The sequence below is a fragment of the Zootoca vivipara genome, chromosome 8, assembly GCF_963506605.1.
Source record: "Zootoca vivipara chromosome 8, rZooViv1.1, whole genome shotgun sequence".
In the NCBI taxonomy this organism is placed as follows: domain Eukaryota; kingdom Metazoa; phylum Chordata; class Lepidosauria; order Squamata; family Lacertidae; genus Zootoca; species Zootoca vivipara.
In genome coordinates, this window is record NC_083283.1 from 60,330,875 (window position 1) to 60,382,521 (window position 51,647).

A 51,647-nucleotide genomic window follows, 5' to 3' on the forward strand; every position below is an offset into this window, starting at 1 on the left:
GTTAGTGTGCACAGATGATAGCAATAGGAACTCCCCTGGGCTTAAAAGCAGCTTGGAGAAAGGTTTTGGGATTGTAGCATCTTCCCCTATCCTGGCACACTGCAGTTCCAATCCTGTTTGTTCCCAGTCCTCCACAGTTATTTACATTAAAAACAACAACAACCCTGCACTTTAATCATTTACTTGCAATTAATGACACATCTAGTTTGGCCCTCATGCTTGTACTGCAGCCAATACAGACCATTCATGGGACTGGACTGCTCATTGGCTTTGCTCCAATAGTTTGAGCGATTTAATTATGAAAAATTCATACTGGTACTGAGAAAGGTATAAATAGCCCTTCAAATGCTGTTTTGTAATCTTGACAATCCATTCGAGTTTCCATTAATAAGAATGACTTAGACATGGTTTTGATGAAGTGTCATAAGTGTTTTACCTCGACTGAATGCATTGTGTTTTTCTCTCTCACCAGTTTCTTACAAGGCTGATTATTCCACCTGAGGCTTTTCGAGAACAGCCACCAGGATATGTTTTTGAACTTATTAAAGGGCTTTCTATATGATGACATGTACAATCGCTGATCAATGAGTGCCTGACAGCAGCACACTCAGCTGTTTTGTGTGGAGCATGATATTAATGCTGACTGCATGTATGCTTACAACAGAGGAGGTCCTGGTTCATATACAAAACAACTAAGAATAACACTCTGGGGAGCATTTAACGGAGGAAGGGCTACACAAAAACAGCATGAAACTCTGTGATCACTAAAAGTCAGCATGGGTTTCTGAAAAATAAGTCATGGGTTTCTGAAAAATAATCTGATCTCATTTTTTGACAGAATTACAAGTCTGGTAGATGAAGGGAACGCTGTGGATGTAGCCTATCTTGATTTCAGCAAGGCCTTTGACAAGGTGCCCCATGATATTCTTGTAAAGAAGCTGGTAAAATGCGGGCTAGACAATGCTACCATTCAGTGGATTTGTAACTGGCTGACTGACCGAACCCAAAGGGTGCTCATCAATGGATCCTTCTCATCCTGGAGAGTAGTGACTAGTGGGGTGCCACAGGGTTCTGTCTTGGGCCCAATCTTATTCAACATCTTTATCAATGACTTGGATGATGGGCTTGAGGGCATCCTGAGCAAGTTTGCAGATGACACCAAATTGGGAGGGGTGGCTAATACCCCAGAGGACAGGATAACACTTCAAAATGACCTTAACAGATTAGGCAACTGGGCCAAAGCAAACAAGATGAATTTTAACAAGGAGAAATGTAAAGTACTACACTTGGGCAAAAAAAATGAAAGGCACAAATACAGGATGGGTGACACCTGGCTTGAGAGCAGTACATGTGAAAAGGATCTAGGAGTCTTGGTAGACCACAAACTTGACATGAGTCAACAGTGTGATGCAGCAGCTAAAAAAACCAATGCAATTCTGGGCTGCATCAATAGGAGTATAGCATCTAGATCAAGAGAAGTAATAGTACCACTGTATTCTGCTCTGGTCAGACCTCACCTGAAGTACTGTGTCCAGTTCTGGGCACCACAGTTCAAGAAGGATACTGACAAGCTGGAACGTGTCCAGAAGAGGGCAACCAAAATGGTCAAAGGCCTGGAAACGATGCCTTATGAGGAACGGCTTAGGGAGCTGGGTATGTTTAGCCTGGAGAAGAGAAGGTTAAGGGGTGATATGATAGCCATGTTCAAATATATAAAAGGATGTCATATAGAGGAGGGAGAAAGGTGGTTTTCTGCTGCTCCAGAGAAGCGGACATGGAGCAATGGATTCAAACTATAAGAAGATTCCACCCAAACATTAGGAAGAACTTCCTGACAGTAAGAGCTGTTCGGCAGTGGAATTTGCTACTGAGGAGCAAATTACTGTGGTGTAGTCTCCTTCTTTGGAGGTCTTTAAGCAGAGGCTTGACGGGCATATGTGAAGAATGCTTTGATGGTGTTTCCTGCTCGGCAGGGGATTGGACTGGATGGCCCTTGTGGTATCTTCCAACTCTATAATTCTATGATTCATAACATTGATTCCTAAACATGTGACAGATCCAACGTCAGTAAATAATTATAGACCCATCTCACTTTTGAATAACGATTACAAAACATTTGCAGATATATTAGCAACTAAATTGAGAAGGTTTTTAAAACACACAAACCACGAAGGTCAATCTGGATTTCTCCCAGGAACAGGAATAAAAAGCTTCACTTCCTTTGTCATCAGAGAAGAGGGGAACGTGACCTAGCTGAGTCTAGGAATCTAGCTCTATTGCCTTAAGCCCTTCATGAACCAACTATGCACTCATGCATAGTTACCGTATGTTTGGCTGCAAAGTGATGGTTTTGGGAAAAGTTTAGAATCAGCTTTTTCAAAGGTGTCCCATTTAAAGAAGATTGGCAAGTGAAATTAATGGAATATGCTGAAATGGCCAAATAGACTTTGAAATTAAGAGGAAGAGATGACAATGCATTTAAAGACGTTTGGAAGGACTTTATTGAATATATACAGAAGCAATGTATACAGGTTAATACATTAGCAGGATTTTAAAAATACTTGTAAAGATATTATGACTGGTCAATAAGTAATTTTAATGATTTTATAATTTAAAATGGACATGTGGTATAATGATAAACAATGGAACCAGGGAAGGGAATGGGGGAAGTCAACTCTATTTTTATTCTGTGTTTGAATATGTATTGTTGTTTTCATTTTTTGTTGTTTTGGAAAATTAATCAAATAATTTTCACACACACACACACACACACACACACACACACACACACACAGAATCAGCTACTTCCTGGCTCTGATAGCATTATTATTTCGTCTGTTACCGTGTTTCTCCAAAAATAAGACACCGTCTTATATTTATTTCCCCTCAAAAAAAACACGGTGGCTTATTTTCAGGGGATGTCTTATTTTATTATTATTAAGTATGGTACAGTTTAACCTACAAGGTTAAACTGCCTATCACTATAGCTTATGTTCGGGGAATGGCTTATTTTCGGGGTATGGCTTATTTTCGGGGAAACACGGTATTTAGGACATCCACTAAAAATGGACCTCTCTTATTGTTCTAGCTAACTTTAGTGCTTCATGTATCATCACCAACATTTTCTGCAAACATCTTCCATGTCACATGCCCATTTCCTAGCTTTCTTTAAAGACATTTTGCTGTCAGGAAAGTGATGGAGAAATGTTCCAAAAAATGTGAAATGAATGGTTTATTAACAGCAAGACATATACGTAACTTCCATGCAAGCAAAGTAGGATGAATGCTCAATGAAAAGCAAACACCATATAACCTCTGCATAAGCTTTGTGCCACTCACATGACTGACTGATGCTCCATACCAAAAATTCTATGCAGATTGGAAACTAAAAATGCTTCCAGATGGGGGTTTATTGTGGGATTGGTGCTTTCGACACAGGCAGGATTGTTTGCTGTTTGTTTGTTTGTTTGTTGCTGTTTGCAGAACCCACATGGCATAGCTGTCATCAGGCTTGTTCGTGCATGCAAGTTTTTCCTAGCATCCATACACCGTGCCAACCCATATTTCCAGGGTCTACCTATTCATCTAATTTAAGCAAACCACCAACCACCCCATTGCTTCTAAAAAAACTCCTAAGAGGAAAGACATTATCAAAATAGAGGACACCAATTTGCATATGCTATTTTTTATGCATTGATGCCTATTTAGAGGGGGGGAAATGCTATAAATTAGAAATACATCTGTCAGTGGCGGAGAGCAGGCGGGGTGGGGCTGGTACACATCAAGGGCATGACACGCATTCTGGGGGCGTGGCATGCTGCCTGCGGGGGCATGGCGCCCAGCACGGGCAGGGGGGGCAGCTCCAATGGCACCCCACTGGGATCGCGCTGCCAGGGGCAGTGTGCTCCCCCTGCACTCCTCTTCCTCTGCCAGTGCCCACAGTGGATAAGAATACTATTATCAGGTGACCTGTGTGTCTGGTTCAGTCTGCTGTCTAGAGGACAGAGTTGTATTTGAATAAGTCCTCTGTTTGAAGGCTTTCTGGTCTAAGTGCAATACAAAGAAGCATAATAAGGAAGATAATCTTCAATGTACAGTCAAATGCATGTTTACACAGCCTTCACTGAATCCTGTGCACGCTTGTGCACGCTTACCACTGAAAACAGTGGGACTTACAGCTAAATAAAGATGCATAAGAGTACACTGTTAGTCAAGTACAAATGATTAATGACTGAAATACCTATTCCCATGGAAGTAATTTAAATTGCATCGGGCTTCTCAGGTTTAGATGATCCTAATTATATACTAACAGGCAGCCACCGAGATCCATCTTGTGCCAAAACCAATGAATGTCAATAGAATAAGGTAACACTCTGAAGAGTAAGTTGTCCCAGCCAAGAAAGGCCTTCATTTTCCATTAAATTATCTGCCATCTAGCTAGATGTGCATATATTCATCTCACATCACTTTTATTTTCTCCTTCCTCCTTTATTTCTGCCTTCAGAGAGATTGTAACAATGGCCAAGAGATTATTTTGTGCTGATAAACAGTTTCTCAAACACACTTCTGATCTCTAAAGGACATGGCTCAATGTTTAAAATGTGTAAATGTAAATTTTAGATCTAGGCTTGGAATCAGGAAATTGATTCTGAGCACACAGGGTAGGGAAGAATAAATACTACCAGAACATAAACTGAGGTTGCCGGAAATGTTTTCGGTTGTTAAATCGGGGGGGGGGGGGGCGTAACCACTTTATAACATTAAAACAAGTGCTAAATGCCTAGTCCCTTTGCATTCATTTCATTTCAGGATTAGGTAAAAGGTAAGGTAAAGGACCCCTGGACAGTTAGGTCCAGCCAAAAGCGACTAAGAGGTTGCTGCACTCATCTCGCTTTTCAGGCCGAGGTAGCCACCGTTTGTCCACAGACAGCTTTCCGTTTTGACTTCTTATGACCTGTCTATTGGTGGCTAGCAGTTGGCTGTTATTCAGTTGCATAAGGTTGGTGTCAGTGAACCTGGGTTCTTTTAAATATTGACAGAGGGGATTGTAAAATTAGACTTCTGATTGGCTTACTGGGTGGAAATTCTTGGTCACTCATTGGATGGGAGAAGTGGTCTGAGGAGGGGAGGAATTCTACAGCACTCAGATATAATTGGTTGAAAGGCTGGCTGGAGCATAAATCTATTCTTCTAGTGCTGAGAGAGATGAAGAAGAGGAAGACAAGAGCACAGAAAACAGAGTAAGACTGGATGAAGAGCTTGAACGCTGGAGCCTGAAGCAAAAGCAAGACAGCAGTATAGTCCGTCCCAAAAGAGCACGATAACTGGCTTAAACTGCAGATGGGCAATGGGGTCATGTAAGGGCATTGAGCAGTATTGAGAATTCAATAAGGATCTTCTGAAGCTGACTATACCAGCCTGCCTTGCACTAGGATCTAAAGTTGGAGCCCCTTCTTGTTATCCTGGCATTAGGGGATTCTCTCTCTCTCTCACTCTCTCTCTCTCTCTCTCTCTCTCTCTCTCTCTCACACACACACATCTTTATTGGGTTTTAAGTTGATTAACAACAGGGGTGGTCAACTCCCAAGAGACTGTGATCTACGGACCTCCGGTCTGCCGCGCTGGCAGAGAGGTGCAGAAACCTTGAGCTGCGAGGTCTCTGGCTTAGTGGAGGGGGGGGGTTCTGTGGGGGAGATGCAGACCCCCATAGAACCCCAGGTAGAGCATCCTGGGGGCAAAATAGCTCAGCAGAGCTCCAAGAGCGACTCCTCCACTGCCCGGTAAGCTTTGTGGAATTTTCCATGTGCTCTATTTCTGCTGTACCAAGTCTGCTCCATTCTGAGTCACTTCCCTGGACAGACATAGGAGAGAAAGGTGTTGACCTCATTCTGCACAACGACCTTGCCAGGATGGATGTTATCAGGCAGATAGTGGCAGGAGGTCATGGCCCAGGCATCAACAATGGCCACTCTCATGCCTGCAAACATGGCACGAAGGATGTTGTCCAGCTGCAGGGAGAGCCAGTCACTGAGATAGACAGACTTGTCTCCTGTGTTGGCTGACTTGATGACAACAGTGGTCTGGGGCTGCGGGCCAGGAGCTGAGCCACAGCCTGCCGAATGCCATGCACCTGCCGCACATATACATCCACAGGGAAGGTGGTGAAATGGGCCCCCAGTGTGAAAACTACCACCATGTCGGGGCCTCCACCAACTGCCTTCAGTTCATTGGCCAAGTAGTGTATGTCAGCCATCTTGGACTTTGCGGTGCGCAGCGGAATGCCGTGGGCACGATACCTCAGCACAAGGCCTTGTGCTGGCTCCACAGCCAGCAGTGGGCCAGCATGATAGGTCACATGAAGGTCTATGCGCTTGACTGCTATACAGAGAAAGAGAAAGACAGAGTGTGCATGAGATTCAAGAGTTAGAGTACCAAATGGACAGCTCCACACTCCAGTCATCCATCAAAGGATTCCATGTGCTCTGATCCATGATTTGCATACCCTTACACATGTGTAACAGGGAGGGAGGAGCTTCCCTCACTGTTCTCCTAGCCCAATCATTCCTTCTTAGTTCTCTGCCAAAGGCAACCACCCCAAACGAACACAATTCTTACCACTTCCCACACCATCCTCTGTTTCCTTCATTCTGGTTCTGAAGCACAACCGTACATTTCTTAAACATCTATCCCCACATCAGGACACTGGTCCCCCAAAACAATGCCCTTTCCACATCCAGACAGTGACTTACATGGAATGAAGGCCAGCAGGAATTCCCACCACTGACGTAGTGTGGAGTCTCCAATCATATGGACTATCTTGCCTCGCAAGCAGCTGAGTGCCAAGTCAGGAGTAGGGAAGGTCCGGCTAGAACATCCCAAGGAAACCCACACATCCTTGTAGTAGAAACCTGAAGGGTTGGTGAGGGCAAGGCCTGGATGGCATGGGAGCGGTGGGGAGGTGGCTACAGGAATACAAGCAAGGGATGGTCATTCTCTAGAATATAAACACAGAGCCAACTGACTTCCCACCCTCTATTTCCACTCACCAACAGCCAGCTGGTGGCTAGGCAGCACTTGGATGATGGGCACACTCCCTGGAATAATCTGGTCTATCGCAGCTCTGTGTGAACAGAGAGGGATGAAGATCAGGGCAATTTGAGCTGCATCACTGCTGAAGTGTGAGCTTCTTCTTTGAAGTTCATCACTTTGAAGGAGACCAGGAGGTGTTGTAGCACATCTGACCATTCCTACAGTGGGTTCTATTGCTTACTGGTCACACTGGCACACCTTCTACAGGTAATCTGTGTTTAATTTGATTTAATTCAGTTCTGGTAGTGATGCTATGTCTTAGTGATGCTATGTCTTCCTGGGACTGCTAGGAATTGTAGTTTAGCAACAGCTGGAATTCCAATGGTTCCCTTCACCTATACATCGTGTATAAGATACTTCTAGAGTATGTACTTTCAGGAAGGCCCTAGAAGAAATCCCATGGTTCCCATAAGCAATCCTGGAGATGCATGGCTATCCCCACTCCATAAGCTTACCTTCCTCATCCCCAGCCATCTCCAAAGCACTCACCCACTAAAGAAGACTTTCTCTGCTGAGGTGAGCACATTTTTGTAGATCCCAGAAGAGTGGTACACAAGGTCATTGCAGGAGTGATGCTGGGGCTTGGCACAAAACCAGTGCTCCCCAGTGCCAGGATCCACGTACTGGCAGGTTGGGCCTGAGACTGGATGCACGTTGCATTCGGTCACTTCTTCTTTGCTTCCCTGGCCTGGGTCCACAAAGTACCCCCTGAAGGTGATTGTGGAGGGATGGGAGTCACGGATGTGCCGAAGGAGGGCCACAGTCTCACTGGAGTGGATGAGACGTACAGACACCTGCACCGCACCTGCCCACAGAAGCGGGAAAGTCAGTGTGTAGGTGCCATTCTTGTGGTCCTTCACCGTCCCTGCCACACTCGCCTTCAGCTCGGGGGAATGCAATTTGGCCCTCAAGAAGTCTCCGCCGTAGTGCTTGGGCTGCCCATGTCTGTCCCTGGCCTCCAGCAACACCAGGAGCATGTTACCCACTGTGTAGTTGCTCTGGGACTGCAAGAGCCGGTAGTGGCTCTTCTCAGCACTGGTGGAGGAAGCAAAGTCTGTAGCATTTTCAGGTGGAGCTGGCCAATGGAGCACCTGGAGCAGCGCCTGCAGATCTGGAGTCTCTGTTAAAGGAGTTCGGCCTGGCTTGGCACCCACAGGGGAAGGAGGCACGAGTTGGTCTCTGAAGTGGTCAAGGGATAGGAACCAGTAGATCATCTGGGGAGTTAGAATAACACAAAAAAAGAAATAGAGTGAGGCTTTGAGGGGTGACGGTGGCCACATCTGCGCCTGTGGGAGCCCACTCCGCCCCCCAAAAAAATATTTGAGAGGGCCAGGACCCCACAATGGACACTACCATTCAAATAGTGTATGTGACACATCTTGTGATCAATTATTTTGGGTGGGGCCTACTTGGCCCCCATCCCAATATTTTATTCTGCCCAGCATCCCGTCTATGCCATATATTTAAAGCATACCCCAAAAAGAATATTGGGGGCTTTAACAACAAGTCTACAAGTCTTCAGCTAGTAATGCTGCTGGGAAAGCTCAATTTCTATAGGGGAAGGGGCCATGCAGAAGACCACCCAGTCAAGCCACTTGCCCAAAGAAAGGACCCCACACACCTCAGGCCATAGGACTGGGCGCCCACAAAGTCAATGAAAAAAACCGGCAGGTGACAGTGCCACAGCCCCTGAGAGAGAAGCAGTTCAGCTCCGGCCTCTGCAGCCAGTGAGTAAGGCACCCTTTTCCAGGGGGTGGGGCTCAGACACAGAGGCATGAGCCCCTCCCCAAGGAAAAGGGCACCTCAATGGCTGCAGATAGGAGGAGGAGGAAGAGTTTCCGCTGGCTAGCGCAACGCAGATGTGCAATGTCAAATGCACACAGGGCCGTCTTAAGCACATCCAGCGCCGTGGTGCAGATTCCTCTGGCGCCCCCTCCCTTTCCCAAAATTTAGAGCTTGGGGCCCAACTTGGAGACCACCAGAACCCTGTGCTCACCTTGCAAGGCTCCGGGGCTGACCAGACCGCCTGAACCCCGCGCTCACTTGCGAGGCTCCAGGGCTGGCCAGACCTCCGGAACCCCACACTCACTTGCGAGGCTCCGGGGTGCCTCCTCCTCCTCTGCCTGACAACAGCCCACTGCCGGTGCTCTCACTGCTGCCCAGCAGCCCAAGGACCAGGAGGCGGTTGCCATGCTACCACCTGTGCCCCGGGAAGTGGTGATGGTGGGGCAGTGGGCACCGGTGACGCAGAGAAGGCCCCTCGGGAGCTGCTCCCGTTTGAACCACTCCCTCAGACGGCAGCGGCTCGGTGGGCAGCGGCTGAGAGGATTCCTGCGGCGGAGGCGGCGGAGCCATAGGGCTTAGTGGCTCGTTGAGCCCCGCCAACCACTCGCTGGGGTGCCCCTGAGAGGCCAGTGCCCTGGCGCAACGAGCCACTAGGCCCTATGGGGAAGACGCCTCTGCATATGCACGCCCACAATGCTGAGGTTGAGATGGCACCCCTGTCTCAGGCAGGATCTGAAGCCAGGACCAGTGGTGCAGGAATTTTCTCTAGAAATTTTTGAACTGGGAAGTCCCCCTACTGTATACCAATGTGGGTAATTTGCATCAGAAAGTGTTTCACTTTCACAGGCAGGGGTCGTGGAAATCTAATGCCTTGGAGAGTCATATAATTTAGCATGTTTCTGTTCTAAGTAGTAAAGAAAACCAAAAAGTCTGAATCTGCCAAGCGTGCCTAATACTGTATTAATTAATAACAATATCATAGTAATATCATAGGCCTCCACTCATAGTTACTAATGAAAGTATGAAATGGGGAGGGGGGAGACACAAAATATCAAAGCCATTGAATAGTTTTAGTATTGGAAAAATATCCACTTCATATTTCTAGACAGGACACCCTTCTGTGCAGTGACAATTTGACAGCAAAACACTTGCCACAGCAATCAGCATAAATGTGTAATAGACAGTCCCTGGAGAGCTTGTGGGGCTGGATGGGATTCCTGCTTTCTTTATGAATTTGTTTGTGGTTTTTATATTGTAATTTTGTTTTGTGAACTGCCCTGAGATCTATGGATGAGGAGCAGTATACAAATTTTAATGATGATGATGATGATAAGTTATCTACAAGTCATACAGGGTGTTTTTCTAATTACCAAAGCAGTGAACAGGAATTATGAGTCCCTCATGCGATAGCTCAGTTGATAAAGCATGAGTCTCTTAAGGTCAGGGTTGTGTGTTTGAGCCCCAGATTGGATGCAAGATTCCTGCACTGCAGGGGGTTGGGCTGGATTATCCTTGCTGTCCCTTCCAACTCTACAATTCTATGGTTCTATGTTGTTGACACTTTCAAGAAGGGACCCCAATTGCACATATGACCCACATCAGAAGGCAAGACATAGCTACAGGGAGTCTATGGCAAATGGACAGTGAGGGGCAGGCCCACAACCGTAGTGGTCAACTATTAGTTCACCCTCTTGGAGCACTGCAAACATCTCAGCCCTACCCCATTGCTCTTCACCTACATGCCCTTCACTCACTCACATTCGACAAACACACAAAACAGAACCGGCTGTGCATTCACATAACAATACTCTTCTATAAACAGTATTCTTATCACAATATCAAATGTTTATCTTCACTCACTTACATGCAGACTTACACGCACTTTACTCATCGAGGTAGATTTATAACTGACCCCCTGAACTCACCCCTGCTGTGAATATTAGTCCAAGACAGAGAAGTGGAGCTGGTCTGAGACCACAAGGAGCCATTACCATCTGTCCCACCTGCCTTTCCTTTCTCCTTCCTCTATGATTTTCCTTGTTGACCAAGATAACCAAATATACATTTTATTGGCAAAATTAGACTTTCACCTAGAAAGTTAACACACCTATGAGTCAAAGTACACAAGAACAGGGCAGCAGAGGAAGTCAGTGAATTATGTCTCTTAGAGGCACAGCTATTCAGGCTCTGCTGCCCCATGAAGTTAATCTGTTGCAGCAAGGTTCCTCACAGGGCTCGTAAGGACTCAGAATCTCTCCTTCCTGCCAAAAATTTCATGAAGAAGGGGAGATGGGGTCACTCAAGGGACTTCGCTACCTGAAGTTAACGAGAAAATGCGCTGCTGCCCCCGTCCCCCGGGGGCAGGAATTGTGCTTTATTAAGAGGGCTGGGTTAGAGGATGGTTAGGGAGTAGCTTCAGGAACCAAATGCAGCCCTCCCAGCCTCTATAAGGGCTCAGGCTGTGGGAAATTGCAGCCAAACATACAGTAACTATGCATGAGTGCATAGTTGGTGCATGAAGGGCTTAAGACAATAGAGCTAGATTCCTAGCATAGCTGCCAAGTTATCCCTTTTTTTAAGGGATTTCCCCTTATGCTGAATAGGCTTCCTCGCGAGAAAAGGGAAAACTTGGCAGCTATGATTCCTAGACTCAGCTAGGTCACGTTCCCCTCTTCTCTGATGACAAAGGAAGTGAAGCTTTTTCTTCCTGTTCCTGGGAGAAATCCAGATTGACCTTCGTGGTTAGTGTGTTTTAAAAACCTTCTCAATTTAGTTGCTAATATATCTGCAAATATTTTGTAATCATTATTCAAAAGTGAGATGGGTCTATAATTATTTACTGACGTTGGATCTGTCACATGTTTAGGAATCAGTGTTATGAATTATAGAGTTGGAAGAGACCACAGGGCCATCCAGTCCAACCCCCTGCCAAGCAGGAAACACCATCAAAGCATTCTTGACATATGCCCGTCAAGCCTCTGCTTAAAGACCTCCAAAGAAGGAGACTCCACCACAGTAATTTGCTCCTCAGTAGCAAATTCCACTGCCGAACAGCTCTTACTGTCAGGAAGTTCTTCCTAATGTTTGGGTGGAATCTTCTTGTAGTTTGAATCCATTGCTCCGTGTCCGCTTCTCTGGAGCAGCAGAAAACAACCTTTCTCCCTCCTCTATATGACATCATTTTATATATTTGAACATAGCTATCATATCACCCCTTAACCTTCTCTTCTCCAGGCTGAACATACCCAGCTCCCTAAGCCGTTGCCCCCATCCCTGCTGCCCACCCTGCCCCCATCCCTGGGTGGTAGAGTGCCTCCCCCAAAAAAGCTTTGCCTCCCGTAGAAAAAGGTCAACAACTTTGCCTGGCAGTGACAATTGGTAGATCACAGTCAGTATTTTAATACTGTGAGTCGATCACTGTCTCTTGGGAGTTGGACGTGCCTGTTGTAGTATACTGATTTTCAAAAACTGTTTACCACCTTGTGTGGGAATGTTCAGGAATGTGGATGAGGAAATATTATTAGATATATCCTCTCCCAGCTTGTGTTAACAAGCCCCAAACTTAGCAGAGTAACATTCCCTTTCAATGCACAGCAGAAACCGGTCGTACAGGTTTGCTTAAACTTCTAGAATAAAATATATTTCCTGGATTTTCCCCTTTATCCCTCTTAAAAGAAAAGATACGACACAGTGCTCTTTTAAAAGTATAAAAAGAGTTTACTTACAAGCTTCTTGAGATACAGCACAACTCAAGAGGTAGACTAGCTTAGATAAAAGTAGTATATACATGTGAAGTTTACTTATATGAAGTGAGACTCCATTTCCTCTCTCTCTTGGCTGGAAGCCTAGAGAGAGTCTCCTCACTAAGATGTTGCTTGCTCGAAGTGTGTGGTCCAAGAGAGGGAAAATGACTACTGGCCAGTGAATTTATCTGCCACCTTTCCCATCTCATTTGCATGTGTGGAGGAACAGGAAACTGACCTGGTCAGGTATTCCTCCATGTGGTCCTCCATGTGGACACTCTAGGAACTGTTGTGAGTTGACTGCACCAGTTTACATCCCACACCTTGGGTATCCAGGGGTTAAATAAATTAAGTGCTGCAGGACCACAGCCATCCCCCCCCACTATATCATATGAAAAAAATGGTGGAGAGTGGATGTCATGTCAGTATTATGAATCAACTAGATGCTCCCCAGAGGTCTGGAAAAGTCTGTTTCCTCTAGAGACTGCATCAATGATACCATCAGTATTCCCCAAGAACTACATAGAGGTGTGCTATAAAATGAGCTCATTTTAGAAGCTGCATGCTGGGTCATCGGGCTGCTTCTCTCATTCCCTCCAGTATTTAATTTGGCTGCCCTAAGACCTCTAGCTTCAAAATGCATTTATGTGTGAGGAATGGGACTTTGTACATACCCAAATAATTGTTTCATTTTTTAAAATTAATTCACAGAATTTAATGGCAAGCCCTAGCTAGATTAAAGCCTTGATTAAATCTCTGGCTGGTTGGTGCTGATTCAAAGTCCCTTGGAGAGGACCAGGTTGACAAAGGCTGCTTTAAACAGCTGTGACAGTATTAATGCAAAAGGATTTTTAAAATAAAAGGGAGGAGATTCACAACTCAGTGGTAGAACACATGCTTTGTACACAGAAAGCCCCAGGTTCAGTCAATGACACAGAATCATAGATGGCACGACTACAGAATCATAGAGTTGGAAGGGAACCTGAAGACATCTAGTCCAACCCTCTGCAATGCAGGAATGCAGAGCCCACTCAGATAACTCTTCTAAAAATGTGGATTGAATTGAAGTTGTGCCCTGCAAAGTTACACTTACATCTTGCATTGCTAGGCTTTCCAGCCTGAGTTTGTAATAGCACCCCTTATTTTGTTTTTTCTTATATCTGCCTCTCATCTCATAACAGCTTGCCATGCAACTGATGAAATTGTTCATGAAAGCCACAGTCACAACTCATATTGGGTCCCCAATATCTTTTTTTAAAAAAAAATATATTTTATTAATTTTCCAATTAAAACCAATTATATCACATTCATTATTTCAAATTATACACATATATATATCAATCAAACCGAATGTTATGCCAAATCGTCTAAAGAATTTTTTATTTGGGTTCCCATGCTTCAAGAAATTGGGGATTCCTCGCAACCGTCCACTGCCGTCTTTTTTCTAAAGTTCAAATCGTCCTCCAAGTTCATAATAATCCAGATCTTCCCCTTACAGTCACATAGATGTTTTCCACTTTCAACCGATTGTTTCCCAGCTGCTGAGATAAATATCAAACGAGGTTTCACAAATGTTCTTTCTCCTGTGTGGGTTAATCAGTCCAGCCTCCCCATAAATCTTCTAGTCTGGAGCTCCCTGTTGCGTCGAAGCAGCGCCATCTTAAAAAGCTCAAATTACTTTCGTTTTCTTTCATAGCCATGAAGATTAACGATCTTTATAAAATTTACAGCTTTTCCAGGCAGAAGACCCAAACATCAAACCATAAACTCTTGGTAAATTAATGGATCTCCTTGCCCTATAGCTGAACTTAGCTTCAGGTCGCTGCTCCAATTCAAAGTGCGTCACAGCTCATAAATCCAAGACTCCTTCCGTCCGACTAGGGGGGGGGGGGCTTTTCTCATCGGCAACTCCACATCTTTAAAAAATATGCTCAGTAACAACAGTTTATAAAGTTCAACTCACACAGTCTTTTGCTTCTCTTTCACTCCAAACAATCCAGGACATCGCGTCTGGGAAGGTACGAAGTAACTCATATGAAGAAAAATAAAACTCCATTCCCTTATCGCTCCGTCCCCATCAATCCTTCTTCCAGATGATATACAGCCTTTAACTCCTCTCCCTCAGCAGCATAGATTTCTCAGCAGTAAACAGCGCTTCTTCCCCTCCTTCTGAAGTATGTCCATAGATTTAAGCCTAATTATCTTCTTTAACCATGGAAATCCCCGCCATGCAGATTAGCGTCCGGGAGTCCTGGCCCTCGTAAGTGCTTTTCAGCCCAAGCTCCCCCCACTCCATAAACAGTCGGAGTGGGTCTGGGGGCATCGCGGGCCAGCGGCCCCTCTCCGTAACCCCCGGAGAGGGTAGGGGGTTGTTGGGTCCCCAATATCTAAGGTGGGGTGGGAAACTTTGGACCTCAAGATGTTGCTGAACAACTCCCATCAGCCTCAGCAAGCATAGGCGATGGTCAGGGATGATGCAAGGGCCAAAGATTTCCCCATCCCTGATCTAAGAACATGCTTTCACACCTATCAACTTGCATGTACCTTAAGGTCAGTGAATGAGGCCTGAATGGTGGTCCCTGTGCAGGTTGAGATGCAAACCACTGGGACCCATGAAAGGGTCTTTTCAGTGGTGGCTCCACATCTGCGGAAAGCTTTCTCTCCCAGAGATGCGCCTAGCCACACCATTGCTTTCCTTCGGAGAAACAGGTGGAAAAGCGCCTCTTCCAGCCAGCTTTCAAATTAGGATATCAGTGACTTAAAACAATTAATAACAATTTGATGGTACTTGTACCAATTCAGCTCTTTTTATCTTTTCCATTTTATGCATATTATGTTCCGAATGTATGTCATTTTTGATGTTTGCTATCCTGCATGCAGAGAAAAAACCTTGTGGCAATTGGTATAGAAGTGTGGTATAGAAATTTATTTTAAAAAATCAAATACTAACTTTTATGGTGCTAACAGGACATTTTGTTGTTTTTGCATAGAATTTGACAACACAGCTGTAATCCTGTGTATTTTGAAGTAAGCCCCCCTTAAAAAGGTTGACAATTATGGGAAACGGGGAGGCAGGGGGGTGCTGAGAGATATTTGCACCACGGCGCCGGATATGCTTAAGACGGCCCTGTCAGCATACTGCTGACAATGTACTCCAAACCTCCGGATAACCCCACCCAGTGGTTTCATGTAGATGTTAAACAACATGGGGGATAGAATTGAGCCCTGCAGAACACATTGGAGGTTCCACGGGACTGAAAATCACTCCCCAAGTAACACCCCCTGGGAGCAACCATCCAAGTAGGACTGAAACCCCCACAAAGCGGTGTGTCACCCACTCCTAGTTCGGAGAGTCCTTCCAGAAGGATAGCATGGTCAATGTTATCGAAAGCTGCTGAGAGGTCGAGAAGAATTAACAGGAACACATTTCCCTTGTCTTTCTCTCAACAGAGGTCATTGTACAGGGTGACCAGGGCAGTTTCTGTACCCAAACCAGGCCTAAACCCCGATTGAAATGGCTCCAGAAAATCAGCTTCTTCGAAGAACACCTTGATCTGGCCTGCGACCACTCGCTCCAGAACCTTGCCCAAGAAAAGGAGATTGGCAACTGGGCGGTAGTTTGTTAGGTTTTCTGTACCACTGCCTCCTTTAAACAGGCAGGGACCACCCCCTCTCATAAGAGGCATTGATCACCTTCCTGGCCAACCTCCCTTCCCCATTCAAGGCTAGCAAAGTCAGCTGAGAAGCCACCAGGGCTTTCCTTTTACGTTCAAACACAGTGTTTATTAGAGGGTGAAAGAACAAATCTGGAGCTGTTTCAGGATGCAATCCTATAGCCCGCTAACCTGGGGGAAAGTCCAATGGAACTTGATGAGACTTGCTTCTGAGTACACATAGAAGGGATTGTGCTGTGTGTGATTTCCTTGTTCTTCCGGAGTTCTTCAGCAGCACAACACCTTGCATGTCCCCATCTAACACCCACTGCGACCTGGTTGCTGAGAAGTTCAATCAATCAATTCTTTATTGCATTAGCATTTAGCCATAGCTGTAATTGTGCTGGTTACTTCCTCACGAGTAAGCAGCTCCAAACCCCGTGCCTGGTTTTTACAGGGTTTTATTATATATATATGTACAAGACAGAGCATCAAAAAGCATGACTGTACTATTCCGATTCAGAATCCGGAAGCACCTCCCGTCGTGATGTCCGCCAACATAGCCCCCTGGGCACCCTAAATCTCCTCCATTGCTCCCTCCACCTTCCCCCACTTCTCTGTTGGGTTGAGGGTGCTGCTGCTCCGCTGAGGGACCGGTGCTGTATCTTCTAGAGCCTCCCCCTCGAGAGTGTCTTGGTCCGCCCCCTGCAGCCTTCTGTCTGGAAATCTAGCCCTCTCAGCATCCCCAAGGGTCTGCACCTCCTCCTGAGCCCCAGTCCCACCTACTGGAGGAAGGTGCCAGACGCTAGGCTCTGGGTCTCCAGCATCATCTGAGAGCCCTTGTCCCGATCATCTGTACTCTCTGCTGACCCCTGGTGGTCCTCTGATAATATCATACAACCCAACAAAACAAACAGAATAAAACGATGCCGAATACATACAGCAGAAAACAAAAAATCGATTGATGCTACAATCAAAACATAACATGATAAAACTTTGATTACAATAAAATAGGTAAAGCTAAAATCTAATCATTAAAACCAAATATCTGAAATTACTAATAAATATATAACAAATAAGAACCTGGGATAGCCTCTACAAGTTGCTCTAGTCAGCAACCTTCCCCTTGCACATGTCAAGGTGCTCTCTGGAGATCCCTCATCATTGTGGAATTTTCCATGTGTCCTGTTTCTGCTGTACCAAGTCTGCTCCATTCTGAGTCACTTCCCTGGACAGACATAGGAGAGGAAGGTGTTGACCTCATTCTGCACAATGACCTTGCCAGGATGGAGGTTATCAGGCAGGTAGTGGCAGGAGGTCATGGCCCAGGCATCAACAATGGCCACTCTCATGCCTGCAAACATGGCACGAAGGATGTTGTCCAGCTGCAGGGAGAGCCAGTCACTGCGATAGACAGACTTGTCTCCTGTGTTGGCTGACTTGATGACAACAGTGATTTGGGGGCTGCGGGCCAGGAGCTGAGCCACAGCCTGCCGAATGCCATGCACCCGCCGCACGTATACATCCACGGGGAAAGTGGTGAAATGGGCCCCCAGTGTGAAAACTACCACCATGTCGGGGCCCCCACCAAGTGCATTCAGTTCATTGGCCAAGTAGTGTATGTCAGCCATCTTGGACTTTGCCATGCGCAGCGGAATGCCGTGGGCACGCCACCTCAGCACAAGGCCTTGTGCTGGCTCCACAGCCAGCAGTGGGCCAGTATGGTGGGTCACATGAAGGTCTATGTGCTTGACTGCTATACAGAGAAAGAGAAAGACAGCATGTGCATGAGATTCAAGAGTTAGAGTCCCAAATGGACAGCTCCACACTCCAGTCATCCATCAAAGATTCCCATGTGCTCTGATCCATGATTTGCATACCCTTACACATGTGTAACAGGGAGGGAGTAGCTTCCCTCACTGTTCTCCTAGCCCAATCATTCCTTCTTAGTTCTCTGCCAAAGGCAACCACCCCAAACCAACACAATTCTTACCACTTACCACACCATCCTCTGTTTCCTTCATTCTGGTTCTGAAGCACAACCGTGCATTTCTTATACATCTATCCCCACATCAGGACACCTATCCCCCAAAACAATGCCCTTTCCACATCCAGACAGTGACTTACATGGAATGAAGGCCAGCAGGAATTCCCACCACTGGCGTAGTGTGGAGTCTCCAATCATGTGAACTATCTTGCCTCGCAAGCAGCTGAGTGCCAAGTCAGGAGTAGGGAAGGTCCGGCTAGAACATCCCAAGGAAACCCACACATCCTTGTAGTAGAAACCTGAAGGCAAGGTGAGGGCAAGGCCTGGATGGCATGGGAGCGGTGGGGAGGTGGCTACAGGAATACAAGCAAGGGATGGTCATTCTCAAGAATATAAACACAGAGCCAACTGACTTCCCACCCTCTATTTCCACTCACCAACAGCCAGCTGGTGGCTAGGCAGCACTTGGATGATGGGCACACTCCCTGGAATAATCTGGTCTGTTGCAGCTCTGTGTGAACAGAGAGGGATGAAGATCAGGGCAACTTGAGCTGCATCACTGCTGAAGTGTGAGTTTCTTCTTTGAAGTTCATCACTTTGAGGGAGACCAGGAGGTGTTGTAGCACATCTGAGCATTCCTACAGTGGGTTCTATTGCTTACTGGTCACACTGGCACACCTTCTACAGGTAATCTGTGTTTAATTTGATTTAATTCAGTTCTGGTCCTATTGCTTTTCTCAATGTGCTGGATTTAGGCCCAAAGTCCCCAAACAATATTTCCCACAGATGTGATGTGGAGTATGGTGGTGTTTAAGGGCTTCTGTTGGAGCCAAGATTTTATTTTGGTGCTGCGTTATTTTTGCTGTTTTTGTAATTACTTTGTATTCTGCTGTTAGACCCTATTATGAATTAGAAGATGGTTGTTTAATGTTATGGAGTATTATTTAATGAAATGCTTTCATGAACATTACTTATATTTGGATATGTTTTGCACTAAGGAGTGCCAGCATATGAATGATAGTGATGCTATGTCTTCCTGGGACTGGTAGGAATTGTAGTTTAGCAACAGCTGGAATTCCAATGGTTCCCTTCACCTATACATCGTGTATAAGATACTTCTAGAGTATGTACTTTCAGGAAGGCCCTAGAAGAAATCCCATGGTTCCCATAAGCAATCCTGGAGATGCATGGCTATCCCCACTCCATAAGCTTACCTTCCCCATCCCCAGCCATCTCCAAAGCACTCACCCACTAAAGAAGACTTTCTCTGCTGAGGTGAGCACATTTTTGTAGATCCCAGAAGAGTGGTACACAAGGTCATTGCAGGAGTGATGCTGGGGCTTGGCACAAAACCAGTGCTCCCCAGTGCCAGGATCCACGTACTGGCAGGTTGGGCCTGAGACTGGATGCACGTTGCATTCGGTCACTTCTTCTTTGCTTCCCTGGCCTGGGTCCACAAAGTACCCCCTGAAGGTGATTGTGGAGGGATGGGAGTCACGGATGTGCCGAAGGAGGGCCACAGTCTCACTGGAGTGGATGAGACGTACAGACACCTGCACCGCACCTGCCCACAGAAGCGGGAAAGTCAGTGTGTAGGTGCCATTCTTGTGGTCCTTCACCGTCCCTGCCACACTCGCCTTCAGCTCGGGGGAATGCAATTTGGCCCTCAAGAAGTCTCCGCCATAGTGCTTGGGCTGCCCATGTCTGTCCCTGGCCTCCAGCGACACCAGGAGCATGTTACCCACTGTGTAGTTGCTCTGGGACTGCAAGAGCCGGTAGTGGCTCTTCTCGGCACTGGTGGAGGAAGCAAAGGCTGTAGCATTCTCAGGTGGAGCTGGCCAATGGAGCACCTGGAGCAGCGCCTGCAGATCTGGAGTTTCTGTTAAAGGAGTTGGGCCTGGCTTGGCACCCACAGGGGAAGGAGGCACGAGTTGGCCTCTGAAGTGGTCAAGGGATAGGAATCGGTAGATCATCTGGGGAGTTAGAATAACACAAAAAAGAAATGGAGTGAGGCTTTGAGGGGTGACGGTGGCCACATCTGCGCCTGTGGGAGCCCACTCCCCCCACCCCAAAAAATATTTGAGAGGGCCAGGACCCCACAATGGACACTACCATTCAAATAGTGTATGTGACACATCTTGTGATCAATTATTTTGGGTGGGGCCCCCATCCCAATATTTTATTCTGCCCAGCACCCCGTCTACGCTATATATTTAAAGCATATCTATATATATATATAAATGTAGGCATTGCGCGCGCAGAGGTCATAGCCTTTTTCTGTAACTGCTGAACTATAATGTAACAAATTTGGCCACAACATACCTTGCCCATCAGGGAGGGATCTGGCATATAAAAAAACAAAAAAAAAAAAACACCACACGTTTCACACCTAAAATAATGATTAAACACAAAAAGTGGTGCCCAAATTAGACATCACCAGCAGCAGATCGGAAAACTCCAGAAGCATCCAATAGAAAGGCAGGTCGCACCCTGCCACCTCCAAAGCTGCGCTGCCAGATGACATCACAAAATTCTACGGCAATCAACTGAAAACAGTCCTTTTGCAGCAACAAGGCCCAGCTTTTTCAATAGGCCGCAGCATTGCCAAGCAGGAAAAACTGAGTAGGCCGCACTATTCAGTAGACCACAGGCAAAAACAAACAGAATCATGTGGGGGAAGGAAGAACCCTGAGTCAGCCAAAGCAGTGGGGGGTGGGTTGGGACAGGGAAAACTGAGTAGTCCGCAACATTGCCCAGTAGCCTACAGGCAAAAACAAACAGAATATGGGCTTTTCACAGGGTGGGGGAATCACAGGGATGAGGCACAACAACGGGAGAGGGGGCTCACAGGGATGAGGACAACAAAGGGAGGGGGGAAACACATAGCCATGGGGGGGGGGTTAGGACCCTGAGTCAGCCAAAGCAGTGGGGGGTGGGGACATTTTCAGGAACACGTGTGGGTGGGGGAGTCTTTTTTTTGAAACTTACAGTAGGGGAGTCAGGGTTGGGACAGGGCAGGTGAGGGGACTCTGAAGGGAGACTCTGAACGTCAATTTAACAGAAAAGGGTCCATTTAACACAAAAACCCACAGCAACCAACTGAAAACAGGCCTTTTGCAGCAACAAGGCCCAACATTGCCAAGTGGAGGTAGAGGCCTGCCTGGGGGGGTGGGGGGCGAATAGGGGGCAGGGATATGTAATGGGTCAAAACAGGGTGGGGGGAGACACAGGGATGAAACCTGCCCTCTCCACAGTATCTCGCCTCGGCTTTGCAGACTAGGCTGTGTGGATTTAGGGGCCTGCCTGGGTGGGGCCGAATAGGCCGCAGCATAGAATCAACTGAATATGGGTTTTTTACAGGACTGTGCCTTTGGGTAGGATAAATGTTGTTTCACATAACACATGTGGGTAGGGGAGTCAGGGTTGGGACAGGGCAAAATTTTACAGAACACGCGCATTGGGGAAATCATTGTGTGCAAAATGAACGGGTCACAGGGATAACCCACATCAGAAGGCAAGACATGGCTAAGGAGTGTCTATGGCAAATGGACAATGAGGGGCAGACCCCACAACTGTAGTGGCCAACTATTGGCTCATCCTGCTGGAGCACTGGAAACATCTCAGCCCTACCATTGCTCTTCACCTACATGCCCTTCACTCACTCACTCACTCACATTCGACAAACACACAAGACAGAACCGGCTGTGCATTCAGATAAACAATACTCTTCTGTATATTCTTATCACAATATCATAAGTTTATCTTCACTCACTTACACGCACATGTCTAATAATAAATCCCATTTCTCCTAAACACACACACACTTCATAGGAGAGAATGGGCACAGGAAAAATACTGTGATTTGTTACAAGCATGGAACTGCACAAAAATAACCCTCCTGAAAGAACATTTCCTCTCAAAATTTATTATCTAAAATTCTAAACTCTTATGTTCGGTTTCTTTCTTTCTTTTTATAAAAAGAGAATCTTTGGAGAACACTTTACTCACCGAAGTAGATTTATAACTTGACCCCCTGAACTCACCCCTGCTGTGAATATTAGTCCAAGACAGAGAAGTGGAGCTGGTCTGAGACCACAAGGAGCCATTACCATCTGTCCCACCTGCCTTTCCTTTCTTCTTCCTCTATGATTTTCCATGTTGACCATGATAACAAAATATACATTTTGGGGCAAAATCGGACTTTCACCTGGAAAGTAAACACACCAATGAGGCAAAGTACACAAGAGCAGGTCAGCAGAGGAAGTCAGTGGATTATGTCTCCTAGAGGCACAGCTATTGAGGTTCTGCTGGCCCATGAAGTGAATCTGTTGCAGCAAGGTTACTCACAGGGCTCAGAATCTATCCTTCCTGCCAAAAATTTTATGAAGAAGGGGAGATGGGGTTAGCCCAAGACATGTTGCTGCCTGAGGTGTACCACAAAATGCCCCACCAGGAATTGCCATTTGTTAAGGTGGCTGGATTAGAGCCGTGTTTCTCGACCTTTTTCCGTGGCCCCCTTCTGACCTTGTTTCCTTCCTGTGGCCCCCCGTCCTACCAGTAGAAAAGTAGCTATTTTCATGTTTTGTTTGTAAATAGAACATGTTTTATTTATAATTGTTTTAATTTCTACAAAATATAATTACATAACAATTTATACCTTAAGTATTTATTGATCAATGTGACCCTTGTGCTTGATGACCAGAAACAAGCTTTTTTAAAATATCCGGTTCTATTGCTGTGAGAGATAACCTCCTTTCGTAGTAATGCTTGCACAAAGAAACAGCACCCCTCACACTAACGCTGCTGCAGCCAAGCACCTTGCCCATGACATACGAGATACGGACATCTTGGTGCGTGCAGCAGTGGGGTGCGGAAGTTGGAGGGAGAAGGAAGCGGAAGCAACATTGCCACAGAGTGCGCATGGCAATCCATCCACTGGGAAGCACAGTCATTTCTCCGTTTTCTATTTTCTTCACTTTTCTGTTTCCTTTTCTCAGCCACTTCTCTGTTTTCTTCACTTCTCACTTCATTCTGTGGCCCCTAGTCTTGTGCCGTGACCCCCCATTTATGCAATTTTCACCTGTGGCCCCCTTGGAATATCCCCGGGGGGGGGGGCAGGGGACCATATGGTCCCTGACTGGGAAACAATGGGTTAAAGCACCGATAGGGAATATTAGGGAATCTCAGGGACCACATGCAGCCCTCCCAGCCTGTCGGGACTCAGGCCACCCCTCTCCAGTTCTGCTTTGATGGACAGAAATGTTTCTTTGGATGAAGAGAATGTACTGTGGTGGTGAGAGAGTGCCCACCTCACCCACTTCCTTTCCCCCACAAAACACACCACCTCTTTCAATTCAGCAGTATGTCCCCTCTCTTGCCCTTGCACCATGGCTTACTTGTTGGAGACAGAAGCTGCTCTTTTGCAAAGCTGGGAGCCTGCCTGTCAGGAGGCATCTATTACTAGTCTCCAGTAGTACTGTATTCTCGTAATGCACATTCTAAATGGTTTTTGTTCCAAGTTTATTGTTACAATCCACCATGGCAACATGAACGAATTAAGTATGAGCTCAAAAGCAAAATAATGAACAAATAATATTTATTATTTCAATTCCATTTTCTATGTAAAACACTCAATACACAAATACAACAACATTAGAATCATGGCCACATTTTTTTAAGAAGCTACATTAAAATGCTTTTTGTGTTCAACAGAAGGCACTTTCAAATTGTAGGGAAATTATTTACATTTCACACTCTGAGAAACTTTGCTTTGGTGTATGTGTGCTTGAATGCTGAGCCCACCTCCCTTCCCCAGTCAAGGCTAGCAAAGCCAGCTGAGTAGCCACCAGGGCTTTCCTTTTACGTTCAAACACAGTGCTTATTAGAGGGTGAAAGAACAAATCTGGAGCTGTTTTAGGCTGCAATCCTATAGCCCTCTAACCTGGAGGAAAGTCCAACTGAACTTGAACTTGCTTCTGACACATAGAAACAATTGAGGCATACCTAGGTTCTCTTGCACTCTTGCCAAGGAGCTGCATCAGTGCATCCAAAGCCAGGAGAGACCATGGACCGGAAACTCAAAAAGCTTATTTTCATCTCCTTTAGCACTCTGCCAGGAGTGGCCTGTGAAGTGTGCAGATAGAAGGGTGAGCTCCTAGGTATTCTGCACCGTTGGCAGGGGTCAGCCTAAGCATCCCCTAAGTATGCCCTTCGGTGTGTGCGATTTCTCTGTTTTGCCAGAGTTAACTTCCTGTCACTGCCCCCATTCAGTACTCACTGCAGCTGCCCCCCCCCACCCCACTGAAGAAGCTGCTCTAGCCACCCCCTTGCACATGCTAAGGTGGTTTGCCTAAGGGACCAGGCAAACAAGTGGCCCCTGAGCTCCCTGGACAATTACAACACCACAGTCAGCTAAGCATGTTTGCAAGTGTGAGGGGGAGGCTGGCAGTTTCTCCACACCCATGTGCTCATGCATTGGCAGGCTAACCTGGTGGTGATTCATTACAGAGCTGGTGCTGCTTCCACTAGGGAAACCAGCTTGCAAGGGGGAGGCTGTCCAAACCCTTTATGTATCTGAGCTTCCCTGGCAGAGGCAGCTGTTAGGCTCTCCAGTCCATTACAGTGCTGCTGCCACCAGCGGCGAAGCATATGCCCATGCTGCCCAGGGTGGGTGCACTCCTGAGGAGGGAGGGGCATGCTCCCGAGGGGGGCGGGGCACAGAGGGTGCCCTCCCAGGCGTGGGATAGCTGCTCAGGTGCACAGAGCAGTACGTGAGCCCTGCAGCCAGGGGTGGAGCAAGCTGCCAATGGCATTTGTTGCACCGTGCGCCCGCGACTCCCAGCTGTCAAAATGAGAGCTGGGAAGAGGTTGGTTGAATTATGAACTTGGGTGGAAGATATAGGAAGGTATAGGCTGGTATAGGAACTAAGTTAATTTTGACTGAACACCATCTTTGAAACCATACGCTTGTTATACTTGTAAGAAATAAACTGAAGTTTGTGTTCATTTAAACAACCCTGACTGGACTCAGTGATTACCAGGAAGTAAGGGGTTGGTGGAAGCGAGTTACTGAGGTGGCACAGGGATCAATCGACTGTGAAACGTCCGGGGGTCCCTGTGTGATCGGCAAAGCTACCAAGGTCACCCAACCAGTTTTCCATGGGAATCAGCCGAGAGGAGGGGGAGGAGCAACAGCTCAACAGCGGCGCAGGAACAGAGGCCGTGCAAGAGGAGCTGATAAGACGTCCTCACAACATCTCTCCGCTGCCATGGCAACAGTCAAGACTGGGAAAAACAGCAACCTACGCTGGGTCATAGACAGTGGAGCGTCCCACCAACTTGTGTGGCGAGTTGCGAGATTGCAAGCCCATTGCTGAGGAACAACACGTCACGATGGCAGATCAATCGACTAAGACTATAGCAAATACTGGTGTTTTCTATATGCAGTGTTTGAATGCTCAGCTTGATGTGCATGTTCTTTCTGGAATGCAAAGCTTTTTGTTGAGTGTGTCTGCATTAATGCGTGATGGGTATAGAGTCTGTTTTGATAATGATATGTGCACAATTTCCAAGAATGGGGTGGAATTGGTGAGTGTTGCTCAGGGCACAGATGGGCTGTTTGTTCTGGAAGGGAGGGAGCAAACAGGCGGGAGTAGCACTGGTGAAGTGCAAGCGAAGTGCACTACTGCACACATCAACGCCCCGGTTCACGATTCTTGCAAGCATTTGTGGCACTGTAGATTTGCCCACGTTAACTGGAAATACCTGGGTAAGGCACCTTAATGTGTAGATGGGTCTTGATTGCAGGGCGTGTAAAGGGTCAAAAGTGAAGACATGTTCTTATCCAAGGTCTCAGAGGGTGAGCACACATCCTTTTGAGCTGCTGCACATGGATCTTTGCAGGCCTAAGGCTACTCCAAGCTTGGGTGGGGCTTGCTACGCTCTCACTTTGACAGATGATTTTTCCTGGATGGGTTGGCTGATCACCTTGAAGGAGTCTGCTCCATTCTGAGTCACTTCCCTGGACAGACATAGGAGAGGAAGGTGTGGACCTCATTCTGCACAACGACCTTGCCAGGATGGATGTTATCAGGCAGGTAGTGGCAGGAGGTCATGGCCCAGGCATCAACAATGGCCACTCTCATGTCTGCAAACATGGCACGAAGGATGTTGTCCAGCTGCAGGGAGAGCCAGTCACTGAGATAGACAGACTTGTATCCTGTGTTGGCTGACTTGATGACAACGGTGGTCTGGGGGCTGCGGGCCAGGAGCTGAGCCACAGCCTGCCGAATGCCATGCACCCGCCGCACGTATACATCCACGGGGAAGGTGGTGAAATGGGCCCCCAGTGTGAAAACTACCACCATGTCAGGGCCCCCAGCAAATGCATTCAGTTCATTGGCCAAGTAGTGTATGTCAGCCATCTTGGACTTTGCAGTGCGCAGCGGAATGCCGTGGGCACGCCACCTCAGCACAAGGCCTTGTACTGGCTCCACAGCCAGCAGTGGGCCAGCATGATAGGTCACATGAAGGTCTATGCGCTTGACTGCTATACAGAGAAAGAGAAAGACAGAGTGTGCGTGAGATTCAAGAGTTAGAGTCCCAAATGGACAGCTCCACACTCCAGTCATCCATCAAAGGATCCCATGTGCTCTGATCCATGATTTGCATACCCTTACACATGTGTAACAGTGAGGGAGTAGCTTCCCTCACTTCTCCTAGCCCGACCATTCCTTCTTAGTTCTCTGCCAAAGCCAACCACCCCAGCCAACACAAATCTTACCACTTCCCACACCAACCTCTGTTTCCTTCATTCTGGTTCTGAAGAACAACCATACCTTTCTTAAACATCTATCCCCACATCAGGACACTGGTCCCCCAAAACAATGCCCTTTCCACATCCAGAGAGTGACTTACATGGAATGAAGGCCAGCAGGAATTCCCACCACTGACGTAGTGTGGAGTCTCCAATCATATGGACTATCTTGCCTCGCAAGCAGCTGAGTGCCAAGTCAGGAGTAGGGAAGGTCCGGCTAGAACATCCCAAGGAAACCCACACATCCTTGTAGTAGAAACCTGAAGGGTTGGTGAGGGCAAGGCCTGGATGGCATGGGAGCAGTGGGGAGGTGGCTACAGGAACACAGGCAAGGGATGGTCACAAGTGCCATTCTCAAGAATATAAACACAGAGCCAACTGACTTCCCACCCTCTATTTCCACTCACCAACAGCCAGCTGGTGGCTAGGCAGCACTTGGATGATGGGCACACTCCCTGGAATAATCTGGTCTGTCGCAGCTCTGTGTGAACAGAGAGGAATGAAGATCAGGGCAACTTGAGCTGCATCACTGCTGAAGTGTGAGTTTCTTCTTTGAAGCTCATCACGTTGTTAAAGACTAAGAGTTGTTGTAGCTGTAGTATGTCTGAGGAATCCTATGATGGGTTCTGTTGCTTAATGGTCACACTGGCTCACCTTCTACAGGCAGTCTCTCAATCTGTGTTTAATTTAATTTGATTTGATTTTCGTATTATTGCTTTTCTTAGTGTGCTGGATACAGTGCATGTCCAAAGTCCAGAGGACAATGTTACCACAGATGTGGAGGGGGTAGTGTTTATGGGCTTCTGTTGGGGCCAAGATTTGATTTTGGTGCTGCATTATTTTTGCTGTTTTTGTAATTCGCAATTGTGATTTTTGCAATTATTATTTTTTTGAAATGTGCTCGTGAACATTTCTAACATTTTGTTATCTGATCACATGCTCTTATTGCTGACATTTTTGCTTTCATTAAACTCTCCAGACCAGGCATAGGCAAACTCCAGCCCTCCATATGTTTGGGACTATAATTCCCATCATCCCTGACTACTGGTCTTGTTAGCTAGGGGTGATGGTTCCCATAAGCAATCCTGGAGATGCATGGCTATCCCCACTCCATGAGCTTACCTGCCCCATCCCCAGCCATCTCCAAAGCACTCACCCACTAAAGAAGACTTTCTCTGCTGAGGTGAGCACATTTTTGTAGATCCCAGAAGAGTGGTACACAAGTTCATTACAGGAGTGATGCTGGGGCTTGGCACAAAACCAGTGCTCCCCAGTGCCAGGATCCACGTACTGGCAGGTTGGGCCTGAGACTGGATGCACGTTGCATTCAGTCACTTCTTCTTTGCTTCCCTGGCTTGGGTCCACAAAGTATCCCCTGAAGGTGATTGTGGAGGGATGGGAGTCACGGATGCGCCGAAGGAGGGCCACAGTCTCACTGGAGTGGATGAGACGTACAGACACCTGCACCGCACCTGCCCATAGAAGCGGGAAAGTCAGTGTGTAGGTGCCATTCTTGTGGTCCTCCACCGTCCCTGCCACGCTCGCCTTCAGCTCGGGGGAATGCAATTTGGCCCTCAAGAAGTCTCCGCCGTAGTGCTTGGGCTGCCCATGTCTGTCCCTGGCCTCCAGCGACACCAGGAGCATGTTACCCACTGTGTAGTTGCTCTGGGACTGCAAGAGCCGGTAGTGGCTCTTCTCAGCACTGGTGGAGGAAGCAAAGGCTGTAGCATTCTCAGGTGGAGCTGGCCAATGGGGCACCTGGAGCAACGCCTGCAGATCTGGAGACTCTGTTAAAGGAGTTGGGCCTGGCTTGGCACCCACAGGGGAAGGAGGCACGAGTTGGTCTCTGAAGTGGTCAAGGGATAGGAATCGGTAGATCATCTGGGGAGTCAGAATAACACAAAAAATAAATGGGGTCAGGCTCTTAGTAATGCTGATAATATCTCATGTTTACGACCCAATATAAATGTGATATAAGTATGAACTAATAATATTGCATGTTTATTTCAAATGGCTGCCTCTCCCTCTCTGCTTTTTCCACTCCCCTCTCACTACCTTTCTCTTTAGTTGTCCTTTTTCTAAACTGAAACGTCACAAAGGCTTTAGCTCTTCCTTGCAGGTAAGGTGTTTCAGTTCCTTATCATTTGATTTATTTGCCTTCCATCCTACACTAGGGGTGTGTGTGTGTGTGTGTGTGTGTGTGTGTGTGTGTGTGTGTGTGTGTAAGCGTGAACTGGAGCTGTTTGCAGAGCTTAATGAGACTGTGGGTGGATCTACAAACGGGTGGGGTGGGGTGGAGAACGCTATAAGTAAATCAGGAATTAAATCGTTATAACAAAAGAGAAAAGCCCTGCGCTATGGAAAATCACATATCAAAATTTATAACACATTCAAATTGTTGTTTCTTTACTAATGTAGCTGAGTCCTGTACAACAGATTCATATAAAGGCATTATACTGTACTGGTTGAGTTTCGAGTCTCGCAGCAAAAATAACTGAATCTCCCAGCTACAGCTTCTCCAAAGACTCTGAGTGTCAGAACAGTGGGGGTGAAGCTGCTGTATGGGGAGTTGTGCTTATGTGCCTGCAAGAGTATCAGATGGAGTAAACTATTCTGAGACAGCTACAAAATGAATTCTGCTTTACTTTCAGCTCTCATGAGTTCCAGGAGTTCCAGGCTTTGAAAAGCGAGAAAGGATGGGCCACATGCAGTTATAATTCATGAGGAATGACATCCTCTGAGAAGGAGCTAGCAAGAGCTAGCGGGATGAGGCAGAGGGGCCCAGCTCCAAGAAGGGTGAGGAGGCAGAAGGGAAGCAAGACCTGCAACTATCTGGGTCTGGAGGGAGATTAGCATAAACAAGCACACACTAGCAAGTGTCATTAAGTAGCATGGGTTTGCTTGTGTATCTGTGTGAGGTCATTTTCCTTTGACAATCTTGTCTCATGTGAGTAATAGTTTTAAGGATGGGTTATCCCCCCCCATTTTTATTTTAACTCCTGATTTGGACTTTAGCAGGTCAGAGAGATGTGGGACAGTAGGAAGTAAAGAGAGGGTGGGGACAGGAAGAGAGGGGAAAGAGCATCAAGAATCAAAATGGGACAGGAATTCTGCAGTAAGTATGTTGGCCCCTGTAAGGGGGAGGGCTTATAAAGACCCCCCCTCATCCGAAGTAGCCCGTCTCCCAGCAGTCATGAGAGGGAAGGGTCTGATGGAGGGAGTCAGGAAACGGAGAGGCAACATCCAAGAGCCCCTGCTCCATAGGCAGGAAGAGAGGGAGGCAGAAAGAGAGGACAGGAATCGGTCAGACAGAAGACCCGTCCCCCCAACGCCGGAATTGAGGAGGAGGAGGAAAGGGAGGCGCTTCTCAGTTCCGAGGCTTTTATGTTGGTCCAGAACGCGGAGGGGGGCAGTGCAGGAATCTGACTTGAGCGGGTAGACATGGAATCAGCAGTTCGTTACACTGTAAATAATGTGCACCAATAAAAACGTCTGAAAGACAAGCATGTGGAAGGTCGTTACTCAAGAGTAGTCACTACAACCCTGACAGCCCCAAAGGAACTGGGTAAAGAAACTCCAGTCTCCTTTGGGGGACCCTGAGAGCCCCAGCCAAAGCACTACCAGGGAGTGTTGAGGGTTGGAATTAAGCAGCAATCCAACTTCTTTCTGCCCTCCAGGCGTCAAGCCTTTTTGCCCAGGGAATTTGCATTCACTTCCTGGTAAAGCAGGCCACCCAAACAGCTAGGAATTAACAATGCAAGAGCAAAAGATTTCCCCACTGATTTCCCTCTGATAAAGGGAATGTGCAGAGCTGGTCTACCCATGTCGTGGGGAGAAGCACCCACCTGGTGGAAGTGCAAGATGTGGCACTGAATCCGCCTGCTGCTTCGGCTGTTGAGAAGGAGGCATTCCTGTGTGGAGGTTGCTGACTGGCTCCCCACCCCCTAGCAGAGAAGTCATGAAAGTGGCAACACTTTGAGGGGGGTCCTGTTTCCCACCAAGTTCAGCAAGAGCCAGCACATGGTGGCAGTGGAAGTGGTGCGTGGTGCGGTGGAAAGCTGGACTTCTACAGTGCATCAGAAAGTGTTTCACTTCCATTGCAGAAAAAAATATACTGCCTTAGAGTTTTCTAATTTAGCACATTTATTTTATCAATAGAAAAGAAAGATAAATAGTCTGAAACTGCCAAGCATGATTAATATTGTATTAATCAAGTAATATTGTTTTACTATTGCTGCCATTCACCTATAATTACTCATGAACATATGAAATGGAAAAAATAAAGCATCGTAATTATTTCAGTTTTGGGAAATTTTCCACCCCAGATTACTGGACAGGACACCCTTCAGTGAAGTGACAATCTGCCTTCTCAAACATTACCCAGCAAAACACTTTGCCACAGCAACCAGCATAAATGTGCAGAAGACAGGACTCAGCTACATTAGTAAAGAAAAAGTGTTTTATATGTGTTATAACACTGTGACATCAGATGGCATTTTGGAGTCCCATCTTTCGCCAACGTGATTTCCCATTATGAAGTTTACAACATTTAAAAAATATTTTTAGATCTAGCCACAGTCCCTGGAGAGGCCGGGGTTATGGAGCCGGATGGGATTCTTACTTTCTTTGGGCAGTAGTGAGAGAGACCTCTGTGAGTTAATTACAAATCGTATAGGGTACATTTCTAAGATCCAAGGCAGTGAACAGGGATGAAGAGTCCCGCATGCACCACAAGCTTCTGTTGAGACTTTCAAGAAGGGATCCTAGCTGCACATCTGGCCCATGTCAGAAAGCATGACTTGGCTCAGGGGAGTCAAAAGCCCAAGGCTTCACAACCGTTGCACACAAACTCTTGGGTCACACTGGAGGAGGACTGTAAGCATCTCACTCCTACCTTTGTCCTTCCACTCCTTCACTCACTCACTCACTCACATGCACATCTCTAAGAATAAATTCTGTTTGCCCCTAAACACACACACACACATTTCCTAGTGGGGGTTGGTGGAAGGGGACACTGGGCACAAAAACAGAGAAAAACAATGTGTTTAACAGCAGGCATGCAACTGCAATCCCACCTGAAAAAAATCCAACATTTCGCTTCAAAATTTATTAGCTCCTCTGATTCTTTTTTTATATACATAGAGGATCTACGAAGAGAGAAAAAAATTGACAAGCAGATTTATAGTAACCTCTTAGACTCACCCCTGCTGTGAAAATTAGTCCAAGACAGAGAAGACGAGTTGGTCTGAGACCCCAAGAAGTATTTGGCATCTGTCCCCGACAATAGAGATACAAAACAGGTACTTCCAAGAGCAAAATCACACTCTTGACTGGAAAGTCAACACACCTATGAGGCAAAATACAAAAGAGCAGGGCAGGGGATGAAGTCAGTGGACTAAATCTTTTAAATGCACGGCTACTGAGGCTCTTGCTGGGACATGTTTTACTCAGGCTACTCACAGGCCTCATAAGGACTCAGAATCTGTCCTTCCTGTCAAAAGACTTATGAAGAAGGGTAGATAAGTTGCTGTGAATCTGTGATGCCGCAAACCTAAGACTACATCAAATCCTGGTAATTGCTTACCACACTGGAGCATAAACTTACCTCATTGTCTAACTGCACCTTGGGAATGATTCTTTAAAAGTGGACTTCTGCCGATGCCATTCCTGAGAGACCCTTTCCACCACACAAATACAACTGTTATGTGCACCTTGGTTCACTGAGCAGTGAGTTGTTTCCAGGGATGCAAGCTCTTACCTCAGTTTGATTTCCTTTGGAAGGAGGTCACAAGAAATTCATAGCAATTTGTAATATTTGCATTTTATTTACAAATGTACAGGTTGACTGCAGGTGTACCTTCAACACACAAACAGATGTCCCAAAAGTCTACTGCTCCCTGCGTAATATCTTCAAGGAGACAGCCAACACCCCCAGCTGCTGCTAGCTTTTCCCACACTCTGCCTCTGTCTGCCTCTCCAGTTGCCTGCCTAATCTCTCTTTCACAGATAGTCTCCTTGCTTACATCATTCTTGCTTACATCATCCCCGGCTAGAAAATGGGTGAAGAGACATCTCATTTCCAGAAAAGCCTTTGCCCACTCCCTGAACAGGAAAGGAAAATGTGCTGGTACTTAAGAAAAAAATTCCAAAAGCCACAACTGAACAATATATATTTGGACAACAAAAATGTCACAAAATCGCAAGAAAGGTTTTGAGCTTTCCAGAACTCATCATCAGGAGAAATATATACACAAAAGGTATTACCACAGAGCAGGGAGTGGAGAAGATGGACGGGGGATCTTCAAACAGAAAGATGATTGTTGTAGCCATGAGATCTACATTTAGACTCTATCTCAAAATGAAGATGGCAGACTGATTGAATTATTCTTTGCTACCAGAGAAAAGAAAAATGAGGAAATCATATAATTGATAATGAAAAGCAATTAATAAAGAAACCAGGAAGTACACAAATAAAACAAAATATCAAGATGCTGCAAACCCAATTTTCAATGTTAATTAATCAAGAAGTTGAATGGAAAATAAAAATGCTAAGGCAGAAGAATTTGCTAACAAGCCTGGAAAATTATTAGCATGGCAGTTAAAAAAGAAACAAGGACAAAATACTATTAATAAGTTAAAAATAGAAGATAAAATAATAGAAAATCTGAAGGAGACATTTCTTAAGATTTTATAAAGAACTGTACAAAGCAGGAAAATATATATAGAGAAAATAGAAAATTATTTAGAGCAGAATAAATTACCGAAGATTCCGAAAGATAAAAAAGACCAACTGAATTCACCAATAATGACAATAGAAATACAATCAGTGATAAAACAACTAAAAACAGGCAAAGCTCCAGGACCAGAATGACTTATTGTGAAGTATTATAAAAAAAACTGAAGTATAAACATAATTAAGTTATAAAAAATATTAGGCTAAGAATGGCCAGATTAGAGCGCGAGAATTGCTCGTCCCCACAGAACAATAAAGTGTCAGAAGGATAATGGAGAAGTGCATGTCAGTTCCTACATCTATGCAATGAGAAGTGACCACATTCTCAAATCCTTCCCCGTTACCGAGGAGAATCATAAAAATGTTAGCTGGATCTGAAGATCATTTTATTTCTACTGTTCCACCCGAAGAGTCAACTTCCTGGGCTGGCCTGGTTCATTAGTGTAAACTTATCCTGGTTTACCCATGATTTGTGCACCCAGGAGTTTAGAGGATCCTTTCCCCCTCAATTTTTTTAAAAATATTATCCACTCTTCCCTCAAAAAAACCTCTAAAAGAGTTTCTGCTCTTGTTAACACATTTCTTCTTTAGTCTGAAACCTCAAAGATCTTGCAGAGTCAGGCCCAGGCTGCTACCGGGCCCAGCATTGGCGGCAGCAACAAGCAGCTCCAGCTTGCCTAGCCCTACCGATTGCCATCCCACCACCGCACTTACCTGACCTGGGGTTTTGGGTCTACTGGTCAAAATGGGAGCCTCAACGATTGCCCTCTCCTGCCAGAAACAAACCAGGATGGCTCCAAGAAAATGCACTTGGCAAGAAGGAGCACTAGTGGGCCGCCCCCTTACCAGCTTGTGATTGGCGAAGCGGATAGCCAGCCAATCAGGATTTTAAAAAGTAATAATGATTTTTTAAAAAGAATACACACACGTAATTTTTTTCCTGCACTTCTCACTTCCCTCTGTGGCCCCCTAGCCTCATGCTGTGGCGTCCCATTTATGCATTTTCACCTGCGGGCCCCTTGGAATATCCTGGGGGCTCCCAGGAGGCCACATGGATCCCAGCTGGGAAACACTGCTATAAGCAACATGCTCAAGTAACTCAAGTGTACCAGAGATGCACTGCAACATTCTCACTTGTTTCTCAATAATTGTAATGCATACTGAGTTCTGGATACTGTAGTCACTACATAGTTAAAATTAACTGTAAATCTAATCAGTTTTCTTTCAAGCAGTCAAATTAACCGGACCCTGTCATGTTTTGAAAATTCATATAGGGTTAGATTAATTTCCTAGTTTGCTCTATCACAACTGGTTTGCTAAAAAAGTATTCAACCAAACGGAAATGCTAGCATCCAAGATTCCCACTCCTGCTCCCACAGCATGCTTGTGTGTGTGCACGCGCGCGCACACACACTTGATCATAAGATACTGACCCAGTTTGGATGCCATGTTAAACCAAACCAAACCAAACCGTGTCTCAGTACAGATGCACAAGCATGAGGGATTCTTGAGATATTGCTGCTGCTTTGTTCCTACTCTGATTATGCTGCTGCTGCACTGATGTGCCATGGCTTGGATTCATATGCTCTCTGAACATGGACTTATAGTGTGTCTCCTCCAAATAAACAACAAGCTGTAAGCCATAGAAGAAACCTAGGCCACAGATTGCAGTGTTTGAAATGAGACAAAGCACAAGCACATGTCTGGATGACACACTAAGTCAGTGGTGGGGAACCTCCTTTGAATATTCACAGGTGTCAGTCACCCAGCTTCATCATTACATCAGGCCACTGACAGGTGGGCAGCCCCACTCACCTCATCAGTTGGCTCATGGGGGTGGGAGGATCTGGTCCACCATCTGGATCCAATTTCCCACCCCAGCACAACAGTAGGAAGATTGGAGGGGGAAGGACCTTGGCTCAGTGGCAGAGTACCTACATTGTCTACAGAAGGTCCCAGGTTGAATAACCAGCATCTGCAGGTAGGGCTGGGAGAGACACCAGTCTGAAACCCTGGAGAGTCACTGCTAGTCAGTATAGGCAAAACTGAGCTAGATGGACCAGAGTTCTGACTTGGTATAAGGAAAATTCTTGTGTTCTTATGTGAAAGAGGAGCAAAGGCACAATCTTCTCGCCAGGAGCTCACACATCTGTGTGTTTGCACCAAGCCAAGATTTGATTTAGCATTACGTGTGAACTGGGCCAGTGTCTTCATGTGAAAATGCGGCCTACTCTGGGGTGCTGCTTACCAGTCTGCAAACTAACAGACAATCCTGTGATTAAGAAACTGGGCACATCTTTTGTCACTCTGTGCTCATAACCGCTTTGCTAATATATTCACGCTCCTGGCTGGAGACTTGTAGCTGCTGATATAAGGAAACTAAGATTCTCACCCCCTCACATCCACATAACCATGCAAAACTGTTCCCTCTGAAGTACCGGTAGTACTGCAGGCTCTAGTAAAAAATTGCATTGCAATGTAAAAAAGTTCAGGAATTGCAGTGATCCATTGCTGTCAACCCTAAATTGATTTTCAGTTTCAATACTGCAGTGGAAAGTGAAGAAAAATGCATAGAATAAGAAATCCAAGACTAATAGCATTCCCCTTTATCAGTATTAATATGAGATGAGATGCTGGTTAGAAATATTCCACTGAAACACGCCCCCCCAAATAACCAGACCGAACAAAGCATCAGCTGCAATGCTGTAGTAAGATCTTGACCACAATAGGGAAGCAATAGTACTCTCACTTGGAAGTATAACCTGGAATTGAAATGCACCTTTGAATACTGAATCCAAGTTTTAAAAAGCAAGCCCATAATAGGAGGACATAACAGGCATTACAGAGCCTTGTATGTTTTGAATTTGGCCAGGTTTATGCTCCTAAAAAGAGGCTTGCTAAACAACCCTCCAAATATAAGGAGAAAAATCACCAGTATATGAAGACATTCAATATGTTTTCCCTCCCTATTTATGCTCTCCTAAAATACATATGCATTCTTCATTCCTTATGAATCCCATATATTACAGTAATAGAGCTGTCCCAAATATGTCTCCCATATGGAATAGAAAAAGTACTGTAATGTATTATTGCTGTCTCAGATACACTCCCCTTTTGCTCTGTATGGCTCTCTGCTGTGGATTCTCTTTGAAGATGCTGATTCCCTAACACTATCAGGCTGGCACTGATGTCTTCATGGAACTATAAAGCATGAGCACTTTTAGATGAAAATGTTTAAAGGATGGGCGCTGCATGATCTCCACCTTTTCTTTTTTGCTTTTCAGCTGAAAGGAAATGGTCTTTTTCTTTTGTTTATTTACCATTGTAGGAATTCTCATCTTCACTTACAGATGTCTCAAACACTGAGGTATTACACAAGAAAGCTGTGCCACACTATGCAGAGTAACAGGAGCTGTTCTGGTTGCAGCTAAGAGAGCTGTCAAGTGAGAGATTTTGCTAGAATAGCAGCTTTGTGTAGGGACTTTGGCTGTGTACACAGCATATATTTCAAGTGCATTTCAAGCACATGACTTCCCCTAAATAATCCCAGGAACTGTAGTTTGTTAAGGGTGCTAGTGAGTGGTAAACTATATTTCCCAGTATTCTTTGGGGGAAGCACTGTGTTTTAAACATATGATGTGCATGCAGACCTAAAGGAGATAAACATAGATGAAGGAAGGGACTTAAGGAGATAAACACCTCTGATGAATACCAAAAGTGTACCCTACTCTTTTAGAATGTACCGTATTGGCCCAAATATAAGCCGCACCTGAATATAAGCCACACCTTTAAAATTCAAGGGGTTAAAAAGCAAAAAAGACAATACCCAAATACAAGCCCCTCCCTTAAAATTCCGCAGGCACTCACACCTCTTCCGTTTTACTGTGTGTTTGTTTTAGCAGTGATAGCCTAAAAGCCAATTTTTGTAAGGTTGCAAATTTAAGCCACACTTTAACTTTACATGGTTGGAATTTGGCAAAAAAGTGAAGCTTATATTCAGGACAATATGGTATCTAAATACAGTGGTACCTCGACTTACGAACGACTCGACAACTGAATTTTTCGACTTACGAATGGGGCAAATGGCCGCACGCTTACGAAATTCTCGACATCCGAATGGAAACTGCGGCGGTTTTAGATAGGGTTTTTTCGACTTACGATTTTTTTTGTTTCCAAAGCATTCCTATGGGAAATCACGTTTCCAATGCCGCTTTTCGACTTACGAATTTTTCGACCTACAAAGGTGCCTTCGGAACGGATTAAATTCGTAAATCAAGGCACCACTGTAGAAAGCACAGAGTTTAGCTGTGCTGGCTGAGGCTGATAGGAGTTATAATCCAAAACATCTGGAGGGCACTGTGTTGGCGAAAGGCTTGCCTACAAGGCTGGCGAAAGGCTGGTGCCCGCCCTGTGGATGTCAAGGAAATAAACAACTATCTGACTTTTAGAAGACATCTGAAGGCAGCCCTGTTTAGAGAAAATTTTAATGACTGATGTTTTAATGTATTTTTAATATTTTGTTGGAAGCTGCCCAGAGTGCTGGGGAAACCCAGCCAGATGGGCAGGGTATAAATAAATAAATAAATTTATTATTATTATTATTATTATTATTATTATTATTATTATTATTATTATTATTACTACTCCTACTCAAAGCCATGAGAGGAGAGCAGAAGGGAGTATTCTGTCCAAAAGTGAAGCTAACCACAAAGCCTGCAACTACATCTGACTGCAATAAAGATTACCATTTGCTACAACCAACTCCAAGTGCTGCTGAGATTGTGGTTGGGCTAAGAGGGAACCCTGCAAAGCTGTGTTGCCACCTGGCAACCCTCAGGTGACATGTGCTTTCCTAGTGGCAGTCTCACAGTTTAATAGAAACACCATCCCACAGGAAACTCAGCGACTCAACACTTCCACCTGCTGCCAAGTGTTGCAAGTTTTATCTGCTTTGTAGACTCAAAATTATGTCAACATAAGGTTGTGAGTGTTTAAGATATATTTTCATGAGAACATTGTTCTACTTTGCTGAAGGTTTTGGAGGTATTGTTTTGTTTTTGCGAACCACTGCAATACTATAGGAGAGAGCTAGGCTATACTTCTAAAGACAAAGGAAATCTTGTTATTTGAGATGTACATTTTGCATAAGACAAAACCATGTAGTACAAAACACTTCTATTAATGCTAGACTCATTGTATAGCGTAGAGCAGGTGGGTGGGTGGGTGTGTTTCAACCTTTTTGAGTCCATGGCTCCCTTAATCAACTACTGTACATTCTCTCTGTAGCACTGGGGCTCAGGAGCCCAGTTATCGACACCCCTTGCCTGCAGAACTGGAAGACTCTCACCCTTTCTTGACTACCCTTCCTTGTAGACTGTTCCTTCGGCCTCCTCTTTCCTCTCCCCTCTCTTTGGGAGTCCTCTGGGCAGCTGCTGCTGCCATCCATGGTCTCTTAGCTGCCCACCCTACCCCAAAGAGTGATGCCTCCCAGAGGCACCATTTGCCTGTGGAGCTTATAGCCAGGGATGCTGCAATAAAAACCTGTGCAAGCCTTTGGGAGGCAAAGATGTGAGAAGGCATCAGAGGAGGGAGGGAAGGAAAGAGGGACAGAGGCCAGTGTTGCTCACGGCACTCCTGGCCATCATTCAAGGCACCCCAGGGTGCCATGGTACACTGGTTGAAAACCACTGGCATAGAGGACCTTGTGTAATGGTGGGCAATAGGCTGACAGTGTGGGTGTGTTGACAGGGCAGGGGGAAAAGCACATCTGTGGAAATTAAAGACACTCCCGACATTAGTAGACATTCCTTCTGCTCATGCTAGGGGCTGTTGGGATCCAAACCACTTTTTTCCATATAGCACATCTAAGAAATAAGTTAAAAATGGATAATTTCATGGTTTTAAGTTTAATATTTCAGGCTTCGTATGTTCCACCATTTCATTACCGTATATCCATCCATCCCTCTCCCCCCCCTTCACACACACTATAAAACTAAGAAATGGTTTGTGGGGAAAGTTGGATCTCATGAGAAACTAGTGACGTCCAGAAATTAAATGTAACTTTTAAAAAAAAACAAGTGAAGGACTTTGACCTCAGTCTTAATGATATTTACTTGGAAAATAAATCCCAGTGATTTCAGAATTGCTTAGAATTGCATCTGCCACGCTATAAGCAAAAATAAATAAATGATAAAGTTGTAGTTTTATTCTGAGTGCAATATTTGGGGTTTGCAGACTTTGAAGCTCTTTTATGTGGCCTCAAATGGTTTAATGGGAAGCGGAGATCAGCTAGGCATACAGAATTAGACAGGAGACATAATTGGATGTTCCAAAAGAATACTGGGGAGCCTTGTAATGTGGACTGTACATTTCAAAAACCATGACAACTAGAAAATGTTAAAAGCTGAAATTGTCAAGAGTCCAAATTCTGCAGCAGAAATTAAGAACTGCATGGAGGTCACCATGTGAAGAATGTCTATTCTCATTGCACTCAGGATTATTCAGTCTTAAATGGTGTCAGTGTAATGTTCAAGATTTTTACTGGGAAAAAGCTCATCTCCTTTTTCTTTTATTTATGTCTGCTGATAAGTAATGCTGTGTTGTAGAAAACAGTGAACGTTAACTGGCAGCATGAATGAGTTAATACAAGCTTATTTTTCAGCCAGATAGGTTGCTGCCATAAAGACTTTAAGACTTTCCAGACCAGTTTCTTCTAAATGTAAACTCCTGGAAATACTTGAGGGGATGTATCTTTTCTATCCCTGTTTCTGTTAGGAGAAACACAAAGAAACTTTGTGTTGCTTTCAGAGGAATCTTTGCCAGGTTCTGTGGGGCCCTTTGCAAACAGAGGCCTCTAATGATTAAACAAACACGTCAACCAAATAACTGCAAATGGTTTCAAAGTTTTGAGGACAAAAAGAAATGCTGACACTTTATGCTGTTAAGACTATTTGATTGACTTGGCAAAACTGGAGGTTGAAACCTGTTAGTGTAAACTGTAAAGCAAATATTCAAAGGGCAGCACAGATTAAATGGAGCTGCCAGCACTATTGCTGCCAATTCATTCTGCCAGTTTACACTTAGCCTTTTCCTCTTTGTAAGTACCCAAGACCCTTTTCAGCCCTAACCTGTCAAAACAACTCAGCATCATGGACAGCAATAAAGTGCCCGCCTTTTTATCATAGGCACCAATGAAAGATAAACAAAAATCTTGATCTGCTTGGAGATAACTCTGGGAATAGAAAGGCGCTCCTCACTTTCTGGTAGCATTTTGCACTGACATGCAACTGAGATTACCAGATTGCCTTCTGGTGCCTGTCTGGACAGATGATTGTAGCTGCCAAAGAAAGATTGTCTTCTTCTTGAGCCATATGTTAGGATGATCTGCTCAGTGAAGGAAGAGAGCTGCTAACTTTTTAAGAGATGAGCCAGCTATATTTACACAACCTAGTCAGGCTATAATTAATTGTCCTATCTGAGAGAACTCTTTGTTCAAAAAGATAGAAGCTGCTTTTTGTGCATGTGCATAAACATGCATGCATGCAAAATAAATAAATGACATACATTATACATCTTCTCCATCACCACCTCTCTCCAGTTATACAGAAAGATGGGAAGCTGTCTTATGATGAGTCAGGGTATTGGTCCATTAGCTCAGTATAGTCCACAACAAGAGAAACTGAATGTGTACCACCATGTCAGAGTACAGAAAAAGAAGGAGACAGCTGCATCCCTGTAAACAAACACTGACTGTGGCATAGCAATTGCAGATGTGAAATTATTACAAGGTTATTATTACCCTAGCTGTGAGAGCATTAATAGAAAAGAGGTGGAGATGAATGTTTTAAAAACAGGTACAAGCAAAATAAAACATGCTGTTTAATAAGCACAAAAAACTATATAGCCAGTACCCAGTTACTCTCTTCCAAATGAGTAATTCAGTGTGACAAACAAAACAGAAAAACAAACACTTGGATGAAAATAGCAGTAATTCTTAAAATATTTACCTAGCAAGTTTAATTGCTTTTGAAGAAGAGCTTTTACTCAAAACACGTCAGACTTTGACAAGTAAAATCACTTTTCAGTAAATTGTGTCTCATTACCTGTTGTTCACCACTCTTGTTTTTCCCACTCACTGATGTCACATTGTTTACAGAATTCTGATGGTCTATCCCAGGGGTTGTCAACCTGGTCCCTACTGCCCACTAGTGCGCATTTCAGGATTCTAGGTGAGCAGTAGGGGGTTCTGCGGCACAAGCTGAATCCTCCTTCCATCAAGCATTGGTGGGCGGTAAGGAAATTTTACCATCAAGAAAGATGCATTAGTGGCAGTAGGTACCGTACAAAAAGGTTGACTGCCCCTGGTCCAGGGCCGGCTCTACGGCCAGGCTGGGTGGCGCAGGGCGCCACGGCACCGGCCCGCTGGGGGGGGGGGCGCCACACAGCCGCACCTGCCCACCCGCCGGCCGCTCTGCCACGCAGCAAGCCCGCCCGCCCATTGCGCAGCAGCGCCCTCGGTGACCGCGCTGCATGCTGAGGCCGGCCAACCACCCACCCATTGCACTGGAAAACGGGGCAGCGGGGGGCGGCGGAGGGATCCGTCGCACCATGACGCCAGGGCGCCAAAGGTGCTTAAGACGGCCCTGCCCTGGTCTATCCAATATTACTTACTAAGTCAAATTTTCCGTGATGGGGGATAAAGGGATTTAAAGTGCTTCAACTCTGGGGCAACGTTACAGAAGAAAATTCAACAAATAACCACTTAAAATAAAATTTATATTCTTTAATTTTTCTTTTGAAATATATAAAAGAAATAGTCACCATCAAAATGACAGAAAATGGTGGTAGTTTGTATATTAGCTACCAAATAGTGGAAAAAGAAGCAGGTGCCAGCAACCAAGGAATGGGAAATAGCTCTGCTGCACGGTACTTAACCATAAGATCACATACTATAAATTGTTGTGTAAAGATGCAGCAAACACACAAATAAATATTTGCATTAGAACCCTAGTATAAGTTTGTTATAATACTGGAATGACAAATTTCAGCATAATGCTTGAGCAGCAATACTAGAGATTTGAATTAGTAGTGGTAAAATGATACTGTCAGATAAAATCTAGAAAGACTTAAAGATGTAAAATATAATTTTCTGTATCACTTAACCTTTAGAAATGTAGGACACATCTGTGATGCAATTATTAAAATATGCCTATATTGTACTTTGACTTAAGCATTAATTCTGGGAATTAGTATTGGTCAGATGTTGTTTTGTTTTAAAATAATTTAGGTGCTGCTGTCTCCACCTGGAAATGGGAATATGTGTCAGTGTCTTCATATTGTTGTGAAGACTGATGAGAAAAGGAAATATAGTATCTGATGAGAAGCTCAAAAATGTAAATATATTCATACTCAGTATGAATATATTTCACCAATACTGTACATTTGAAGAGAAGAACAATAATAGCAACTACCTGCTGAGTATATGAAATATAAAAATGGATTCATTCATGTTCATCCATATTCACCTAAAATGATGTGGTGAGGGACAATCAAATCTGACGGTAGTTCCCAATAAAACTACAACAAGCTTTATTGTCAAGGAGCCTTAAACCACATGGCTTGATTCTGTTGCATTTAAGTACCAGAAATAACATCATTTAAACCTTAGAGGAACAGTCGCTTTTCCTTCTGATGATGACTTACTGCGGAAGAAGCAAGTTCCTGGGTACATGCCTGTCCTGGCATTAGCAGCACCCTGGCAAATGTCGACAGATACCTGGGCCCCTGCAGAGCCCATCAGTGCTGATGTCTGCCCTGGGTGTCCTATACTTGGTAGTTACAGCACCTGGCAGCCATTTAATTTCCCATAGTGCCCTTGACATAGCATTGCTCCCTGGCAGTTGTTGGGTTTTATTATTACAGTATTTATTATTGCTTTTCTTTGCCAGATAAGCCCACTCAGGAGGCCACTTTGTCAAGGGGCCCCTTAAACCTTGAAAGAGACAATCTTGCTTCCTAGTCCCTTATCTTAAATGTAGAGAAAGGATTTTTTTTAAATGAGAGTGGGGATTCTGGCATCTCATGGCTAAACTACACAAGAGATCTATTGTACAATCTCAGACTTTCTGAAGTTTCAGAAGAGAGCCAGTGTGGTGTAGTGGTTAAGAGCAGTGGACTTGCAATCTGGTGAACCGGGTTCGCGTCTCCGCTCCTCCACATGTAGCTGCTGGGTGACCTTGGGCTAGTCACACTTCTTTGAAGTCTCTCAGCCCCACTCACCTCACAGAGTGTTTGTTGTGGGGGAGGAGGGGAAAGGAGATTGTTAGCTGCTTTGAGACTCCTTAGGGTAGTGATAAAGCGGGATATCAAATCCAAACTCCTCTTCTTCTTCTGTTCCTATTTGAAAGCAGCCCCTCTCTCTTTCTCCCTCTGCTCCAGTTATGGCATTGGGAGAGGAAGATGTAGTACAGTAGAGTATTGTCCCCTACAGGCCAAATAGTCACAGAGGGAGTGATTTAGATCATTGAAACACTGGGGGAAGTTTAAGGGAGGGGGAGCACTGCTTATGCTCCAATAAAAATCAGGGTCCCTTGTGTATGCTTTTAACTAAAAATGCAACTGCCTCTAGAGATCTAATCATGGATCTCTATTGCCTTTTGTAGTTTGACGCTCATGCCCAACATTTTGCTTTTGTTAATTCAATGTCTTTTAAGAATTTATTCAGATTCTTTCAGGTTCAGACATAGCAACTGCTGTTTATGTAATCTTGATGCTAAATTACTGTAATGGGCTATTATGATTATTTATTTATACAGCACTATCAACGCATGTTGCGCTTTACAGAGTAACAGTAAGTAGCAAGGACAGGTTCCTGCCCCAAGAGGCTTCAAAGATACATTTTGATGGCAGGGAAGGCGAGAGAGAGGAAAGAGGAAAGGGCAGGGGAAACAAAATGAAAGAGGAGAAATGGAAGAGGCAAGGACTGAAAGGGAGCAAAATCTAACTGGTAGGGATAGTAGCTAAGGAACTAGGTTTCGCTGAAAAGAAGGAATTTAGGAAGGGATTTGAAGAAAGAGGGGAAACTGGTTCCACATGGAAGCTCTAGGAAGGAGTTTCAGGCATAGGACATGGTGAGGGGAAGTTAATGGAGCCATTTAAGAACCAGGGGCTGCTATTTACTCTTCAGAAAGGGGAGGCATGACCTTCTTCGTGAGATGGACCGTGTGTTTCAGAGCATGCACTGCATTTATTTACTTATTAAATTTATATCCTCCTGCCCTTACACTGTATTCCCACTGTATTCCCCACATGGAATTCTCGTCTGGCACCATCTGTAGGACAAACCTATAGTGGAGGAATTTTGTATTACAAGGAGATGGGTTTCTTGGTTTGTACAATTCTTCTTCATTCCTTATTGGCACATCCTAAAGGGTTAAACCCTTTAGGACCCTCAAGCGTTTTTTGGTTTGCTTTATTAACTTGATTTGCTGCCTGAGCTTCAGGGATAAGTACCAGCAGAGAGGACCCACTTCTGGGTCAGCTGATGGCTGAATGCCATCCAGCAGTAGTGCAGCTGCAGGGTTTATTATCTATGCTCTATTAGCCTATCTCACCTGGCCCATGATGTAAACATGCCTCACACTATTCCATTAACAGCAGGAGAGAGTGAGTCCTTCCTCCTCCACTTCAGCCTCCGAGTCTGAACTGCTCCCTGTCAGTGGCTCTTCCTGCTCAATAAACCCTGTTTCCCCTTCAGCATCCATCCCTTCATCCCACTATTCTCCCTCTGACCCCCTCCTCAGTGTCCCACCACCAATCCCCTAGCTATGAGCCTTCCTCCTCTGGGGGTTTCCCTTGGGAGTTCCCCGACTGGAGCCTGCCACCACTCCTCTTCATCCAGTCAGTCCCTGAATGATGACTGCACTTAGTGGTTTCATATAACATCATATAGATGTTAAACAGCATAGGAGATAAAATCAAAATCTGAGGAGCCCCACATTGAAGACTTCATGGGACCAAAAAGCACTCCCCAAGCATCACCTTCTGGAAGCAGCCACCCAAGTAGTACTGTAACCATTGCAAAGCAGTGCTGCTAACCCGCAACCTGGACAGCTGCTCCAGAAGGATACCATGGTTGATGGTATCAAAAGCCACTGAGAGGTCCATGAGAATTAACAGTGGTAAATTCCTCTGTCTCCCTCCCAACAGAGATCATTATACAGGGTAACCAAAGCTGTTTTTGTGCCAATACGGGACCTAAATCCCAACTGAAATGGATCTAGAAAATCAGCTTCCTCCTTGAGCACTTTTAAACGTTTTTAAAAGTGCTTTCACCCACCTGGAGATTCAAACCCGTCACCTGACATCTGGAGTGTGCCAGGAAAACCAGGAGACCCCAAGTGAGAACTGTTTTAATCCTGTTTTTTTAAAACTATGGTTGTCTTTAGATGTTTCTTGGTTTTGTTTTATGCTGGTTTTAATGTATGTATTTATTGTACATTGTTTTAAGCTGCTTTTGTAAAAATAATAAATATAAAACTAATAAAATTAATTTAGAATAATGCACTATCAGCATTAAAAGATGCAGGAAATAAAAAACAAAAATTACTATAAAATGCAATCCAATGACACATGGAGATTTTTATTCAATTTTTTCCACCTAGCTTGTTTGCTATGCAAATAGTCAATGATAGGCATTGGTGAGTCATCTTTATTCTGTCAGGAATGAAGGGCTGATTAATGTGGGTGGTTCTAAGTGCTGTCAGCCAAAAGGTGTGAAGATTTTCTATATATCCACACAAAGGCTAATATCTGAGGATCTGTGAGATTTTTGCCCAGGCTTGTATTCTCTCCCCTCCCTGCATGTTTTGTGTTTTGGAATATTTTAATCAACTCAGTAATCAACCCATTCAATTGCAATTTGTCAGATTTGCAGAATGCAGCCCAAATACATTTATTTTCCTCACAAAATATGGAGGCAACTTTTCGGGAACATTTGCAAACTCCTTTTCATGGAACAATATGCAACAGCACAGTTGCCCAGAGGGGGAGAAGGCAAGGCAAGCAGACGATGCTGCTCCATCTTCTCACTCTTCTCACTGCTCCCTTGCTTAGAGGGGAAACAAAGCAGAGAAGCAGAAAGGCTGGGCAGCTGAAGAGGTTGACAATGGGCCCCTGTAGGGGTATGGGCTTTGACAGATGTCCATTGCCTACTTATGATGCCAGCACTAACTGTGCCAGCCATACCAGTCCTCCTAATCCCAGTTTAAGATAGGGATCAGCACCATACTCATGTAGTCTGTATGTGCTGAACTGAATGCACTAATGCACTAAGTTGATGCTCTGACAGCAAATTATATTCCAATTCTGTCTGGTTTTCATGTTTCCTCTGGAATGGTAATGAGAAGTAGGATGAGTGGTGAGTGTTCAATCTACTGCAAAATTATCAGTTTATTATGGTTTGAAACGCCATTGATTAGACCTCTTCTGGGACTCTAATGATGGTCCACTGTCATGGTCCCCTGGATTCCACGGGGTTGGTGCTCTGATGTCCCCATTTTAACTGCTCTGTTGGAGTCTGGCTAGCTGCCAAAGAGTTTTAAAAGGTAGGGAAACCCACAATCTGAATTCCAGGTTTTATGCACATCTCCTGAAACTAAACATCCCTATCTATGGCATTACATTGGGCTTTCACACAAGGAGCAGATAATTTCAGCTGCTTATACAGTAAGGAATATAGGTGTGCAAACTTCTAAGTCTGCAAGAACATAATAGCAACATTGTTGTCAACATTGTTTTCTCTAGGGAAGCATTTGTTTTCCTCAACTCAGCAAACTGGAGTTCTCATTAGTTCCTTGGGGATTTTGCTGGTGTTTCATCAGCAAGATACAAGATAGGATTCTGATTTTGAAAGTTTATTCAGGACCCAATTAAGTGCAATTCATGTTTGTCACATTTATTAGTCCCACTATTTGGCTCATCCCAACACTGGGATGTCAGACTGCTGTTTAGACTAAGTAGCGGCAATCTGAAGGCAAACCACACGATGGTGGCGGAGGGCAGGGGCTAACCTGTGCACTGAGCTCATACACACAGTTTACTGTGTGGAGCAGCTCTTATGTAAAAGCAGTTTTGCAATGCAGTTGCCATGTGGCCACTTGAACCAACTGTCCTGTGATATATAGGGTAGTATTAAATAAAAATCCAGGATTTAGAATTCATTAAATGGCTGGTTCACACGAGATAATTGCCTTACAAATCTTTTTGCCAGGCTTATATGAAGATGCCACTGGGTGGATGATAGTTAATTATCTATCTTCATTTATAACCCACCTTTATTTCATAAAATGCCAGGTAGTGTACCAGGCGGTGGTGTCTTATCCAGGCACACTCCTGATCTACTTGGGTTCAGGAACATTGCTGTCCCATGTACCTTCAGCTCAAGCTCTAGAACCTGGGCCTTTGTTGCCTCAATTTCCATGATGAAGGAATCTTGAAAAAGTGACAATGCCATCATAAGAATGGGCACAGCCTTGCTTACAACATCCCTGTGAATGTTACAAACATGTGAACACCATTTCTCCTCATTGCAAACATCTCCCTTTGATAAACCAGGAGTGTGCCTGGAAACAGCACAGCACTTCCCACAGGTCTTCTCTTGTGTATTAACTGGTCCCAGAGCCAAACTATGTTTGTGCATTGTTAAAAAATTAATAGATGATGGAGGGACGTTATTTTTGTCATGACTGAAGTGTACCGGTAAGGAAGGCTTCAACCTCCCTCCCCCAGTGTGCCTGAGAAAGATCCCATTGATGAGGCCAGTAGTTGTGTAGGGGAGGAGGAATTTTTGTTCGGACTGTGTCAGGAGGGAAAAAACTTAAACTTCCCTGTGCACAACAGTCAATATGAAATTGAGGAGTCTGTACTGCTATGCTTTGAACACAGACAGAAATGTCCTTTAGCATTACCTTTTTAAGTCTGATTTAGATTGCAGCAATAGAGCACAGCTAGTTCTGTGGTTTTGCCATTTCCCACCAACAGAGGGAAGTGTGCTGCCCAGAGGATCTTATTACATGGGTAATCAACAGGTGCTACTTGGAAGAGGGGGATTTCAAGAAGAAAACTGCTGCACAACACCCCCCCCAAAAAAAAATTCATTAGCAATTGCCATCGAACTATTGACCTATGATGTACCCCTTCAACAAGTCTATCACATAATTATTACATAATCTTGATTATTAAATATGCAAATTGAAAGCAGTTAGGTAGCTTTCTGGAAAATATCAAATTGTACGAAGGGTTACAGTGAGTGTCAAGAAAATCAGGAACTATATTCTTAGCAATGCTATGCTTTTGTCCTCCTGTGTCTCAAATGTATGGAAAACCACTGAATTGCCATGAGCAATAAAGTATTCTTCAAGAAGTATTCCTGACGTATTATAATTCTTTTACAGGTAGGAGCCGTTTTCTGTCTGCTCCACTGCTTCAAATTTGCTTGTGAGTATAAGTGCAGTATCTGCTGTGTTGAGAGAAGCCTCATGGAAGCTTTTCTGGGCTCTAGGTTCCTGCTTAGCACATTTCCATTATTTGTTGCCCAGCTTTAAAAATCGCAACATCCACAGGAGCAGTTCTTTTAGCTTGTCTGTTAGCTGTACAATGCCTAAAATAGTCAAGTGGAACATAGAGCTGTACAGTATTTAAAAAGCTCCCCTGCTTCATTTATTCTTCTTATAATGGGTTAGTAAATGAGACAGCATTTCACAAAACTAGTACCCACAGAAAAATATACAAGGTAACTTTTATCTTATTGGTTGCATGAGCAGTGAGAGAGTTGTGTTATTGTTTGTTTACATAATGAGTAAATATTATTGGACTCCTTCACTTAAATTCTATAGCATTAAATTCTGTTCTGTAATGGCAACATGATTCCTAGTTGTTTAAAATGAATTCTGGGAGTGGGGAGGTGGGTAATGTACATGCAAGTTTATAAAACATGCTTTAAATATATACAGTATATTCCTGCGTATAAGACTACTTTTTAACCCAGGAAAATCTTTTCAAAAGTCAGGGGTCGTCTTATACGCCGGGACGTATTTCTTCTATGGCGAGTATATCCCAAACTCTATATTTTAACTGGAAAATTTGGGGGTCGTCTTATACGCCCAGTCGTCTTATACGCCGGAATATACGGTATATATATTGCAGGGATGGGAACCTGTGGCCTTGCAGAAGTTGTTGGACCATCATCCTGACCAATGGCTTCAGAGGCTGAAGGGAATTGGAATTCAATGACAATTGGAGGACTACAGGTTTCCCATTCCTGACATCATAGGAGCCAACTCCAAGGGGCCAGGCACCCACAAAATCCATGAGAAAAGCCGTCAGGTGGCAGCGGTGCCGCCTCTGAGAGCAGCTCCAGCCTCCACAGCCAGCAAGCAAGGTACCCTTTTCTGGGGGGCCTCTTGGATGATGAGGCAGGGTGCCTCACTGATTGCGGAGAGGCGGAGGAAGAGGAGCGGCTGTTGCCTACTACAGGCATGTGAGTGGGATGTCACACGTCCACGTTGTGGCAGTGGACACCCACATTAATAATAAAATAATAATAAATTTTTATTTATACCCCACCCTCCCCAGTCAAAAACCGGGCTCAGGGCGGCTGACACCAATCTTGAGGGCAAGTTGGCACCCCTGCCTAACTTACTGTTTAGCTATATGGTGGTGATGAAATGCACTGGCTTTCAGGGCCACTGGCCTGATCCAGCAGAGCTGTTCTTATGTTCTTTCATAATTCTTTGGTTTTCAGGTCTATATACAAGATTGTTATACCAAAATATATATTCAACTGCCTTATGCCTATTCCATTCTCCTCTTCTTGTGTTCATACTGTGCTTATAAATGATTTGATTTGGCAACAAAGCTCTGATCAAATTCTCAGGGCAAGCAATGGACTTAAATGCAACATAACACAGCCTTCCTAGGCCAGAGCATCTCAAATGGCTCCTAACTTTCACCATCTGTGAAATGCTCACTGCTGTGAATGAATGAAATCTTCTTTATAAGTGGTGAGCATTTCACATTTCACAGATGGTGATAGCTACTGACTCCAGCTAAGATAGACAGAATATCAGATTCAAGAATGTTTTATTTCTGACCTATTGCTTAGAGTAATGTTATGTCATGTTTCATCAATGCATAGCCCATTACACTTCCTGTGATATGGAGCGCTGTATCTTAGTATTTTCTTTAACAGAGCAACACCAAAGAAATTAGTTATGTCCTTTTAATGCATCACGGAGAATGGGGAGGCAATAATGTTAAAATTGAATGTTCACGATTATTATTCTGGGCATCAAGTAAGTCCTAATTACATTTACTATGAAGTGAGCCCCACTGAAATCAATTGGTCTTCTGAATGAACGGTTAGGGCTGTGCTTTCAGTCACCTTCTTAATGTTAATAGATACTATAGGATTTTAACAAGTGAAGTTCAAGGTGTTTCACGTAGTACACTTCCCATACCAAGTGAACTACAACAGTACTTTTGACACATAACCTGCAGACCACACACTGCCTTGTCGTGTTGGGGGGGGGAGGCCATAATTTGACACCCCCCCCACACCCCAGTCCTTGTGCTGTCTTCCCAAAGTTGGCCAAGTGAGGCGTCTGGCTTTGGGAAAGTGGGTGCGAGGTTATGGTGAGACTTGTCTGAGGTGGAGAAAATAAGAGGGAAATTTGGCTAAAGTGTTTTAACACGGTAACGAACTGCTTCCTTAAAGATGTCTTAGTTCAACATTAATAGCTGAATGGAAGCTGGTAGAATTTAAATTGACAGTAACAAGTTAACA

The 51,647-nt window shown here is 44.9% G+C and overlaps 2 protein-coding genes and 1 pseudogene across 3 annotated transcripts; all 3 read right to left on the reverse strand.

The window, feature by feature from the left end:
• Window positions 1–2,468: 2,468 nt before the first annotated feature.
• LOC118090420 (NXPE family member 3-like) lies at window positions 2,469–12,086 on the reverse strand (annotated as a pseudogene).
• A 127-nt stretch (window positions 12,087–12,213) lies between these two features.
• Window positions 12,214–22,415, reverse strand: LOC118090418 (NXPE family member 3-like). Of its 2 annotated transcripts, none has more exons than XM_060277953.1 (5): window positions 22,266–22,415; window positions 19,506–20,230; window positions 18,695–18,768; window positions 18,398–18,610; window positions 12,214–18,026 (listed from the first exon to the last, which is right to left on the reverse strand). In XM_060277953.1, exons 2-5 carry the CDS (start codon window positions 20,228–20,230, stop codon window positions 17,491–17,493), a joined length of 1,548 nt encoding a protein of 515 aa, XP_060133936.1. In that variant the 5' UTR covers window positions 22,266–22,415; the 3' UTR covers window positions 12,214–17,490. The 2 variants fall into 2 exon arrangements, with proteins under 2 accessions (XP_060133936.1, XP_034982026.1); XM_035126135.2 differs by having other exon boundaries at window positions 22,301–22,406.
• Window positions 22,416–25,933: 3,518 nt separating this feature from the next.
• Window positions 25,934–28,953, reverse strand: LOC118090152 (NXPE family member 3-like). Its single transcript, XM_060278232.1, has 4 exons — window positions 28,229–28,953; window positions 27,480–27,622; window positions 27,174–27,386; window positions 25,934–26,805 (listed from the first exon to the last, which is right to left on the reverse strand). Exons 1-4 carry the CDS (start codon window positions 28,951–28,953, stop codon window positions 26,270–26,272), a joined length of 1,617 nt encoding a protein of 538 aa, XP_060134215.1. The 3' UTR covers window positions 25,934–26,269.
• Between the last annotated feature and the right edge of the window lie 22,694 nt (window positions 28,954–51,647).

What these genes read in the sequence shown, in the direction of transcription:
- LOC118090152 (XM_060278232.1), bottom strand. Translation starts at nt 28,953, where the DNA reads ATGATCTACCGATTCCTATCCCTTGACCACTTCAGAGACCAACTCGTG. An exon ending in GAGAAAGTCTTCTTTAGTGG is followed by an intron (nt 27,623 to 28,228) that starts GTGAGTGCTTTG and finishes TGAGCTTCAAAG; the next exon opens with AAGAAACTCACACTTCAGCA. An exon ending in CCTGCTGGCCTTCATTCCAT is followed by an intron (nt 26,806 to 27,173) that starts GTAAGTCACTCT and finishes TTCTCTGTATAG; the next exon opens with CAGTCAAGCGCATAGACCTT.
- LOC118090418 (XM_035126135.2), bottom strand. Translation starts at nt 22,369, where the DNA reads ATGGTAATGGCTCCTTGTGGTCTCAGACCAGCTCCACTTCTCTGTCTT. An exon ending in GACTAATATTCACAGCAGGG is followed by an intron (nt 20,231 to 22,300) that starts GTGAGTTCAGGG and finishes CTAACTCCCCAG; the next exon opens with ATGATCTACCGATTCCTATC. An exon ending in CCTGCTGGCCTTCATTCCAT is followed by an intron (nt 18,027 to 18,397) that starts GTAAGTCACTGT and finishes TTCTCTGTATAG; the next exon opens with CAGTCAAGCACATAGACCTT.